This window comes from Sorghum bicolor, chromosome 3 (genome assembly GCF_000003195.3).
Source record: "Sorghum bicolor cultivar BTx623 chromosome 3, Sorghum_bicolor_NCBIv3, whole genome shotgun sequence".
NCBI lineage: Eukaryota > Viridiplantae > Streptophyta > Magnoliopsida > Poales > Poaceae > Sorghum > Sorghum bicolor.
In genome coordinates, this window is record NC_012872.2 from 51,431,857 (window position 1) to 51,503,945 (window position 72,089).

Sequence of the window (72,089 nt, forward strand, 5' to 3'; positions counted from 1 at the left end):
AAGAGTACCTATGAAAAGGCATTAGTAGTTTTCTTGCACCATATCGTTTCTATTCAACCACAACGCCCAACACATCGCTGCTAACCCCATAATAATTTGATTTCTCAGTTTGGGAGAGAAACTCCTTAGCCATGAACCGAACAAGTGAACATTTTTTTTTGTTAAATATTGAAAGTGATAAACAAAGTATTCCACAAGAATCTTGCCACATGACAATCAAAGAAAAGGTGTTGAATTGTCTCTTTGAAACCACACATACTACAACTAGCCCCCTTCCATCCTCTCTTCAACAGATTATCTTTAGTTAAAAGAACCCCTTTTGAGGTACCAAAGGAAGATTTTTTATTTTCAGAGATATCTTTGCCTTCTAGAACAGATCTTTTCCATCCGTCCTTACAGATTTCATGCATTCCTTGTATAATGCATGTGTTGAGAAGCAACCATTTTTACTTAATTTCCACACAAACTTATCCTTGTTCTCATTTAATGTAACTGGCACTACCATAGTAACCAGATTCAACCACTCTCTCAACCTCTCGCCCACAAAAGCCCTTCTAAATGAGATATTTAACGGGGTTGTGCTTAGCACTTTGGCCACTCCTCCTTCCTTCTTGCTAAATTGTACAGACGTAGACCTGGAAGCAAGTGCTTTAATGGTTTTTGTCCTATCCACCAATCCCCCCAAAAACTAATTTCACTCCCACCATTCACCTTGAATTTCCCATATTTCAAAAAGATGTCTCTAACATTCAACAAGCCTTTCAAAAAATGAGAGTCGCTGGGTCTTTTAACCACTTGGGACAAGCACTTCCCCTTAAGTACTTTTTCTTCAACACCTCTTGCTACAAACCTTCTTCATTTAACAATTTGAACACCCACTTACAAAGTAAGCACGAATTCTGTAATTCTGAATTCAGAATACCAAGCCCACCCATGCACTTTGGTTTACATAACATAATCCACCTAGCGAGTCTATATCTGTCAGAAAAATTTGGATCTGTAGTAATCCAATCTTTTCAGCACTCCTTTAGAAATCTCAAAAAAGGACAACATAAACATGGGTATCAATCTACCACCAGCGGACAAAAGTTTTCCTTTCCAGCTACTCAGTTTTTTTTAAACCTCTCCTCCACTAAAAGCCAATCCTTGTTTGACAGCTTATGAAAATGCATGAGTATTCCTAGGTATTGAAATGGAAGGCTACCTTCCTTGCACCCAAATACATCTACGAAGTCCTTACTATCTTTCGCCTTACCAAAGCAAAACAACTCACTTTTATGAAAACTGATCTTCAAACCTGATAGCTTTTCGAAATCCACCGGTACAAGCTTTTAAGTTCCTAGCTTCTTCGACGCTATTTTCCATTAAAAGTATCTGTCATCTGGTGTACACCACACTCAGGGTGTACACCGCACTCTTGTAATCCATGGCGGTCACTTTGTATGATATAGTGGCTGCTGGCACTACTACAGAACAGGTCTTTGGTCACTTACCCAAAATGAACAATAATCTCAGCCCAATCAGCGTCCGGGACGAAAACATAAGTCCCTTGCCCAACGGCTATGGTGTCAGAGATCGGCAGAGGGGACCTTTAGTCCCAGTTGGTCTCATGAACCGGGACAAAAGCCTAGCCTTGGTCCCGGTTGGTAACACCAACCGGGATTAAAAGCTGTTGTCCCGGTCCATCTCACCGGCCGAGACTAGTGTTGGAATTTAGACCCGGTTTTTAAATGGAACTGGGACTAAATATCCTTCCCCATATTTGAACTCTTCTTCCCCTGGCCGAGCTCATCGATCTTTACTCTTTTGCTGTGTTCTTCATTTAGAGTTGCTTGTTCTTGCTCTCATCTCCGGCTATTGATTCATTTCATCATTTCTACACCGTCATCGACTTGTTAAGAGGTCACTAGCTTCATCTTCTCAACATTTAGCAGCGACATATGTCATTTCCTAGTGTTATGTATGTTGTTTTTTATTTTATGGTTTTTTTAAGAGGTTATTAGCTTCATCGTCTTCTCAACAGCGACGCTATACATATGCAGAAACATGATGACAAGGAGATTGGATTTGTGGATCCAAATGTTATATTCAAAGATCACAAGACCCCGTATGTCTTATGGAGAACTCAAACGGAGAGAAATCTACGGAGGTTCTTGATCAACCAAAAAGACCAAAAAGATAAAAGATATATACTCTTTTCCTACAACTTTAAGTAAGTGTCGTTATCGTGTGTACATTCTATTTAACTAATTATTCAGATCAATATGAAGATATATACTAATTTTGCCTACATATGCACACAAATGCAGCTTTCATTGGATACTAATTGTCATTGATCTCTAGCAATATCAATTGGTAATCTATGACTCGTTGAGAAAACCACAGGACGATTACCAAGAAATGATAGATATTATCCAAGGGTAACTCCGATCTCTATATATTAAATTCTGCTCTTTTAACTTGGTAATAGATAATTAATAATGATCGTTTTATTGCTAGGGTTTGGGCTGGGTTCGTGCAGAAACACCGTCCAGAGTTGAATGCAGCACTTTCAAAGCCCATCTTACTTCAGTGGGTTCTACGGCAGACACCGGGCAACAATTTGTGTGGCTACTATGTGTGCAAGTTTATGACGGTCTATGCCAAAAGAACTAATCTTGAGCACCTAACATGTATATATAATAAATTTATTTCATTTATTTGTTGCTATTTAATAAATCCTATTCATACCTCTAACTTTTTTTAATGTCTATTAAAGGAGATGTGGCTGAAGGAGCAGGTGTTGGATGCGGTGCGCCTAAAAGGAATTCAGGAGACAATCGCAGGTAGACCAAGTCCTGGATCTCGGCGGCGAGTGCTATTTCAACCCTCAGGAGAAGATGAAACCAAATAACGATGATCATTTGTACGATGCTTGAGTGGCGGAGATAAATTGTGTTGTAAATACTTTGTCCGTGAAGCATATGTGTAAATATTATATTATGGACCTATAGATACATATTATTTATATATATATAGTGTTTATAGTATATTTATATGTAATGCTTTAAATTATATAAATTATAGGTGCGCGTTCCATAAACTACCAGCAAACAATACGCATTCAAAAATAACAATAACATAATTGTAAACCCTAAGTGGAAAACCAAATGAAAAGAAAAAGAAAAACGTCTTTAGTCCCGGTTGGTAGCAACAACCAGGACTAAAAGTAGAGGCCAGGTGGCACACCCTGGCGCATCTTTTAGTCCCGGTTGCTGTTACCAACCGGGACTAAAGGTGGACCTTTATTCCCGGTCCACGGAACCGGAACTAAAGGTGAGACATTTAGTTCTGAAACTTTAGCCCCGGTTCCGTAGCCGGAACTAAAGGCCCTTACGGTCTGGAGCTGAAGCCCCTTCCCTTTCCTGTACTAGTGTGGGAGAACCAGAATGGTGTCGTCGTAGTTTCATGCATGGTGATGCTAGTTTCATGCATGGTGATGCTCCGCATAATGAGGAGGTATTGCTGGATTCGAGCCAGAAAGGATACCTGATCTCCGGACCATGTTCGCTGCACCGAGATGGTGGGCAGTTGCTGAAGAAGTCGGCATCATCCCATGCCGTGGTCTTGTATGCTCCATCTTTGAGATGACACAACAGCAGAGCTATGACAAGAAATTCAGTCATCTCTGTCTCTTTTTTCAGTAGAGCTATGAAAGAACAGCAGGCAGAAGAGGATCAGAGGAAGCAGGGCCGAGCCCAGTTGTGGAGTAGAATACTAAACACGATGCATTAAAGTTTCCATGAAATTTCCATGTGCTCAAGTTGACTTAGAGTCAACGCTGCTCAGTCCTGTCTTTATTGAAGACTTGGAAAGAAACAAGGCATCTCAAATCATGCCGGGCCTGCTATGCTTAGGGCTTGTTTAGATCCAAAACCTTTTTGGATTTTGACACTGTAGCACTTTCGTTTTTATTTGACAAACATTGTCCAATCATGGAGTAACTAGGTTTAAAAGATTCGTCTCGTAATTTACAGACAAACTGTGTAATTAGTTTTTATTTTTATCTATATTTAATACTCCATGCATGTGTTACAAGATTCGATGTGATGGGAAATCTTGTAAAGTTTTGGATTTTTGGGTGCATCTAAACAAGGCCTTAAATAACGAAGGACTTGTTTAGTTCCTTTTAAAAACTAATTTTTTTTTTCAAGATTCTCCATCACATCGAATCTTTTGATGCATGTATGGACAACTAAATATAGACGAAAATAAAAACTAATTGCATAGTTTGCGAGATGGATCTTTTGAGCATATTTAGTCAATGATTGAATAATATTTGTCAAATAAAAATAAAATGTTACAATAGCCAAAACTAAATTTTTTTGCAAACTAAATAAGGCCTAACTAAAGCTTTTTCTTGACTTTATTTCCATGACTGTATATCACAGCTGGTGGGCGAACCAGGGCTTTGCTAGTTTCATGCTCTGGCGTGTCATCACATTCAAAAAAGATGGATGGCTTCATGAAACATTAGTTGGATATTTGGTATGTCAGCCTTTCCCATTTAGATTTTCTTTATCACGAAGCTGTCATCATCGTCAAAGGACGGCAAAAAGAAGTTTTATTAGAAGAAGAAAGGTCATCTACATTATTGTCGTTCTCAATATGAAAGGGTACCTGATCCCTGGACTCTGGACCATGTTTGCTGCACAGAGTTGGTGGACACACAGCAGCAGAGCTATGACAAGAAATCCACTCAAGCTTCCATATCAATACTGAGGCCTTGTTTAGATCCAAAAACTTTTTAAATTTTGACACTGTAGCACTTTCGTTTTTATTTGACAAACATTGTTCAATCATGAAGTAACTAAGCTTAAAAGATTCATCTCGCGATTTACAGGTAAACTGTGCAATTAGTTTTTATTTTCATCTACATTTAGAGCTCTATGCATGTGCCACAAAATTCGATGTGACGAGGAATTTTGAAAAGTTTTTGGTTTTTGGGGTGAACTAAACAAGGCCTGACTGAGAAAAAAAAAAGAGGAAGACAAGGAGGTTATTTTATAAGTCTGTGTAGTTAAATTACTAATTGCAATTGTACGGTGAGGAGAATTCCCAAGTTTCCATGAAACTTCCTGCTCTGCTCAAGTAAACGCAAAGTCAATAACGCATCCCAGCCATGTCAGTCCTGCTGTTCTCAAATAACTAAGCGTCCTTCTCAGCCTGTCCATAACCAGCATCCTAGCTAGCATTCCTGCATCTAGAAATCTCTCATGGCGAACTCATGTGCAGCTGCAGCATTTCTTCATCCTTCTGCATCTTATTGGCAAGCTTTGCTTGTCTTTATTTCTGTGACTGCGGTTCGTGCTGCAGGTGCTGGGGGCCGAGGTACGTGTCCTCCTTTCTCCTGTGGTGATCTTCACAACATCTCGTCCCCTTTCCGTAGGCCAGGTGACCCACCTGAGTGCGGTGTACAAGCATACGAGCTGTCCTGTAGCCGCAGCAAGGCTACCATTCGCATCAACACGGAGACATATTTTGTCACGAGCATCAACTATACTGATCTTTCCTTCGGGGTTGTGGACGCCAACTTGGATATGCACAGCAGTTGCCCTCTTCCTCGTCCGGACCAGTTTCGTTACAATGATGATTATACGGGTTCTTACTTGGAAAGTGGTTTGCATTCTCATTATGATTTAGGATTTGATTATTCCAATAACTGGGCATGCTTCATTAATTGTTCACAATCAAAAACGAATAGTAGTTGGTACAAGCCAGTCAATTGCCTGAGTGCGAACAATTCCTTTGTTTATGTCATGGTTGATTATTCTGATTGTACAGTCAGCTCTCTTGAACCTTCTTGTGGATACTTGGCAATGATCCCCTTTGGTAACTGGCGTACCATCACAGACCCAGATTTAGAGAATGCCAGTTATACAGATATCATAGATTATGTAAGGAAGGGATTTTCTGTTCAATTTCCTCATGATTATTATTCAGGCCGGAATGCTTCTTGGATATTCAAAACATGCCGAAATAATTCAATCAGGTGAGCCTGTGTTCCGCATGGAGTATATATGAAACCGATTATCTTGTCGTCCCGTTTCCTTTGGAATATATATCATATAGTTATCCAAAACTACATGCTTCCTTCTTTAGTTCCTTTCTTAATAACGGTGTCTTGCAGCTACTTCCATGAGCAATTATTTGGCACAAGCATCCTGAATTGGACCCGTGCTTTCTTCTGGAGTGAATCACATTTCGCACAATGTGTATACTCATACTATACCCCAAATCTTATGTTCCAGAGGGTTGTGATAGCCATAGTGTCTGCTGTAAATGTGGCCAAGTTATATTTTGGTACGTGGGGTGGGCCTAGTTCTTTCTAATCATATTAGCTACCGTTTTAATTAACCTGCTTATGTTGTCTAACTTTATATTTGTTTCAACTTTTTTTATGTAAGTATTATGCAGGCTTGTACTCCCAGCACTGGTAGTATTCACATTCCTTGCCTACAAGTACTGGAAAACAAGGATAACGATTGATGCAGTCGAGAAGTTCCTCCAGATGCAACAAATGCTTGGTCCGATGAGGTTTGCCTACACGGACATCACTGCCATCACTAGCCATTTTAGAGACAAGCTGGGTCAGGGAGGATATGGCTCCGTGTACAAAGGTGTGCTACTCCCAGGCAATGTGCACGTAGCCATCAAGATGTTGGGCAACTCCAACTGCAACGGGGACGAGTTCATCAGTGAGGTCTCCACCATCGGTAGGATCCACCACATCAATGTGGTTCGTCTTGTGGGCTTCTGTGCAGAGGAAATGAGGAGGGCATTGGTGTATGAGTACATGCCCCATGGTTCTCTTGACAAGTACATTTTCTCAGCCGAGAGAAGTTTCTCTTGGGATAAGCTCAATGAGATTGCTTTGGGAATTGCAAGAGGAATCAACTACCTGCATCTGGGTTGTGATATGCAGATCCTTCACTTTGACATCAAGCCACACAACATCCTTCTGGATAGCAATTTTGTCCCAAAAGTTGCAGACTTTGGCCTCGCCAAGTTGTACCCGAGAGACAAGAGCTTTGTGCCAGCAAGTGCCATGCGTGGAACTATTGGGTACATAGCTCCTGAAATGGTATCTCGTAGCTTTGGCGCCATATCAAGCAAATCTGATGTTTATAGCTTTGGTATGCTATTGCTAGAGATGGCGGGAGGGCGAAGGAACGCAGACCAAAATGTAGCCAACTCAAGTCAAGCATACTACCCGGCCTGGGTCTATGATCGTCTAGCCGCACAAGAAGTCAGTGAGATATCTGTTGCATCTGACATGCATGAGTTAGAGAGGAAACTATGCATCGTTGGGCTGCGGTGCATTCAAATGAAGCCGCAAGATCGTCCGACCATGAGTGAGGTCATAGAGATGCTCGAGTGTGGCACTGATGGCCTGCAAATGCCTTCTAGGCCATTCTTCTGTGATAATGATCATTATATGCCTGCTGCAGATTCTTACCATTTCTCATCGGAGCTTACTGAAATCTCTGAGGAAGACGAGTGAAGAAATATTTACATGTCTTTGCATTTGTGGTCTGGTGCTGGCAGTATGATAATAAGGTGAGCAGAGCATTAGCTTGTGAAACCTGAAATGGACCGTTAAGTTTTATGGTACATGAGTTTCTGATTCCTGTAAACATTTACTACGTGGTGAAAACATGTATGTATAACTTAAGATGGAGATTAGCAACTATTATAATCATGCTGGGATGTAATATTTTTTTCCTGAATGCAAGATATGCGTCACTGGACAGCAGACACTACAAATGTATTTTCCTCGCGATGGATACCATAAAATGCATAAAGAGTAGTCTGTGACCCAGGCCCAGCAACACGGTATAGGAGAAAGGCACGAGTTTCTGGTCGGTATAGTGAGTGTGAATCATCCCTCCTCGAGGGCTACTCTGCCTCTCGCTACGGCGGCGGCTCCTGCGCCTCACGCCCTTGCCCTTGGCATGCCATTAGTTGCCCTCGTCCTCTCCCTCTGTTGAGGTGCAGTGGTAGCGTTAGATACACATACAGGTGAGATTCGAGACGGTACAAGGGGTTCCACAATTGGGACGTGACACGTAGCACGGCCGAGCCGTTGACTATTTTCACGGTGTCGAAGAATTCACTCTTCACTACTACAGGCCGATCCTTTGCCGAGTGCAATACTTGGCAAAGGGGTTTTGGCAGAGCCCTAGTCGGCAAAGGGCTCCTTTGTCGGGTGTCGGATATCAGACATTTTTGAGAAAGACACCCAACAGCCGATGCCCACCAGTACTCCCACGGCCACCACCATTGCGCCCACCACCACGAGAACCATTGTTGTTGCCACCTCGGCCACCCTTGGCGACGCTGTTGGCGGACGACTGATGGTTTTCGCCATGCTTGATCTCGTAGCGCTGCTCGAAGCTGATCAGTTGGGTGTACAGTTCACCCACCGAGATGGGTTCGACCTTGGCTGTGATCGCAGAGACCACTAGGTCGAACTCGAGACCGATCAGGATGTGCGCGATGAGCTCGTCGTCTTCAAGTCACTTGCCAGCTGACGCCATATCGTCAGCCAGCCCCTTCATCTTTGTAAAGTACTCACTCATGGTCGAAGTACCTTTTGATTCAGTTGCAAGCGCCATCCTCGTAGCAATGAGGCATGCACGACTTTGAGATGCAAACATCTCCTCTATGGTGGCCCATGCGGTGGCCGCTGTCACCTTCGTCGACACCTAGGAAAGGATCTCCCGTCCTAGAAGGTAGCTAAGAACCATCTGGTCCTTCGCTATCCAGGTTGCATACTCCGGATTTTCCACCGGTGGTGGCTCTTCTTTGCCATCAGGCTTCTTGCCGTCCTTCGGAGAAAGGAACTCCTCTGGTGGTGACACCGTTGGTTTGATGAACTCAGCGAGGCGTGCTCCCCGTAGCGCAAATGTGACTTGAGCCTTCCACAGCACGTGATTGCTGCGGGTTAGTTTCTCGCTCGGTGGAAGGAGGAAGATCCCGAGCGAGGTGGCAACAGGCGCAGCGGAGGATGAGGAAGCGAATGCCATGGAAATCCGTTAGGATGGAGGCTCTTGATACCATGTGGAGATTTGTGGAATGAGATGCCAATGGCTCTCGGTGTCACTTCATTTATATACAGCTCAAGGCTTGTACAACAAGATTACAAGATTACAATCTCAACTAAATATGTATCTCAACAACCAAGAGCTCAGCCTTGACTCACACACCAAGGGGCTCCAACTAACTCTATTATAACTACAAATATCCTATCGTCTAACAATATTGACCATTAATAAGCTACGCAAAATATTCTTGTATGCCTAACATCATGGTGTGGTACAAAACAACTTACTCTTAGTTTACTAAGTACGTGCATATTTTTTCTCTATTAACTTAAACAACACTCACCATGTTCTAGCAACCTAAGGTATAGCTTTTTATCTTCAGTAAGAGGCCTATTACCTGCAGCTAACATCTTATCTTAATTAGACTAGGTTTCTAAACCAAACATCAAGCTTACCACACAAAAAAGACATGCATGCATAACAAGTATTTCGGACTGCAAGCAGTAGCTACTTGTTTTAGTCATATCTGGAGTATTAAACATCCAAATAAGATGATATCAGACTTCTTGGAAAGCTTATGAAATTATCTACAACCCTGGCATCAACAAAATCAAACATGTGAGAATTGGGGATCGATTTGACCTAGCGGTCGTCAGAGGAGGAACTGAGGAGCACAAAATGGAAAAAAAGAAACACTACAAAAAATCTGTTAATCTGTGATGGAAAAATTCCGTCACCGATCACCAAAAAACCGTCGCTATCCAAGATCTGCGACGGTTTCAGATAACATCACGGATTGAGCGTCACCTATTAACTCTCGTGACGGTTTATCAAAAAACATCACCGATTCCCTTAATCGGTGACGGTTTTTAACCGTCACGGTAGAGCCCGAGGCCTACTTAGTCCAGCCCAAGCCCATTTCCTGTGACGGAAAAAAACCGTCACCGTTGAATTGCCACATCATCATAGATGCCTACGAGGCTGCTGACATGGATGATGACGTGGACACTACCTCATCCTATTGGTTAACAGGCCAGAATACTAGATGGGCCAAATTTGGCCCAATTTGAGCCATTTTAAAAGCAAAATTTTATCCATTTTCGCAGGCCTATTTCAGCATATTGCAGCCCATATTCATCACTACTTTTAAGCCCATTTTTCAGCCCATTAGTACAGCACATATAGCCCATATACATAGCTTATTTTGAAACATTCAGCCATATACACAGAGCACTAGTAATTACTGTACCAACACATTAAATAAAAACATCATATTTCCATCCAACAACATATCACATAAATTTTCATCCAATATCACATTACACAATTCTTCACCCAACAATTGTTACCATACAAAAGTTCATACAATCTTACACTTTACCATGGCACAAGCCATCAACACAAACTTCAACAAATGGAAAAAAACCAGCAGCTTGGTGCGTCCAGCCAGAACAGCAAACTGGAAGCAGCAGCACCAAAACATATACCGCCATATATGACTTAACTTGGTCAAAATTGACTTGACAAGTTAGCAGCAGCAAAATGCATTTAGTAAGTGGCAAAAGATATGCACCATTCATGTCTTAGTTTGGTCAATTTCGACGGAGCAAAAGATTAAGTTTTGCTTCCATCGCAGATTGACTCCTCTTCATCTCCTCTCGATCCATAATCCTTGCCTGCTCAGATTCTTGCACTTTATTTGACAAATCAGCCACCTGCGCACGAAGCTCAGCATTGGTCCTTCTCTCCGCTTCCAGTTCTGTCTCGGTGCTCCGCGCACTGGATCTACGCGAGGCGTTCTGGAACCCCACATTCTGCAAGAACTTATTCTTCTTGGTGCTCTCAGCAAGCACATCAGAAACAACTTGAGCTGCAGACTTAAGTTCTTCACCTTCTGTTGTTGTAGATAGCTCATTTTCCATCCGAGTCTAGCAAGCAAGTAACAAACATGGTTGATATGAGTGAATTAAGAAAAGCATTACAAAGATCAAAGTCTGAAAATTATCTTACAATAGCTTCCTGTACAACTGGGGTGTAGCATTTGTTTTCTTGCTGTAGTGAAACTCCTTGAACAAATCAAATGCATCAGGTTCTTCAAAATTGTCCTGAGAACCAACATTCCATTAGGTCCCACTTGAATTACGATGTTTCAAAAATTTGGACAGCTACTGTTCAACTAAAAAACTGGAAGAACAAGTTGAACTAAAATCCTAGAAGCATTAACACATAGGTGCAGCCATAACACGGGCAAAAAATTTGGACAGCTACTATTCAACTTAAAAACTGGAAGAAAAAATTCACCTACAAAACATGAAGCATTAACAGATAGATGTAGCCCATAACACGGGCAATGACACTGTATATGGATGGCAATTGAAATAGTAAACAACATTATGTTCATGGAACTGTACGTGTGAAAATACAATTTGGACAGCGTGGCTTATGATTTACTTGTTTGTAAATCAACATGTGACAATACAATAATTAGGTGACACTACAATTAGATCTTCCCAGCATGCTTAAGTAACAGTTGCAGACATTTATTTATATGGTGTTTAACATGACCCACTTACCAAATTTTCAACATGAACCATGTAGGCATGAGATCCAGTTGTGTGATGGTACTTTACGTTCGCTCAGTTGTCTTTGTTCTTTTGACACATCTCCTACATCAAAGACAAGCATACATGTAAGGATGATGATAGATTAGCATATACCAGGCATCATTATGCTTTCAGAGCAAACATACCATTTTTTAGGACTCTTCCATGATTATACAAGTTGAAGCCACTGTTCATTACTCATGGATTTGACAGGAGAAGTTTTTGGTACTAAATGTAGTGGAAAAGGATCAAAATATTCTTGCTTCAGCCTGTATCTTTGTTGGCGAACTGCAGACTTCATCATCTCAATACAAGCCTTTTTAACTGCCTCATCCTCTGTGTTTATGTCAAATTTGGCCTAATTAAATGGAAGAACATGTTAGAAAAAATATCGACTCATTAATTTATGGCATAAAACAATAGACAGTGGTTCTTATAGAGACTGATGTGGAAAGGGCTGTAGAATGTATGTACCTTTAGTTTTCCTAAGAATAGATCAACGTACGCAGATCCATGTTCTTTGTCTCTTGGTTCTTTCTCTTTTGGATCTTTCTCTTTTGAATTTGACTTAGGGTCATTCTTGTATAGCTTCCAATGCGGGAGTATAGGCACATGGTTCCTAACTATGATGTTGCATTCACTTGCATACTTTGCAGCAACAAGAGGAACCAATGGCCTTATATTCCCTTCAGGTATGACAACTTGCAGCTTGCCACGGCGTGCTCGGTTAATTTTTGGAGACCAAGTCCCATTATTTCCCCGTTCCCTTCTCTCCATCCCTAGTTGTAAATGTACATTGAAAATGAAATTGAAATTACTGAGCTGAAGAGCACTGATCCAAGATGATCATGGATTTAAAGCTTTGCATACAAATATTGATCAACTGAAACAATATGAAATATGGAAAACAGATGACCAAACTGTCACCTTTGTTGGTAATATGGTTCTGGTCACCATGTTGGGTACTGCCATCAACTGCATCAGCCACAAGGGTGTTCTCATCATGTTGGGTGAAGCTATCTAAAAAAGGACAGCAAGTAAGAAAGCATTCATCATACAAACAGAACTTATAGAAAAACAGTAAGAATCTGTCACCTCCATTGTCCATATGGCTGTGCTGATTATCCTGGTCAATTGCATCAAACCCAGTGGTCATGTGAGTGTTGTCAAGTATAGCAGAGTTATCACCTAAAATTAATGGCAGTAATTAAAGGGTGAGTTCACATGTTATGAAGTAGGTGCATATCGCTTCTCCAGCAGAGAAGGCAAGACTTTAATTCAACTAAAGCATGTTGAACATTTTTCATAGCTAACTGAATAATGGAATGAAATTAATTAATGTGGTAGTAGAACTGGCCTTGAATAGCAGCCTGTGCATGGTGATCTAAGTTGCCAACAAGTTCTCTAGCATGGCTCTCATTAACTCGAGATGGAGGTGGCACACAAATGTCACTTGGTGTCACACTTGCATCTCGCTGGACCATGTTTTTCTTTGACCTTGTCTCTCTAGGAGTTCTTTGGTCTGCAAAAACTCTCTTGCGAGACTGAAACTTGAATCCAGTAGTGGGAATGCTTGTATTTTGGTTGTCAGATTTCTTGTGAGTCTTCTCCTTAGAGTACTGCTAGAAATCAAAGTATTAGAGATTTATATTGAATTAGGAAGAAAAACAACAAGTTAAGACTTGACAAGATGGAGGGAATTAGCACCTTAGCATTGTCATCCTCTATCAAATCTCCCTCACCATTAGCATCCTGTAAAGGATCATACTCAGACTCGGAGTCTCCACTTTCAGTGTGGTGAGAATGAACATCTTCACTTTGATTCTTCTCACAATGAGCAGAACCTTCTTCTGCCAAAATCTTGTCATACTCATCACAACGAAGTCCAAGTTCCTTCAGCCTTGACTTGTTCCTCATGCATTCTCTCAGGCGCAAAATTTGATATGGATTTATCGCTGCTGCTAAGATGAAAAAACATGACCAGCATATAAGAAGAAACTTCATGACCAATATTTCTTTTAAAAAACAAGAACTGGAATGTCTATGATACATGCTGACAAAAAGGTATCATTTGTGGCATTTATCTAGGAAAGCATCTACCATTCAACATATGTAAAATTGCAGAATAAATCCAACCATAACAAGGTTAGGTCTGTACCTCCCATCTGACCTCCTTTGGGTTTCTTTGGCACACCCTTGGACGCCATCACAACAAGGTTTGGGGGCGACGATGGGCGTGGCAGTGTAGGGGTCCTTCCAGCAGCGTTGGTGGCGGTGGAGCAGACCTTCAAGTAGATGACGGCGTTCAAGCAGACTTTCCGGAGGAGGTGGCGGCTGGAGGATGGGTGGCGGCGGCTGGATGGATAGGTTATTTTGAGCCTGTGGGTGGCGGCGGCTAGGTTTTGGCTTGTGGGTGAGCCTGTGGCGGGCGGGGATGGGAATTGCTGTCCCAAAATGACCAAAGTACCCAGATAAGTACCAGTGGTAGTGTATACACCTTAGGATAGTAAGGTCATTTTGAGCTAAAAAAATTTGGGACTCGCGCGCGTCACGCTGGAAAGCCCACCGAGCCGCTTGGGTGCGCGGGATTTTGTGAAATCCACATTCCCTCTTCGTTTTGGAACCTTCTAGAGTATTTTTTTATATAAAATAGAGATATATTTAAGATTGTCTACTATGTAAAATAATAATTAATAAAACTATAGGTGTTGATAATTGCAAAACTAGTGCTTCTAGCTATTAAGTTGTAACATCCCAAAAATTCACATTCAAAAATCACTCGCATTAAAAAATTATTTTCAAAATATATTTCAAAAACTATAAATCATTTGAGCTCTATAGTATCTCCATCTAATTCTTTTTCCATCCATTCTAATTATCCATCTTTAAATATAACTTGCACCGCATGGCATGAGCATCATATGTCCGCTACTTATCCCTCTTGCTCGCTCGCTCTGCCCGATACCCGGCAACGGCGCGTGCGCCGACCCCACCACCATCAGCGCCGCAGCGCACTCACGCCCGGCCCCCTCGCCGAGCGCACTCGCTCGCGCGCGCACCGCGGCATGCGGGCCCCACCTCTTGCCTTTTCCCGCGCCTCTTTTGCTGTACAAAAAGATAGCAAGTCGCAACGTACAACTAGGCACCATTTATATTTTTTTTTTGCGCACAAATAATAGCAAGTACCAGCAAGCTTACATGCGAGAAAACATAGCAGTGCACCTACACGAATATATATCTCATGCATGCATGCAGGACATGCCACCGAGCATTTGCATGCACCTGCATGCAAGGACACGGTGATTAGGCACCGTCCATTTGCATGCAACGTGCATGCAAATGGGACATCGTCCTTTGGATGAAAATTAGGCACCGCCCACCGTCCTGTGTAGCCATGCACTACAGTAGCAATTCTAATGGCACGAAGCTGAGCACCGGAGACATAACCTCACTCCTCTGGCTATAAAAAGCCAGCCTCGGGTGCTCACTCTCACCATCCGAGAAACACGTTCACTCACTCGCTCACTTACTCTCACTTCGCGTATACCGTATACAGCCATACGCACAAGCTGAGCTCGACTGTCGTCGCAAGACGAGGTGAGCAGCTCATGAGCATCTCCTTGCTCTTCTCTGTCTTTCTGTAGTATTTTTCTGTATTTTTTTTTGTATTTGTCTGTACCGATTCATTGCCAAGAACTCTACGAATAGAACCATGACATACAGAAGAACTCTAATGACCCCTGCTAATTTCTCTCTAACCATGCATGTGTGGGCCATAAGCATTAACTCCAAATAGTACATGCATGCATGCAACATGCACTACCAGCCAAAATTCATCTCGTGAAGCATGTATTTCTTAATCACCGTTAGCCTTTTTCGCATGATTAAATTCTGGCCATTTCACAAATACGACATGCTAACTCTGATTTCAATAATTCTTTTTCCTAAATTCATCTAAAATCATGATCTACCTTCCATATTAATTTCATGATTTTTAGAGCTTATTTGAATTTATGTGATTATTTATCTGTGCTTGTTGTCTGTGTCGTTCGTCGCGTATTTTAGCTGACGGAGTGAACGAGCCGGAAAACGAGAACGTTGGAGACGAGTACCGCGAGTTTGACGCTGAGGACCCGGACTGTCAGCAAGAGTTTGCTGAGGACGCCGACGGAGGCAAGTCCAACCGATCCCCTTTGATGCATATTGATCCTATTTTTAAACACAACCCGTAGAAGCCGTTTTAAATATTGCATGTACGATATATGTACGAAGTATTTTCGCTGCTTAGTTAAAACCTGTTGAATAGCCATCCTTGAATTGATATTACCCGGTAATTGTCTTGTTCGAACCTAGGAACAAATAATATGCTATGACAGAAATTTTATTATTTAGCATGCTTAGGACTTGTTACTCATCCTGGATACTCATCGCTATATTTTCCCAAATATAATGATTTTAAAAGTAAAAGGTGTGAGTGGTGAAAATAAATTGTGGGTATTGTGAAAGGGTTAATGAACAAGTTATAAATGTGATTACTATGGAGATGGGGCGGATGGGATCTCTTTTGGGGATGCCCTGGTGTTGTGGCTTATACCTTGCGGGGTTAAGCGTGAAGATATCCGCCTTATCTCGATTAAGGATTGAGTTGATGATTCATCTTGCCTAACTCATTTATCGTACAACCACTCGCCTTGCATGGGAAAGGCTTAGTCTAAATCCCTCTAGTTAGTATGGCAATCACCTGGAGGCAGGTGTGCAACGGGACACTAAGTGATGTATGTGAAATTATGGAAATATATGAAAAGAGCTTTGTGAATTATCGTGGTATCATGAGATGTGGCCTTAGTGTTCCCGTGGTGAGCGCCATTACTTAGCTATGGAGGGTAATGACTTTGATGGATCTGTGCTTGCACGACGGTGTAAGTTATGGTATCCTACTTGTGGGAAAAGTGTACAACCTCTGCAGAGTGTAAATCTATCTCGATAGCCGTGTCCGCGGTCTCGGACGGGTTATGGTTTGGTTTCAAAAACTAGATGGGTTGGGATGAGTGAAAGCATGTGAGAGAGTGTGATTTTGGAAGTAAATGGTTGACTGCCATTGTGTTGTGGGAACAAGGGTTCAACAACACTTAAAATTGTGATCAAACCCCCATTTTTAGAAATACTATCATATGTGGAAAAAGAGTTCTTTTACAACAGTATTTGTGAAATGAAACCTTGCATGTGTAAAAAGATAGCTTTATGCAAATATAACTAAGCCTCATCCTTGATTTATCCATGTGCATATATACTGTTATCCCCTTCCGTAGGGTAAGGTTGGATTTGCTGAGTACTTTGTACTCACCCTTGCTTTATTAAACAGAGGAAGATCCGGACTTCGATCCCGAAGTGGCGTTCGAGTAAGGTCGTGTCTGCACCCAACTAAGCCTGTGGCATTGGGACTCGTCAGATGTTCGATGGCGATATCGTTTGTTTCTGGGTCCTTTGGACCTGTGTTGTATTTTGGTGTCTTATTATTATAGCGTGCCTTCCTTGTCCACGCTTTCCAAGACTACTGTGCTGAAACTTATCTGATGTAATAAATGTGTTACTAGCCTCCTGGGACTAGTATTGTATCACATTTGAGTTCCTGGTTTACTAGGGGCGCTTCAGGTGGTATCGGAGCCGTAGTTGGCTGTAGGACGCGACCTTAGGCTTTTCTGGACCAGTATTTTACTAAAGAAACATATTTTACAAAAGTTCTTACCCTCTTCCCTCTATTTGAAAAAAAAATATTTACTCTCATCTATATCTCTCAGATGGCAGAAGGAGTTTGGACCAGCAGTTATTGTCTAAGTGTAGAAGGCTTTCCCAAGCTCTTGTATGCTACCATGCAGAAACTTGGAATCAAGGATCGCCCGGAATATGAAGGCAGAGAATATGAAAAGCATGAGACCGAGCGGTGTGAAGTTACCGTTTATATTGGAAAAAGTGAGGACTTCCCTAACATAGCTGAAGCTTGGAGTATGACTGCGACCGGATTTCGGTTTGCAGATACATATCAAGCCGTCGCCCGCAAAGCCTTGAGGTACCTATGCCAGATCTACGAGAAGCCCATCACCCGTACACCTATGAGGTTCTTTCCACCCGACGAAAAAGACCGACCAGTTTGGAGGACCCGCATGGAGCTCTTGCAAGGACGTTACTCACTTGAAGATGACCCAACTGTGGTATTCATGACCACGTACCTTCTTGCTCTAGATAAGCAATATGATGAGCAAGCCTCGGAGTTAAGAAAGTGCATCCATCGTGCGCAGGAAGCCGAGATCATAGTTAGAAAGCTCCATGTGCAGCTTGCAGAAGCACAGGCCCAAGCAGCTGCAGCCGAGAGTCGTGAAACCACCATTGCCGAAGTCTTAAAGGCAGCTGAAGACCGCCATGCTCAGGAGTTGAAGGATGCCTACCTTATCACCAGGATCAAAAGAAGAATGTTAGCAGAGGAAGACCAAGAGCCCATAGTCCAAAAAGGTATCCCAATCATGTCCCTAGAAACCAAAAGAAAGATGGACATAGAAGGGCCATCAGCTCCCCCACCCACAGAAGCCTCTCATGAAGCTTTAGAGTTGGAGTCCACTAAGGAAGAAGGATTTCCCCTCCTCACCCAGCCACCACCAAAAGAAGACGGTGACCCACCTCTTAGTCTAAAGGAAGAACCACAGATGTCAGAAGCATGATCCACCTCAACACCAAGGGAATGAAACCGTTCTGTCCGAAGAAGTTGAAGAATAGTAGCACCTAGTTCCTCCTTATGTCTTGGGGAAGTGAAGTTTACTTCACTTTTGTTCAACCCCCCCCCCCAAAGTAGATGAACCGTATTGTAGTACGCTTATTTCCTCCATTACTATGTTGTAAACCACCCTCTTATTCAAAATATATATTTGTGCTTGTTGGTTGTGCTAAATAATTGAGTGCTCTATGTTGTTCCCCTACGGGATAGCAAGTGTTAAAACTTGCACCTTTTTAAAATATAACGCCGTAACAAAAAAAACAACATCACTCAATAGATCTAACCCTCATCTAATGCTTTCTCATCTTAACCAACAGATGCCTCCCAAACCAGCTACCCGCTCTCAACCAAGTGGTCGTGCAGCTAGTAGGCAAAGCCAAAATCCAAATGGAAGTCAAGCCAATGCAAATGTTGATGGTATTCATGAAGATGAAGTGAGTCAGACTAGGAACCATAATGAAGGAGTTGACTTGCCCCCTCCTCCAGTAATTGACTTAGCACAAGTCATGGCAACTCAGACTCGTCTTCTGGAGACCTTGGCTCAAGGCATGAACCGCCCTAGGAACAACCATGGAGTCGGAGTCCAAGACAAGATGACTGAGTTCATGAGGCTTAAGCCACCCACCTTTACTGGATCTGACAACCCCATGGAAGCAGATGATTGGCTTAAGGTGATTGAAAGGAAGTTGGACACAATCCACTGCGATGGAAGAGATAGAGTTCTGCTAGCATCTCATCAGCTGACAGGAATTGCCCTTTCTTGGTGGGAAGCCTATAGTGGAGCTGTGGACAATGCCAACACGATCACATGGGAAGAATTTGTGGATGAATTCCGCCGGTACCACATTCCCGATGGGATCATGAAGCTGAAGGCTGATGAATTTTGCAACTTGAAGCAATGAAATAAAACTCTGAGTGAATACATCTTTCAATTCACTGAGTTGTCTCGCTATGCCCCAGAATTGGTCAACACTGATGCCAAGAAACAGATAAAGTTCATAGAAGGATTGACCTGTGAGCTCAGAACCCTCATGACCCCACAGATCTATCCAGACTTCAACACTTTGATGAACAGGACCATTCTGACTGATGTGGCCAAGACTGAAGAAAGGAAAGAAAACAAGCGCAAGTTTCTGGAGCGCAAGGTTCAGGATGGTGCTAGATCCCAGAGGCTGAAAACCTTTAGCCAACCAAGCCAGCGGACTCAAGCCCCAATGCAGTTTCGCTCTCCTCCTAGTGTCTCCAATAACCAAATGCAGTTACCATATCAGCCTAAGACAACCTATCAGAATCAAGCTTATGGCAAGACTCAACAGAACAGCACTGGTCAAGTCACAAACAATGTTAGGACTTGCTTTAATTGCCATGAGACTGGACGCTACATCGCCAACTGTCCCTACAAGAACAACCCACCAGCAGTGTCCACTCAGTCCCACACCGTTAATGGACCAAGACCTGCAGTGTCTGGACTCAACCGTGGTTTCCCTCGCAACAATAGCAACACCAACAATAATAGCCAGATGATGAAGCAACCTCAACAATCCTATGGTAGAGCCCGTGTCAACCATATTCATGCTCAAGATGCTCAGTCTGCTTCAGGAGTGGTACTTGGTGAGTTCTTAGTCGATTCAGTACTTGCAACAGTATTATTTGATTCTGGAGCATCACATTCATTCATATCATCAAGTTTTGTTGAGAAGCATCAAATACCCACAGTACTACTAAAGTTACCCCTAATAACCCGAACACCTGGGTCTGACATCAAATGTCATCTAGGTTGTTCAAATGTAAGGATCATTCTAAGTGGGGTAGTTTTCTTAGGAGACTTAGTAGTGCTCAAGTCCAAAGGAATAGATGTTATCCTTGGAATGGATTGGTTAACCAGACACAATGGAATTATTAGTTGTGCAACCAAGGAAGTATCATTAGTTAACCATGAAGGGATTAAAGTGAAATGCCAAACCCGAGGGTCTAAAGTTAATCCAATGGTCTTCAACTTGGATGCAAGGACCATAGAGGAAGTACCAATAGTGCAAGAATACCCTGATGTATTCCCTGAGGAACTACCTGGAATGCCACCAGATAGGGATATAGAGTTCATCATTGATCTTATCCCTGGGACTGCCCCCATAGCCAAGAGACCTTACAGAATGGCTCCGGCAGAGTTAGCTGAACTGAAAGAGCAGCTAAGAGAATTGCAGCAGAAAGGTTATATTAGACCTAGTTCTTCACTATGGGGAGCCCCAGTCTTATTTGTGAAGAAGAAAGATGGAAGTATGAGGATGTGTGTAGATTATAGATCCCTAAATGAAGTCACCATCAAGAATAAGTATCCCCTGCCAAGGATAGATGACCTTTTTGATCAGCTTAAAGGAGCCAAGTATTTCTCTAAGATTGATTTGAGATCAGGTTATCACTAGCTCAAGATCAAGAATAGTGATGTTGCCAAGACAGCATTTGTAACCAGATATGGACAATATGAGTTTACAGTGATGTCCTTTGGATTAACCAATGCCCCTGCCTATTTCATGAACCTCATGAATAAGGTATTCATGGAAGAGTTAGATAAGTTTGTTGTAGTCTTCATTGATGACATACTTATCTACTCTAAGAGTGCTGAAGAACATGGGCAACACTTGAGAGTAGTGTTGGAAAAGCTAAGAGGATACAAGTTGTATGCTAAATTCAGCAAGTGTGAATTTTGGCTTGAGAAGGTTGCATTTCTAGGCCACATTTTGACAGCTGAAGGAGTTGCAGTTGACCCTGAGAAAGTAGAAGTTGTCTCCCATTGGCAGCAACCCACCAATGTGAGTGAGGTTAGAAGTTTTCTTGGATTAGCTGGATATTATCGAAGGTTTATAGAAGGATTTTCCAAGATAGCCAGATCCATGACAGAGCTTCTTAGGAAGGACAAGAAATTCACTTGGACAAAATCATGTGAGAAGAGTTTCCAAGAGTTGAAGAAGAGACTGACAACAGCACCAGTGTTAACTTTGCCAGACATTCACCAAGATTTCATCATATACTGTGATGCCTCAAGACAAGGTTTAGGATGTGTTCTCATGCAAGGAGGAAAAGTGGTTGCTTATGCATCCCGTCAGCTTAGACCTCATGAGCAAAATTACCCTACCCATGATTTGGAGTTAGCAGCGATAGTACATGCTCTCAAGATTTGGAGACACTACCTCATTGGAAACAAGTGTGAAATCTACACTGATCACAAGAGTTTGAAGTACATCTTCACACAGTCAGACTTGAACCTAAGGCAAAGAAGATGGTTAGAATTAATCAAGGACTATAACCTTGAGATTAATTACCACCCAGGAAAGGCCAACATGGTAGCAGATGCCCTAAGCAGAAGGTCATATGGTCAGCAGTTGGTGCCTAAGAACACTCACCTACAAGAAGAGATAGCACAGTTGAATATGCATATAGTACGCCAACCTCAAAGTGGCAGTTTGATGGTGCAGCCAACTCTTGTGGAAGAAATCGAACAGACACAACATAAGGATAAGGATCTGATGAAGATTCGTGAGAAAACTGGAGAAAATAAAGCTCCATACTTTAGAGTGGATAACAAAGGAGTATTGTGGTATAAAAACAGGATTTGTGTGCCCAAGGAGGGAAAGTTTCAAGAATTAATCCTTGATGAAGCCCATAACTCAGCTTATTCTATCCACCCTAGTGCCACCAAGATGTACATGGACCTAAAAGAAAGGTATTGGTGGAATGGCATGAAAGCTGATGTGGCACGATTTGTTGCACAGTGTGATGTTTGCCAAAGGGTTAAAGCAGAGCATCAGAAACCAGCAGGCTTGCTCCAGCCATTGCCTATTCCTGTTTGGAAATGGGATGAGATAGGCATGGATTTTGTGAATGGATTACCCAAAACTCTGAAAGGAAATGATTCAATATGGGTAATAGTGGACCGCCTTACCAAGGTTGCTCACTTCATACCTGTGCGCACCAAATATAGTGGAGACAAGTTAGCCCAGTTATATGTGGATAACATAGTCAAATTGCATGGTGTGCCAAGTAGGATTGTATCTGACCGAGGTACCCAATTTACCTCTAAGTTCTGGAAAAGTTTGCATGAAGCTATGGGAACCAAGCTAGATTTTAGCTCAGCTTATCATCCTCAAACAGATGGTCAGACTGAAAGAATAAATCAGATTATGGAAGATATGCTAAGAGCATGTGTGCTCACATATGGTAAAGATTGGGAGAAAAGCCAAACTTATGCAGAGTTCTCCTATAATAACACAGTTACCAAGCTAGTTTGGGCATGTCACCTTTTGAGGCTCTATATGGAAGAAAATGTAGAACCCCATTGATGTGGTCAGAAGTTGGAGAACGAACCTTGCTTGGACCAACCCTTATAAAAGAAGCAGAAGATCGTGTAGCTGAAATCAGAGAAAAATTGAAAGAGGCACAATCACGTCAAAAGAGCTATTCTGATAAAAGAATGAGAGAGTTAAGTTTTGCAGTTGGAGATTTTGTGTATGTCAAAGTCTCTCCTATTCGAGGAACTCGAAGGTTCCAAGTTAGAGGCAAGCTAGCACCTCCGTATATTGGACCATATCAAGTAATACAGAGGATTGGTGCTGTAGCCTATCGTATTCGGCTACCTGAAGAAATGTCAGATATACACAATGTGTTTCATGTCTCCCAATTGAAGAAATGTCTCAGAGTACCAGAGGAACAAATATCGCCAGATACAGTTGATTTACAAGATGACCTAAGATATCAAGAAGTGCTAATAAAAATCCTAGATACAGTCACCAAGCAAACTCGAACGACAACAATCCGAATTTGTCGTGTTCAGTGGAGTAGACACACTGAAGCAGAAGCAACATGGGAAAGAGAAGATGCCCTGAGAAAAGAGTTTCCCCATCTATTTAGGACCCAGCCGAATCTCGAGGACGAGATTCCTTTTAAGTGGGGTAGGTTTGTAACATCCCAAAAATTCACATTCAAAAATCACTCGCATTAAAAAACTATTTTCAAAATATATTTCAAAAACTATAAATCATTTGAGCTCTATAGTATCTCCATCTAATTCTTTTTCCATCCATTCTAATTATCCATCTTTAAATATAACCTGCACCGCATGGCATGAGCATCATATGTCCGCTACTTATCCCTCTTGCTCGCTCGCTCTGCCCGATACCCGGCAACGGCGCGTGCGCCGACCCCACCACCATCAGCGCCGCAGCGCACTCACGCCCGGCCCCCTCGCCGAGCGCACTCGCTCGCGCGCGCACCGCGGCATGCGGGCCCCACCTCTTGCCTTTTCCCGCGCCTCTTTTGCTGTACAAAAAGATAGCAAGTCGCAACGTACAACTAGGCACCATTTATATTTTTTTTTGCGCACAAATAATAGCAAGTACCAGCAAGCTTACATGCGAGAAAACATAGCAGTGCACCTACACGAATATATATCTCATGCATGCATGCAGGACATGCCACCGACCATTTGCATGCACCTGCATGCAAGGACACGGTGATTAGGCACCGTCCATTTGCATGCAACGTGCATGCAAATGGGACATCGTCCTTTGGATGAAAATTAGGCACCGCCCACCGTCCTGTGTAGCCATGCACTACAGTAGCAATTCGAATGGCACGAAGCTGAGCACCAGAGACATAACCTCACTCCTCTGGCTATAAAAAGCCAGCCTCGGGTGCTCACTCTCACCACCCGAGAAACACGTTCACTCACTCGCTCACTTACTCTCACTTCGCGTATACCGTATACAGCCATACGCACAAACTGAGCTCGAGTGTCGTCGCAAGACGAGGTGAGCAGCTCATGAGCATCTCCTTGCTCTTCTCTGTCTTTCTGTAGTATTTTTCTGTATTTTTTTTTTGTATTTGTCTGTACCGATTCATTGCCAAGAACTCTACGAATAGAACCATGACATACAGAAGAGCTCTAATGACCCCTGCTAATTTCTCTCTAACCATGCATGTGTGGGCCATAAGCATTAACTCCAAATAGTACATGCATGCATGCAACATGCACTACCAGCCAAAATTCATCTTGTGAAGCATGTATTTCTTAATCACCGTTAGCCTTTTTCGCATGATTAAATTCTGGCCATTTCACAAATACGACATGCTAACTCTGATTTCAATAATTCTTTTTCCTAAATTCATCTAAAATCATGATCTACCTTCCATATTAATTTCATGATTTTTAGAGCTTATTTGAATTTATGTGATTATTTATCTGTGCTTGTTGTCTGTGTCGTTCGTCGCGTATTTTAGCTGACGGAGTGAACGAGCCGGAAAACGAGAACGTTGGAGACGAGTACCGCGAGTTTGACGCTGAGGACCCGGACTGTCAGCAAGAGTTTGCTGAGGACGCCGACGGAGGCAAGTCCAACCGATCCCCTTTGATGCATATTGATCCTATTTTTAAACACAACCCGTAGAAGCCGTTTTAAATATTGCATGTACGATATATGTACGAAGTATTTTCGCTGCTTAGTTAAAACCTGTTGAATAGCCATCCTTGAATTGATATTACCCGGTAATTGTCTTGTTCGAACCTAGGAACAAATAATATGCTATGACAGAAATTTTATTATTTAGCATGCTTAGGACTTGTTACTCATCCTGGATACTCATCGCTATATTTTCCCAAATATAATGATTTTAAAAGTAAAAGGTGTGAGTGGTGAAAATAAATTGTGGGTATTGTGAAAGGGTTAATGAACAAGTTATAAATGTGATTACTATGGAGATGGGGCGGATGGGATCTCTTTTGGGGATGCCCTGGTGTTGTGGCTTATACCTTGCGGGGTTAAGCGTGAAGATATCCGCCTTATCTCGATTAAGGATTGAGTTGATGATTCATCTTGCCTAACTCATTTATCGTACAACCACTCGCCTTGCATGGGAAAGGCTTAGTCTAAATCCCTCTAGTTAGTATGGCAATCACCTGGAGGCAGGTGTGCAACGGGACACTAAGTGATGTATGTGAAATTATGGAAATATATGAAAAGAGCTTTGTGAATTATCGTGGTATCATGAGATGTGGCCTTAGTGTTCCCGTGGTGAGCGCCATTACTTAGCTATGGAGGGTAATGACTTTGATGGATCTGTGCTTGCACGACGGTGTAAGTTATGGTATCCTACTTGTGGGAAAAGTGTACAACCTCTGCAGAGTGTAAATCTATCTCGATAGCCGTGTCCGCGGTCTCGGACGGGTTATGGTTTGGTTTCAAAAACTAGATGGGTTGGGATGAGTGAAAGCATGTGAGAGAGTGTGATTTTGGAAGTAAATGGTTGACTGCCATTGTGTTGTGGGAACAAGGGTTCAACAACACTTAAAATTGTGATCAAACCCCCATTTTTAGAAATACTATCATATGTGGAAAAAGAGTTCTTTTACAACAGTATTTGTGAAATGAAACCTTGCATGTGTAAAAAGATAGCTTTATGCAAATATAACTAAGCCTCATCCTTGATTTATCCATGTGCATACATACTGTTATCCCCTTCCGTAGGGTAAGGTTGGATTTGCTGAGTACTTTGTACTCACCCTTGCTTTATTAAACAGAGGAAGATCCGGACTTCGATCCCGAAGTGGCGTTCGAGTAAGGTCGTGTCTGCACCCAACTAAGCCTGTGGCATTGGGACTCGTCAGATGTTCGATGGCGATATCGTTTGTTTCTGGGTCCTTTGGACCTGTGTTGTATTTTGGTGTCTTATTATTATAGCGTGCCTTCCTTGTCCACGCTTTTCCAAGACTACTGCGCTGAAACTTATCTGATGTAATAAATGTGTTACTAGCCTCCTGGGACTAGTATTGTATCACATTTGAGTTCCTGATTTACCAGAGGCGCTTCATAAGTACTATAAACAGTGCATGATGCAAAATTGTTCCCTTACAATCTATCCCATTCCATCGCTATTTCTCATACTCCACTAATTATTATGTTCTCTCCCCTCAAAAGAGCTAATTATTTTGTCATAATTAGTAAATTGGTCCAAACAAGTGGCATATATGATGCACACACATAGTTCATCATCATGTCACGATCCGTTTAAGTTGATAGTACATTTTGTGTTGTCATTTAATTGTTATTAGTTGCATTCCACCAATTCTCTTAGTAAATTAGACCAAACAAGTGACATATGATGCACTCACACAAGTCATCATGCATATCACGATCCCTTCATTGTGTTGTCATTTCATTGTTATTAGTCGTATTGCACCTATTTTATTAAGTAAAATCAGCCCAAACAAGTGGCATATATGATGCACACACATAGTTCATGTGTTATATATCATGATCACTTTATATTGGTAGTACAATGTGTTCTCGTCCCGTAGCTAGTAGTCATATTCCACTGAATTCTCGAAATTTGTAAAAGTACCAAAATTAGGCCACACAAGAGTATCATGTACAATGCACATGCAATATATGAGGAATGTGCTCTCATTTTCGTAAATTAGGCCAAACAAGTAGCAATATATGATGCCCACATATATAGTGTTTGGTAAATTGTGTTCTCATTTTCGTTGCTATATCGCACTCCACACGTGAGGAATGTGCTCTCTTTTCTCAAAAGTAGCTTGTTTAGTTTACATCATACATCAAACTGGTCCATCACTATGACATCCTCCTTTGCCTTAAGCATGTGAGCACGCCATGACGAATCCATTGACTCTGAATGGGGCCGTAATGCAATCCTTTACCTTAAGCATGTGAGCATGCCATGACAAATCAATTGACTCTGAACGGGGCCGTAACGCAATCCAAATACGCTATTAGTGTCCAAACATGTTTTGCACGAGCATCTTGCCACGAGCATGTTTGCACGAGCAATGTTTTGCGGAAGTATGTTAATTAGCACGAGCATGTTGCCACGAGCATGTTTGCACGAGCAATGTTTTGCGCAAGTATGTTAATGCTACCATGTTTGCACGAGCAATGTTTCACACAAGCATGTTGACAAGCACGTTTGCATGAGAAATTTAATCCAAGTAATAATATTCACAATTGTGTGTCCACTTTAGGATAATTTGGTGTAATATATTTTTGAAAACATATTTAGGCTCAATTAGCATGGTTTGCATGAGATTTGATCCAAGTATTAGATAGTGAGGCCCCACTAGTGATTGACTGCTATGAGAATGTTCTGAACTCTCACCATCCCCGATCCAAGACATTTCATGTACAAACTTATTACGGATGTATTTTGGAGAAATGGCATTACATATTTAGTTTTTTTTGAACCAAGCCCATAACGCTATTAGTAAGTAAAAACAAAAGAAAAAAATGGAGAACGCTCATTCAGATTTAGGCTGCACTCAGGCTTATCGATTCAGATGTCCGGTCCATCATAGCTTCAGGCTTCGACACCGCGAGCGGAGACCAGCAGCGTGGGCACGGCGGCGCGTTGAGCTCCGTGCCTACAGCCCGGCGAGTCGCCGGTCCTCTGCGCCCAGATCCGGCGAGACCCCGCCAGCCCGCAACCCCACCGCATCCGCAACCCCGCCGGAAGCCCTGCCCCCACCGCGTCCGCGGCCTTCCTCAGCGCCCAGATCCGGCGAGACCGCCGCCGCTCGCATCCCCCTCCGCGGTCACCGCCCCGGCCGACCTCGCAGCCCGCAACCCCGCCGGAGGCCCTGCCCCCACCGCGTCCGCGGCAAACTGGGACGCGAGGCCGCCGCCGCCGCCGTCCAGATGCATCCGCGCCCTGCCGGCGGCTGGACTGGAAGTCCGATGAAGGTAACCTCGGCGGGCTCTAGCGCAATGGGAGAGTGCTCAAAGCTGGGTAATCATGGATGCACCACAAAACTGCTGCACGAAGTTTAAATGATTGGCTAGTAATAGCATCATAAGTATCAACACCAGTCCAAAGCTCAAGTAAATCCTCTACAAGAGGCTGTAAAAATACATCGATGTCCTTCCCGGGTGATTTCAGACCTGGAATCAGCAAAGCCATCATAAAGTTTGATTCCTCCATGCACTCCCACGGTGTTAGGTTGTATGGCACAACAAGCACAGGCCACATGCTATATTTTGTGTTCTTTTCTGAAAAAGGATTGAACCCATCAGTAGCTAGGCCAAGTCTAAGGTTTCTTCCATCCTTTGCAAAATCTGGATATTCACGATCAAAATCTTGCCATGCCTCGCCATCAGCTGGGTGGCTCATATTCTTCTCAATGGGTTGCCTCTTTAACTTGTGCCATTGTGCCGCTTCTGATGCTTCTTTGGTCGAAAACATCCGCTTTAGCCTAGGTGCCAATGGAAAATGCCGCAACACTTTTTGTGGAATCTTCTTCCTTTCTGCATCTTTCCATCTCGAGAGACCACAAACCGGGCAATTGTCCTCCTTCTCATATTCCTTTCTGAACAACACACAATTATTGTAGCACAAATGTATTGATTCATACCCAAGACCCAGTTCCTTTAGAATAACCTTTGCTTCATCATATGATTTTGGGAGTGTATTGAATTCTAGGAAAGCTTCAGCCAATAGCTTCATGTGTGCAGAAAAAGCAGAATTACTGATCCTATACAATGATTTCATATGCAAAAGCCTCACCACAAATGAGAATCTTGAAAATTTGGTACATCCAGGATAGAGTTGATGCTTTGCCTCTCTCATGACAATTTTCAAAAATGACTCTTTATCACGAGGTTCTTCAGTACCAACTTCATTTTCTACATCCAGTCTTGCTTGTGTTGCTGCATTCTGTAGGTCTCCTAAAATTCCTTCCAAACGATCACCATAGTTGTCACCCTCTGTCACACCTACCCCATGAGTGGAACCATCATCATCTTCATGTATATCAATATGATGCTCAATAACATTCACATCTAAGCTCTCTCCATGATGAATCCACCGAGTATAAGTAGTTTCCATGCCATACATCAGTAAATGCTTCCTCACAACATCCTGTTTCACGTACTTCTGATTGAGGCATCTGCTACCGGGGCATAGAATTTCAACATTCTCATTGAATTGGCTCTGAATAAAACTCATAAATTCGGCCACACCATTCTTGTGTTCAAGGGAAAATAGTGTGCTATGCACCCAACTTCTATCCATCTAATCAAATATTACAGATAAACTACAATGAGCAAACCGCACCAATTCAATTGCTACATCCAACAAAATAAAAAAAAACAAGAAGAGATATACCTAATCTGTCAGTTCAGGTGAGGCAGATAGGGATCTCTTTGGAGAGGAGGCAGGCACTCAGCTTGAGGATGGGGATGGACAGAGATGGATGGCGCAGCACGTGGTGGGAAGTGGCAACACGGCGGCTGCCTAAACTCACCGTCGGCGGCGTTGTGCGAGTTCGTGCGGGCGGCGGTGTCTGTGCGAGTTCGTGCGGGCGGCGGGGTCTGTGCGAGTTCGTGCAGGCGCCGGTGTGTGGCTGGTAGACCTAAGTCCGTGGATTGAGTTGGGGATAACTTACGCCTATATTCTCAGTCAAAAGCAATGTAGAATTAAACTATCTCACACTTCAAATGTTAGTGCAGGACTGCAGTGGTAAGCCACAAGGGTGCCATGCCGCTGGTCCTGGGTTCGACTCCCACGGATGTTCTTTTTTTGGTTTTTCAGACAAGAACGCACGTACATCCTTTTTTTGTGCTGGGCCACGCCGTGGGCAGCCTGCTAATGCTGGGCCAACTCACTGCTGGGCTCAGGTGCTGCAGAATTTTTCCCCAAGCACACCATATATATTGATAATATTTTTAGTTTTGCCATATGCATTAAATACATGTGTAACAAAATAATCTAACAAATTGTCTTTCTTTTTTTTTAACTTAATTGTCTTTTGATTATGATACCTTTTGCAATTATATTTTCGAATTTTCTTTCCACTAAATGATAGTGGACCTACTCTACATTTTGGGCTAACTATAAAGCATGATGAGTCTAAAATCAGAAACTATGACGATCCTGGTAAAACCGTCACGAAGTAGCGGGCTGGGAATATCCAGTGGGCTCATCCTTGACGGAAAAAAGAATATCGTCACGGATAGTGTTGCTGCTTCCACGTTGTTGACGGTTTGTAAATCCGTCACCAAGAATCCGTCACTGATTAGCAAGTTTCTTGTAGTTTAAATCAAGGCGATGGAGTGGAAGCAAGACAGAGAGAATGCAGATCCAGTCCACACCACCCAACCCGGGGGAGACGAAGGAAGAAGACGCTTGCCTCCCGGAGTCCCAGCCAACCGCATGGTGAGGCGCCACGTTGAAGCAGATCCGGTGCGGGGGAACAGAGAGAAAGTTGTCGGGGGAAGAAAAGCTATCATCGGACACCACACCACAACACCACCTCTGGGCTCTCACGGTAGTGGGTAGAGATGCAATGGAGAAGAAGGGAGAGGAGAGCCAGAGGGGGGGCGCTTATGAAGGCAGTGCATTTATCACCGGAGGTGGGAACATGCGCGGAGGTTTCATCGTTCCTAAGCGAGTCCACGCGAGCCACCCAATGTCGCCCCCCGAATTGCCCGCGAGGAGCAGCGCGTGGCCAAGCCCTAGAAAAACAGAGGGGAAGTCGTTTCCCTAAAGACAGGCTAAGGCCTTGTTTAGTTCCTAAAATTTTTAGATTCTCTGTCACATTAAATCTTATGACACATGCATGAAGCGTTAAATATATATATAAAAAATAAATAACTGTACAATTTGTCTGTAATTTGCGATACAAATCTTTTGAGCCTAGTTAGTCTATGATGGTTAAAAATTATCAAATATAAACGAAAGTGCTACAGTAGCGAAATTCAAAATTTTTCGTGAAGTAAACAAGGCATAAGAGGGAGGAAAAACACCACGGGAGCCAGACTGAGAGACGGCCAGGCGTACTAGGCCCCGTTTGGTAGGGCTCTCACCGGCTCCAGCTTCTCTTACGTATTCACTGTGCATAGGATTTCTTTTTCTCTCCTATCTCCTCTCACAGAACCAGTTGAGCAGGTGAAGCTAAAAAAAACTAGCTTCACCTGCTCCTACTGGTTCTGTGAGAGGAGATAAGAGAAAGAAAAAGAACTCCTGTAAATAATATATAAATAGTGAATACGTTAGCGAAGCTGCACCGGTAAGAGCTCTACCAAACGGGCCTAAATGCGAGCGTTGCAGCTCGGGGACGCAGCCAGGCCGCCGGGCCAGCATACCAAACATGCCCACGTGTCGCCCATGAATGTAAGAATATAGCATATGCATTGGATTGGCTAGAGTACGTAGTTTTTTATTTGGGTATTTTACCGAATTGTATTTATGTGTTGGTGACCTGTAATTTGTCTGGCTCACGGTTTTAATGGAATCCAATTGTTCTCATACATTTTTCAGTTAAATATAATAACATTATCTAAAAAAGTAAACATCTCAATATGGAAAAAGTATATTCTTCCTCCCCCAACATTCACAAAAGTTCGCTTTTCCTCCATCAACTCTAAAACCGAACAAACCACCTTCCTTAATTTTTTAAACCGTGCATTTTATCTTTATGGAGCGGTTTTAAAGGCGATGTTGCTACAGCGAATGGTGGTTTTGTTACCATTACTTTTAGTATATAATTTTTGCTACGAAGGTTTTGTCTTTGTCTTTTTTATTTATTCAATAGAATATTTAAAAAATCATAGTAAATTATAGAAAAAATATAAAATAAAGTGTCCAATCTTATTAGACTCTACATGAGTAGATATACATAGTGAATATATAATATGTTATGTTTTAGTCCAATAAAATAATTATAGAAGCTGCAGCTATGAATTATTTTAATTAATTATAGAAAAGCATAAATCTAAACCTACAACAAAAATTTTGTACTAATACATACCATATTATATGTTCACTATGTAGATATGCTCATATAGAGTCCAACAAAATTAGATTTTCTATTTTATAATTTTTCTTTAATTTACTATGATTTTTCAAAAATTTAACCAAAATAAATAAAAAAGAAAAATACAAAACCTTCATAACAAAAACTTTGTATTAAAGCATACTATATATATGTTTAATGTGTAGATCTACTTATTTGGAGTCTAATAAAATTGGATTTTCTATTTACTATGATTTTTGAAAAATTTAAACGAAATAAATAAAAAAGACAAAACCACTCACTGTAGCAAATCCACCGTTCACTGTAGCAAAACCGCATTCGAAATTACTCTAAGAAAGTAAAATACACGATTTGAAAAGTTGAAAGAGGTGTTTTTCCCGATTTTAGATTTAAGGGAGGAAAGCGAACTACGGTGAAAATTTGAGGAGAAAAAGTAAACTTTTTTTCCAACAACATTACATGCATGATGAGTTGAAGACCTTTCCTAGCTCACAGCCTGGCCCAGACAGAGCCAGGCTCCGCTCATCACCGAGGCCTTGTTTACTTCTAAATTTTTTTGCAAAATAGAAATAGTAGCACTTTCGTTTTTATTTGACAAATATTATCCAATTATGGACTAACTAGGCTTAAAAGATTTGTCTCGTCAATTCCGATTAAACTGTGCAATTAGTTTTTATTTTTATCTATATTTAATACTCCATACATACGTCTAAAGATTCGATGTGACGGAAAATCTGAAAAATTTTACAAAATTTTTGACAACTAAACAAGGCCCGAACCAATCGGGCCCAAAATCGCTGCCCGGGAACGGGAACGGGAACTGGAAGAGACTGTTTTGCGAGCTGGCTCCGTACTTCCCTGCCCATGAGCGCGAGGTGTTCGACATCGTGCACAAACTGTTCAGCGCGAAAAGAATGGCCGCCGCGTTAACCAAGCTGCGCCCGGAGAAGAAGGCATGGTACGTGAGGAGTCGCATTGCTGAAGCTTATGCTCGAAACCTCGACCCCGTCCTGGGTCTCAAGGGCATACAGATCTCTCTGGAGGCTGAGTTGCGCGTTCTGGAGAGGCAGCTCGCCGGTGCCAAGGAAATTGCTGGGATCCTCTCACCTGCTGCCCCAACATCTTCGTCGCATCAGACATGCGCAGCCTGTGCTTCCATGCGCCGGAGCTGCACGCCATGCTGCCCGTTCGCCCAGTTGTTTCCCACGGGCGATCTCTACAACAGAGGGTGCGAGATGTTCGACAACGACGGTGTGGCTCGCCTGGCTGAGATGGTGGGCAGCCTGGACGGTGAGAACCCGCACCAGGTCGGCGTGCCCGATCCCGTCGGCGGCGCGGTGGCCTTGGTGCGTGCTCTCCTCGGCGGGCGCGATGGCAGCGCACCAACCCACGCCAGTGTCCGCAGCGACGCCACCGCGTTCCTGCACTGGATGCTGCGGATGCCGGTGGCACAGGCAGCGCCGCCCAGCCCCATTTCTGCTGCAACGGTGACCCGGGTATCAAGATGTGGTGCCTGCAAGACGCTTCAGACCAAATGCACTGACAGCTGCACGTTCGCGCCGTACTTCCCGGCCGCGAAGGTGGATCAGTTCGTCTTGGTGAGGCAGGTGTTTGACCTGAGCTACATACGCGACATGCTTCAGGGCCGGAACAACAAAGTGCCCCAGGAAAGGATGGAGGAGTGCGTGGCGTCTCTCCTACAGGTTGCTGAGAACCTCAACAAAGCTAACATCAGTGGATGTGTTCCCTCCATAAGCTTGCTGATGCGGAAGCTTCAGGAAGCACACGAGCAACTCACTCCCGCTGATGTGCTGATGAAGAAGGGAGGAGTGGTAGAAAGCACCACGACCTTGCACAAAAGGGAAGACTCGATAGCATCTCCACCTGCAGTGACCAGTGCCGACAATGGCCGCGTTCGCAAAGAAGCATCAACTTCTACTTGTACCAGCTGCGGTAGGGATGGCGTCCCCCACAAGAAGGCTAGGTTAGATTAGTTGGTACCGATAATGACCCGCCTTATAGATACTATCTTTGCTCGTTGGGTTAATGTTGCAACTCAAGTGTGAGACTGTTTAGTTGGTACCGTTAATCACGCGCCTCAGAATTCAGATGGGATCTTTGCTCGTTCAGTTAATGTTGCGATTACGACTCAAAGTGTGAAACTGTTTGTGAGATGCAGATGATACTAGTTGTTGGACACCGTACGTACTTGGTGCATTGGGATGTCAGTTTTGGGCATGTCTATTTGGTGGTTATAACCTGAAATATTGAATGGATTAAATGTGCTTCTTGTCTTCTTGAGCAGAATGATCTTCAGTTTTGAGCAGTTGGGCATTATAGCTTATATATGTAGCATGTACTGCTAAAAAATTTCAGGTTGCCATGGTGCCATGTTAACATTTAACTGCTGTCTAGTTTTGTGAAGTTGCCCCCTTATCGGTGCTTCTTTAACCAAGGCTCTAGTCGTTTGGTCCTTTTTATTGGTTCCCCCCCCCCCCCCCCCCCCCCTAAATATCTATCGGTGTTTCTGCTTCTGATATTTAGAGCTTTATTTACTGGCAATGATCATGTACTACAGACATATAATTCATTTCTATGGTTCCCAAAGTGTTCATGGCCTTTTATCTGAATTAGTCTAGCAGTTTGTGTGATAGCACGTGATTGTTGTGTTGGTCTTTGAATGTTATGCACTAAGATTATACCAAAGCGACGGCGACCTACTGTTTATTAGGTATCACGATGGACTAACAGTCTAACGCACCGATCTAATAATAACAAGTAGCTATATCAGAATTGTCACTGCTGGTTTTGGCAGTCTGATGCAACCCACTACTGCTACTAATTAACCCACTCCTGCAGTGCAGTCTATAAAGTGATATCCGCTTTACTCGAAATTTTATCCGTGAACTTTCAGCAGTATAGACAGAACTTTCAACTGTCTGTTTTCACTGCTGTTAATAGGAAACTTTTGAGCAGCAGCTACCAAGTTACAGGCAGGAAGAGCTGATATTGAAGCGCCATCTTCGTTCTGAGTATCGTTCTTGCATCAAAAAGTGGCGGCGCAGTGCACCAAAGAAGGCATGGACGAGCTGTATGCATGTTTCTTTCTTTGAATGCCACAAGAATTTGTATTTCCTGATGTCATTACCGTAATAGTAGTTGCCCCTACGCTCATTCGATTTTGTGTGTGCTTCTCAGTTCTCACCAAGTTTTGGCAACAGAGTTCGATATTCACTGTTCCGGACTTAATCGGCACCCGACGTTTCTGACGAGAAGAAGATATGGATTTTTGGGCAAGTTTCTGTTCGAATCACGCACGGGCACAAAGAAGAGATATATAGTTCTTGTCGGACACGGACTCCAATCCTGGGCAAATGCGTGTGCACCATATATATTACTTACATAAATATATATATACATGTCTGTTCAATCGATCGATGCGACGCGATACCTCTACCTCAAGTCAAAGTCTTTCCATCCATCTTCGAGACGACGTCCCCTTAATATTCGTCGTCCATGGATGTTGTGTGCGACACGGTGATGGTGGAGGAGATCCCTCCCGCGCCTGCTCCCCAAGTGCCTCCTCCGCCTCGCCGCCACGTCCCGCCGCTACAACGCCCTCGCACGCCGCCCCGACTTCGCCGCCCGCTACTGGCAGCGCACCGGCGTCTTCTTCCAGCCCCTGCAGAAGCCCGTGGAGTTCACTCCGCGCTTCCTGACCAGCCCGCCCGGGGCTGTCGCCGCGCACGAAAATTACATGCCTGGGGCGGACCTGGCCTTCCTGCCCGAGGCCAGCGCGGAGGAGAAGGCCTACCTGCTACACGTCGGCCGTGACCCGTTGCATGGCATCGCCGTCGTGCACTCCGCGGCCGGCCTGCTTCTATGCAGCAGAGGTCACACCCGCAGTGTGCACTACTATATCTGCAACCCCATGACCTGGCAGTGGGTAGCCCTCCCGGAGTTGCCGTTGCCCGTTTGCGACCAACAATGTGGGCTCTTGACGGTGGCCACCGGGGAAGAAGACGCCGCCGCCGCCAAGGGCTTCCAAGTGGTCCTAGTGAACAACCCTGGGGATTGGCTGAAGCCAGGTGGGCAATTGGACCTTCGGGTGTTCACTTCGGACACTGGCCAGTGGGAGACGAGACAGCTCCCAGGACGCCTCATTCCCTCCGCCTCCGAGGATTATTTGTACCTGCCGCCGATACTCGCCCAAAGTGGCAACTCATATTGGATGTCCTACAGTAAAGACCAGGCGATAGCATACAATAACGCTGCCGGCGGCGGTGGTGCTACCGGCTCCATCCGAGTCATCGCGTTGCCTGACGGCCTCGTCCATGGCCGTTGGAACCGTTGCATAGGGGAGCGCCAAGGCGGCGGGCTGCGGTACGTGCAATCCGATCTATGGGTGCTCGAGGTGTGGCATTCATCGTCGTCACAGGACCAAAGTGGCAGGGATTGGACACTGGTGCACAGGATTAGCGTCGAGTTGTTGATGGAACGGAACCCAGGAGCAGCTGCATTTCTACGTGACAAGAACCCCAGCCATTGGAGCTACCACCATGGCAAACCGGTCGGCATCCACCCGGCAGATGACGATGTCATCTTTGTGTCGCTGCCTGGGGCTGTGTTCGCCTACTCCATCGAGCATGGGACAATGAATTTGCAGTGCACAACACACGATTATATTGTTTCACAACTACAGCTGACACATTCCCGTATGGGCACCCACCTTTCCCAGTACAGATTCCAGCAATAAGGAACTCATCGCCAAGAAAAAATACATCGTATGTTGGAACAAAAAGGAAGAGAGATCTATCAGCCATGACCATGGTACCGAACTGGGCCTGACGAATAAAATCAACAGCCCATGGCATTCCTATACATCTGTCTACAAGACTAGAGGCCGGCCGGACAAAGCCCTTGAGAAGATGAGTCATCTGCATAGCCCAAACCACTCACGGGGAAAAAGTGGCCCACGAATGTATAGAAACCCATCTGGAAGATCAAGAGTGATAGAAATACGATAGATGGACGCATTTGAATGAACTAATTTTGTGTTTTGTTCGAGATTTTCTTACATATATTTGATTCGACTACTTCATTTATCTTGAATATACATCCAGCTATTTGTGTTCCAATCTCTGTCTTCACTCTCTCTTTTTTTTTTTTTTGCAAATTACACAAGTACAGCACACACGCACACTCACCCCCTATCAATACACATACACAAACTCTACCCTTAGAGCACCTCCGAATGACTATTCCGGCACATTTCGAGATTAATAAAGTCACTACAGGTGTCTCGCTATCGATGGGACTCCCCTCGCCGCAAGTATTCCTTTAGGGCTTCTTTCGATGTTATATACTTCTCTTTCTCCTCCCATTTCCCTTCGCTTAAATTATTGGAATAATTTTGGAGGGTTTTCTTATAATTTTTAATTTTGATTATGACCTCAGTATGGATCTTTTCCTTACTATTAAAAGAGAATCTACAAGAGAGCCAAGAAATTAAGGATCTTTCTACATCACAACTGGATTATCATAATCTAGATTATATTAATACATAAAATTGTTATAATTTGGACTATGAACTATAAAAATTGAAGTGTTTGAATTTCTAGATTATTATGGTAGGTGGGGTTCAGGGTAGATATCGAGCCAGCTCGGTTCGTCATAGCTCGCCTTATTTAGAATTTGGCTCGACTCAACTCGTTTCACTAACGAGCTAGAGGAGTAGCTCGGCTAGGCTCACTAAATAGCTCGAGCAGCCCGTTTTTGCTCGAGAGCCAGATCTCAAAAACACATTATGGAGAATTTTTTTTCCATGAACAGCAAGCCAACAAACACAAAGTACATATAAATTTAACAAAGGAGAATATAATCCATCCATCGACTGATCCACAATTCGTCAAAGACTCTTAAATTTAAAGGCAAACCATAATAATAATCATACTCATACAATTTAGACTTTAGACATCAACCAAGAATTCACAAAAGAAAGCAAAATAAATGAGTTACAGCTTGATAGGTGGACTCATTTACTGATAGATCGATCAAGTTTGTAGACATCAACGAAGAATTCACGAAAGATCAAGCTTAAAATGCTTTTGGTCCCAAGTTCTCTTCCCATTTATATCATGTTACCTATACGTGAAATCCACATCATTTGAGAAGCATTTCAAGTGTTTGGCTTGTGAATTCTCTAGCTCGTTTGAGCTAACGAGCAGCTCGTGGCTCGAACTGGCTCGTTTTAAATCAAGCTGGCTTGTTATTATAACACTCTGAATTTTGAATTACAAATTTTAGTTAAAATTTGATTTAAATTTGGCTTAGTTTGAATTTTCAGACAATTATTAAATAATTTATAAAAATAAATAAAATTAAATATAAGGTAGAAACATGTTTGAAATGCATCTATGCTGCTGCATATATTTTGTTTGATTTTATTTAATGCTTGTTTGAGTTTGGTTTAAATTTTGAAGCAAGGAATAGAAGCCTATTTTTTTTAATAAAAAGAAAAAGGGTTTCGCTCCCTGGGTCGGCTCCCCTTTCCCCTCGGCCCAGCCGCACCGCGTGGCCCAGCCGCCCCCGCATCCCCCCTCTCTCGCGTAGGCCGCGCAGCCCAGCGCGCGCCCCTGCTCACCCCGCGGCCCGCAGCAGCGCGCCCGCGCCCTCACCCACTGACGGGTGGGCCCTACCCCTCAGGGCCGCCCCGAACCTCCTGTCCGAATCGGACGGGGCAGCCGCCGCCACCTCCGCCTCGGCTTCCGAGCCGCGCGCGCCCTGATGTTCACCGTGCGCTATAAATAGCGCCGCAACTCGTCTGCACGCGCCCCTACGCAACCCTAGCCCCCAAAACCCTAGCCCTGGCCCTAACGCGCCGAGCTTCGCGCCGCCGCCGTCAATCTCGCCATCGCGCCCGTCGCGCCGCTGCTTGAACCGCGAAGGTAAGCCGCACCCCGACTTTGCCTCGTCGTCCCGATCTCGCCCATGCTCTTGGCTCATTTTCCCGTGCGCCAAAGCGCCGTCCCGGCGAGCTCCAGGCCGCGGCAATGGCGCGCCGCCGCGGCCGGCCTTTCCCCTCTCAGCGCCGCCGCGCACGCGCCCCTCCACCGCTCGGTCGCGGTCCACCATGGACCGGCCACGCCCCCCCGGTCCACAGCCACCTCCGTGGACCCGCCAACCGCAGGTCGCCACATGGCCGCTAGATTAGCCACCCGCGCCGCCCCCTGCTGCTTTTGCAGAAAAGCCCCCGTAGGTTTATTAAATTAACCCGTAGTCCGTTGTTGTTATACTTTTATTTAAATCTAGTCCCTAGCTTTTTAAGTTTAGCCCCTGCAGCCGTTAGAATTTGTAGATTTAATCCAAATTGACTTTTTAATTCAGTTTTAATTAATTTAAATACGAAAAATAGTTCTGTTTATTCATAGAATTGCCACCCAACTTGTTTTAGCCATATCTTTTGCGTTTTAACTCCGATTTAGGTGATTCTGGTCGCTATAGTTTCGTATCGACGAGTAGAATATAGTAGTGCAGTTGCTTTCTGCTTTTGAATGCTTTGGTGTACTGTTTCTAATTAAGCTATGTTTGCTTGCATGTATTGCTACTATGTGTGATGATTGTCGCGTATAGCCAACGAGACGCTCGTAAAGGAAGAGGAGCAGGATCCTGCTGTGTTCAAGCAACCCGACTATGATCAAGGCAAGTGCAGACACCGTTTGATCATTTTGAACCTACTCATTAATGTCATTTACTTATCATGCATGTGTCCAATGAATGCAAACCCTAAGAACGTGACTAGCTTTACTTTCTATTCCTTGATCACCTGGGGTTATGTATATGGGTAGATTAGGGTTATATTAGGTATGCTTAGCTGCTCTACTCACCTTATACACATGCTGAAACAACAAATATTCTCTACTCAACTTGATGCTTAAACTGTGCTGAATCTTAGGTCACTACGGTGATAGCGATGTTGGATGCTTACGTGCTTCGTAATGATGGTGGTGACAGGGGGAGCGGGTACTGTTGGTGGTCCGGTTGTCGGGCGTACCCGTCTCTGCTCTTCGTAAAGACTTAGTCATGGAGCAGCCCCCTGGGACATATAGTGCAGCTCCAAGCCATATGGCTCTGGCTTGATTAATTAGCAGGACCTCCACTAGTAGGGTGTTACTTTCCAGGTAGGCGTGAGGAAGTAACTTGGGTAATGGATATTAAGACGTCGGTTGTTCGGTACGCCATGGCTATGGGTATCGACTGTCGAGCGCTCCGGCCAAAACTTGCGTGTGGCATCCTATTAGTTGGACCCTGTGAAAGGTCTCGTAGTGAGACCCTGCCTGCTCACCTTGGTAGTGTTTTGGGGAGTCATGACCCCGGGCAAACGGGAATCACGACTTGGAGTGAACGTGCACACCTCTGTAGAGTGTAAAACTGATATATTAACCGTGCTCACGGTCACGAGTGGCCCAGACTCTCACATGATGAGCAAATTGGATTCACATGATACTTGGAGATGGAACTTGTTGAGGTTGCTACCTCGTGCTTTGGCGGAATGGCTATTCCGTGTTTGGCAGGATTGCTATCTTGTGTACTTAATTGGGGTTAATCCCCGGATTACAATAAATGTTAGGATAGTCAATCAAAAGATGCTAAATACTACTTACACTAATTAAGGGTTGGGGTTTATGCTACTCACAATTAGTGATAGGTTGTTCTAATAATAGAGTTATAATTAAAAGTGATCAACTAAAATGCTACCACAGTCAAACAAAGTCAGCTTTACCTTGTTTTAAGCCTTGCATGTCATTACTTTCCGTCTGTGCTTGCTGAGTTCAACATGAACTCACCCTTGCTATAATCATTAAAGGTTGCTCGGACGATTCAGAGTACAATTGTGACTTTCCTAAGGACTACCCTTGAGTCGCCTGGTTGTTAGGCTCGTGTGATTCTGCCGTCGACCTTCCTGTGGCAAGGTGGTCCTGCTACGTCGGCGTCTTTAGTTTCTCTTTATTTATAGAACAATTTAGTTTATGTTTCCCGTTCGTACTTTGATTTAATGGCTGGTAAGGTACTTTATACTCATTTATGTAATTCGTTTGTACACTGTGTTTTGTACCATTGATGATGTCGATCTATGTGTGTGAATTTAAGATCCTGACGCACATGTGATTTGGCACCCGAATGCTCTTTTACATCTGGGTGTGACAGTTATAAAATGAGTCGAGTATGAGTTGAGCCATTAACAAGCGAGTCAAGTGAGCTAGCGAGTTTCGAGTTTTTCATCTAGGGCTATGTGGGGTGGCCATGGTGTTGGGCAGCTAGCCATCCATGACCAAAAAGTTTAACTAGGGAGCATAGGGAAAAAGTTTGGTGGCTAAAAAAAATTTTTCCAAGAGCCCGTGCCCTAGCTCTTGGCAAAGAACCCTATTTGCCGAGAGCTGAACCATAACTCTCGGCAAAGACCTAGGTTTGCCGAGAGTCTAACGGGGCTCTCGGTAAAGGAAACGGTGTTAGCCCCGTCAGGCTCTTTTCCAAGAGCTCCAGTTAGGCTCTCGGCAAAGAACCCAATATGTCGAGAGTCTTCCTATGCCGAGAGTCTTTCTTCATCGAGAGTCACCGTGGACAAATTTTGAGTTTGCTGAGAGCCCGATAAAAAGCTCTCGGCAAACCTCAAAGCTCTAGGGGCAAATCTAATATTTCCCACAGTGGTGCGTCGAGGTTGAGATCGTGCATGGGCGGCAGGACGACAAAACAATGAGAGGTTACGTCGACACGAAACGTCAGCCTATCCAGTATCACATACACGTACGTATGGTGCAAAATTCACGTAAAGACAAAAGTGTCTTTGAAAGAATTGTGCTAACGTGGTAGCCTATCTTGGCATCCCACGGTTCCATGTTTCATATATATATAGAGTTTAGAAACTTGTGTTACAAGAATGGGGTTTCGGTTGAGATAATTACAACAAACTAAAGATCATATCTTTAGTTGATTACGGTCATTTGCCGTAATCTTTACAGAGTTAGTTGCTATTCTAACACCCTCTCTCAATCAATGCTTGTGTCTTCCACAAGATTTAGATTGCGTTTGAATTCTGCAAACTTTCTCTGAGGCAAGGCCTTTGTAAATCCATCTGCTAACTGATCATGAGTAGATATAAACCGGACTTGCAACTGCTTGCGTGCAACCCTCTCACGCACAAAATGAAAGTCAATTTCAATGTGCTTAGCTCTTGCATGAAATACCGGATTTGCCACCAAGTAAGTTGCTCCTAAATTGTCACACCAGAGTACTGATTTAGCTCTTGAACGGACACCAAGTTCAGTTAGCAAGGATTCAACCCAAATCAACTCTGCCGTAGCATTCGCCATTTATTTATACTCAGCCTCTGTGCTTGATCTAGACACTGTAGGCTGCTTCCTAGCACTCCATGAGATGATGTTGTGTCCTAGGAATACAGCAAATCCACCAGTGGAGCGTCGATCATCACGACATCCTGCCCAATCGGCGTCTGAGAATGCACTTATGTTTGGAGGGTTATCCTTCCAAATCATTAGTCCTGTACCCTCTGTATGTTTTACATACCGCATTATTCTCTTAACTGCAGTCCACTGAGAAGTGGTTGGAGTATGAAGAAATTGACAGACCTTGTTCACTGAGAATGCTAAATCAGGTCGTGTAAGTGTCAAATATTGAAGAGCTCCAACTGCACTTCTATACCTGGTACTGTCTTTAAGGCCGAGAGGTGTACCATCTTCCTTAGATATGTTTTCTGACACCGACAGAGGTGTAGGAGAAGGTTTGCACTTCAACATACCAACCCAAGCCAATATATTTCTAGCATACTGCTTTTGAGACGATAGAAGACCCTCTCTGGTTCGCATGACTTCTATTCCCAGAAAGTAGTGAAGATCACCTAGGTCCTTTAGAGCAAAGTCCTCCTTCAGACCAGCCAGCAAAATATTAACTGCATCCTAAGATGAACTAGTCACAATTATATCATCCACATATATTAACATATAAATTGTGACTCCTCTTCTGGAATAGATAAATAATGAGGTATCTGACTTTGAAGGTACAAACCCAAGATCAACAAGTTTGGAGCTTAACCTTGAATACTAGGCTCTTGGTGCCTGTTTCAATCCATATATTGCTTTCTTAAGTTTACAAACATGAAAGGGAAACCTAGCATCCTCAAAGCGTGGAGGTTGTTTCATATAAACTTCCTCTTCCAGAACACCATGTAAAAACGCATTCTGCACATCTAGTTGCCTCAAACACCAACCATTAGACACTGCTAGAGATAACACCAGTCTGATTGTTGCAATCTTTACTACTGGATTGAATGTATCCTCATAATCTATGCCATACCATTGTTTAAAACCTTTAGCGACCAATCTAGCCTTGTATCGATCGATCTGTCCATGAGCTTTCTTCTTGATTTTATACACCCATTTGCAATCAATAAGATTTTTACCTCTTGCTGCTGGAACTAACTCCCAAGTATTGTTCCTGACTAAAGCATCATGTTCTTCCTTCATCGCCTTTCTCCACCTTGGTTGATCTAGCGCCTCAGTGACTGAACTTGGTTCTTCTGTAGAACAAATGTTGGCATACCTGATCGTACCGTCAGTGTACACCTTAGGCTTCGTTATACCGCTTTGAAGCCTAGTATGTGGCCGACTCGGCACTGAAATCTACGAAGCATCAGATCCTGCGGATCCCGTCGGCTCAGAAAACCTCGATGAGACAACCTGCGATGGGGCAGCTCGCCGTGCTGTGATGTAGATGCGATCGGCAGCTCGCCGTGCGATGTAGATGCGGCCTCCCCACGCGGCGAGCCGGGAGACGCGCCTGCATCTTCAGACTGATCTGACGGTGGATCAGCCTCGACGCTAGCGCCTGGATCCGCTGTGACACCCAGATCGGTTCCCTCCTGTATGTCTTCAGCCTGAAATTCATCATCATCACTCAAAGGCAAAGGATTAGCGCCGTTAGGTACATTGCAGTTTACATCCCCGAGAGAAGTAGGAGCAAAGCTATCAGGGAGAAGAAGAATTTCACTACGCAGCCGTGCTCCTGCATTGGGATGCATTGATGCAAAAGGGAAGACATTTTCATCGAAAATGACATCACGAGAGATGTACACTCGACCTGACTTAGAGTCTAAGCACTTAAAACCTTTATGAAGTGTACTGTATCCGAGGAAAACACATTGAAGGGAGCGAAAGGACAATTTTCGGGTATTATATGGTCGAAGATTTGGCCAGCACGCACACACAAAAACTCTAAGAGATTCATAATCTGGTGTGGTTTTAAGAAGGCGACTCATAGGGGTGTGATAGACGATGACTTTGGTGGGAAGAATATTGATAAGATCTGTTGCTGTGAGAAAAGCTTCATCCCAGAATTTTAATGGCATGGATGCATTTGCAAGCAAGGAAAGACCAACATCGACTATGTGCCTATGCTTGCGTTCAGCTGCCCCATTTTGTTGATGAGCATGTGGACAGGAAACTCTATGAGAAATTCCTAACTGCTGGAAGAAGGAGTTGAGCTTCTCATACTCTCCACCCCAATCAGTTTGCATGGATATGATTTTCCTATCAAATTTCCTTTCAACAAGGCTTTGAAAATTTTTGAACACTTGAAACACATCGCACTTATTTTTAAGAAGATAAATCCACGTGTACCTACTGTAGTCATCGATGAAGCTAACATAGTAGGTGAAATTTCGAACAGAACTAGGTGCGGGACCCCACACATCAGAGTGAATCAATTCAAGAGGAGCACGACTTTTATTATTTGACTTGGAATATGGAAGTTGATGACTCTTGGCTCGTTGACAAGAGTCACATACAGACTCGACATCTAGACTCACTGATACGGGAAGACAATTTCCCTTGATAACCTTCTCGACAATAGGAAAAGAGGCATGACCAAGACGACTGTGCCATCTCCAGGTAGATGGTCTACTGACTCCACACACTTGCCTACGACCTTGTGCTCTCATACCTTGCGACCTCAAAGGATAAAGACCGCCTTCACTTCTACCTTGATGCAGAACTTTCTTTGTGGCTCGATCCTTAATAAGAAAGAAATTTGGATGAAATTCGATGAAAGCATCATTGTCAGAAGTTAAGCGATGAACAGATACTAGACTGTTGCTAGCACTAGGAACATGGAGGATATTTTTCAGATGTAAATCTTTTCTCGGGGTATGTAAAACTGAATGACCAACATTGCTAATCACCATACCTGATCCATTGGCAGTGTGAACCTGATCGGACCCATGGTACCTGTCGCGGACCGTCATCTTCTCGAGCTTAGCAGTGATGTGATCTGTGGCACCACTATCCGCGTACCAGTTCGTATCGACTCCGTAGCCGGTCGATGCTGCGCCAGCTGTCTTCACGTCAGGCTGATAATCTTCCTCGAAGCGGTACCAACAGTCGAAGGCCTCATGGCCCTTCTTCTTGCAGATCTGGCATGTTGGCTTTGTGCCTTGATTGCCTCCTTGATGGCCTCCCTTGTTGTTTGGTGGCGGAGTGCGACCACCATTGCGACCACCACGAATGCGACCACGGAAGCCGCCACGGCCACGGGCGACTGCATTTGCTGATGAGTTGTACCCGGAGTTCTGCATATCTTGAAGCATCTGAAGTCTTGAATCATACGCCAGGATTTGGCCATAGAGATCACTCAAGGTAACAGGATCTATTTTGGCCATGACCGACTGGACCAGCGCGTTGTAGTCGAGATCCAATCCAGCAAGGATAAAGGTGATCAACTCTTCATCTGAGACAGGTCTGCCTGCAGCTGCTAGCTCATCTCCAAGGGCTTTCATCTTGGCGAAGTAGGCAATAGCCATGAGACTGCCCTTCCTACAGTTTGCCATCTGCATGCGCAGGTTCGTGATCCTTGCGTGCGACTGCGCCGAGAACATGTTCTCCAGCGTCGCCCAGACTGCCGTAGAGGTGGTCAGAGTAGCCACTTGCGCCAGAACTTCCTTGGACAGGGAGTTGTTGATGTAGGAGAGAAGTTGCTGATCTTTTGTCAGCCACTTTTCATACTCGGGGTTGATGATGACGATCTTCTTGTCGTCCTTCTCCGTCTCCACGAACTTGGCTGGCTACGGCATTGTGCCGTCGAGCACTCCTTCATACTGCGGCGCCGCCCGAACGCCAGGGATCACTTGCGCCTTCCATAGAAGGTAGTTATCTCGGGTGAGCTTCTCATAAATCTAAGAGTTGCGGAAGGGGTTTAGATCGGAGTTGGCAGCAGATGAGGAGGCCATTGCTAGACGTGTTTGTGGAAGAGTTAGGCTCTGGATACCATGAAAGAATTGTGCTAACATGGTAGCCTATCTTGGCATCCCACGGTTCCATGTTTCATATATATATAGAGTTTACAAACTTGTGTTACAAGAATGGGGTTTCGGTTGAGATAATTACAACAAACTAAAGATCATATCTACTCTAACCGAAACCACCTAGAACCTGGACATAGCCAAGTTGATTACGGTCATTTGCCGTATCTTTACAGAGTTAGTTGCTATTCTAACAGTCTTTTCAGTTGCCAAATGCAGGGGAAGATATATTAGAAAAGAGAGGAAATGCACAAAATGGCATGCAATCAAGTGTCAAATATTTTAAGACCTATTTTTGCGAAGTACCTATTACAAATGGCAAAACTGCAAAACACAGAGTGTTTAGAGTCCTAAACATCCAAATTTCCCACTAATATCATCCCTAATTGGTAAATCACTAAAAGGGGTATGTTGAGGATGAAAGGATCAAGATGCCCAAGAGGGGGGGGGGTGAATTGGGCTTCTCTAAAAATTTAAGTAACCTATATGCTCCAATTCAACCCCTTGTGCCTAGTGTGACCTAGAGAGCTACCAAATAAAAGTTTTGTAACCTAGTTCCAATCCTATTCTAGCATGGCAATTCTAAGAATGTAAAAACACAAAGTAAATGCTAGAATGTAAAGGAGTAGTGGAAGAAAGTGCTCGGCGATGTTTTGCCGAGGTATCGGAGAGTCGCCACTCTCCACTAGTCCTCGTTGGAGCACCCGCGCAAGGGTCTTGCTCCCCCTTGGTCCGCGCAAGGACCAAGTGCTCTCTATGGGCTGATTCTTCGACACTCCGTCGTGGTGAATCGCCCAAAACCGCTCACAAGCTTGACATGAGCCACCCACAAGAACTCCGGGCGGTCTTCGTGCCTCCAATCACCACTGAACCGTCTAGATGATGGCGATCACCAAGAGTAACAAGCAAAGGACTCTCACTTGACCCAAACAAGGCTCTAGAGAGTGGTGGATGCACACTTGACTCTTGGAATTCACTAGAGAAGGATTCTCTCAAGAAATCACTCAAATCTCAATCCTCTCTAGGCTCTTGCTACTCTCTTGCTCCACAACAAGTTTCTCAGATGTTCAAATGGGCAAGAGACCTTTCATGGACGAAGTGGAGGAGTATAAATACACCCCACGAAGTCCAAAGGTCAACCAACCGTTTTCCACTGAAAACGGGGTCACCGGACGCTCTTTATGTTGCACCGGACGCTCTGCACCGAGCGTCCGGTGCCCCATAACAGCTAACTGTACCTGCGTTTGACAGGTCACTGGACGCTAACTCTTAGCGTCCGGTGGCACCGTCCGGTGCTCCGAGGAGTTTTACATACTCCCTGAGTATGGGACCGGACGCTACCCGGTGCGTCCGGTGCTAGCGTCCGGTGCTCAGGGGAAGATTACATCCTCCCTGGGTGTGGGACCAGACGTTGCCCGGTGAGTCCGGTGCCAGCGTCCGGTGCTTAACCCTAAGCACCACACTGTTCCAACGGCTAAGGACCTCACCGGACGCACTCACAGAGCGTCCGGTGCAGCGTCCGGTGCCCCCTTGGGCACCCTAACTTCGTCGAAACGCGATCTCTCCAAAACAAAGTTGGTTCCTCTCGATCTAAGGACTATCTCTGAGCCGCCTAGTGCTAGGTTTACTAAGTGTGCACCACACCTAAACCTAAAGCCTTGCCTAAGTCAAGCTACTAGATCAAAGCCCCTCTTAATAGTACGGTCAAAGGAAAACAAAGTCCTAAACTACTCTAAGTGCCCTTCTTCACCACATGGCACTTAGACCTAGTCTAGTCTTGACGATGTCCATCCATCCTTTGAAAACCGAAACGATTTCCACTATTAAGTAGGCATTTACATCCCTGTCCATCGGGTACCTATTACCATGACCTTACCTATAACTTTGCCTCTGCAAAACACACGTTAGTCATAGTAATCAACACTGTCATTAATCACCGAAATCACTAGGGGCCTAGATGCTCTTTCAATCTCCCCCTTTTTGGTGATTGATGACAATAACCTCGAGTATGAAAGAGTTGAGGTTTTCAAATGACTTGGTTTCAATAAGCATGATACAATAAGAACAAAGAGATTAGGCATGCTTATATAAACCAAGTCTAACATCTGCATCCAAATATGTGAGTGAAGCACAACAGGATATAAACACAAGGCTCATAAGTACATCAGAGTAAAACGCGGAAGCAAAGGTAATATGAGCCAAAAAACATGACAAAAAGATATCACAATTTTAACACAAGTCAAGTCTCACAACCATAGTATATCTCACACAAATGCAATGCATAAAGATAAATGTGATGCATGATGGAGTAGCACACAAAAGAGTATATCACAAGAATAAAAACCCTCTCTAGCTCCCAAAACCCTCTCTAGCTCTCTAGCTCTCTAGCTCCCCCTAACTCTCATTCTCACAACTCTCTCCCCCTTTGGCATCAAGCGCCAAAAACCTAAGAAGACGGAGGCGGAGGTGGAGTAGTGAAGTCCCTCGGCACGGCCTCAAAACGAGCTGCATCATCTGAACCATCGACCATCGAGGCGGAGGAGGTGGAGTGACCCTCTGAAGCTGCACGTGCTGGCGAAATGGTCTGGGTCTGCTCTGGAGGCGCTGAAGCTGTCACTGGTTGTGCGGGCTGCTCGAGTCCTGCTAACGAAGCTAGCACGGACTCGGTCGCTGTAGCTGATGTCTCTAGCACGGTGGAAGACGGTGCAAGCTGCTCGGACGAGGCTATTGATGACGACAGACGCTCGGTAGTGGTGACTGGAATCGTAAAAGCTGCAGGAGCCTGCAGGGGTGGAGGCGTAGGTTCACCAGTCAGAGCACTGTAAGAGAAGCTGAGGTGCGGGTTTGTCGACGAGTCCAATACAAGCTGTGACGCTGTCGCTGACTGAGGCGTGAATCCAGAGCGGAGAGGCGTGAACTGAGGTACCTACTCAAAGCCAGAGGAGATAGCACCTTGGGAGACCTGGTGCTGAGGCGTCGAAAACGGCTGACTCTGAGCGGGGAGCTGTAGAGGCCGCTGAGACTGACTCTGGGGAACTAGAGTGGACGGCCTGACAGACGATGTGCCTGGAAGCTAAATCTGTGGAAGCTAAATCCCTGAGGCGGCCATAAGAGCGGCCATCATCGCTGTCTGCTGAGCCTGAAAAGCTAAGAACTGCCGCTGAAGCTCATCCTGACGAGCCTGAATTGCTGCATTGATCGCAGCCTGATCCCTGTCCCTCCTGGCCTGCTCCTCAGCTGCTCTGCGCTGGTCAGCTCTCATCCCCTCTAGTATAGCTAGCAGTGCAGGGTCCGTAGCACTCGAGGAACCTCCTGCCTCATGGTCGTGCGCCCTAGGGGGGAGGTCTGACACTCGAGGACGATAATCATCGTCCGAGCTGTCTGAAGCAAAGTCAAACTCTCCCTTAGCCTCTGCATCTACAATAGCCCCAATGGCTATGTCCTGCTGCTCCTCGGTCTTTGGTACTGCTCCTGAACTGCGAGTGCCCCTAGGATAAGGTGGGGGCACCGGGCCACGTGGTGCACGAGGAGGTGGTGTAGCTCTGAGGTCGTGGTGTGCTCTCAACATCTGCCTGGGGTCGTAGTGAGGGAAGACCGTGTCGGAGTCAGTCAGCTCTCTTTGCAGGTGAGCTGGAAGGGGTACTGGCCTAGCACGAAGAATAAGCATGGTGATCCAATGTGCATATGGCAACTGACGCCGTCCCCTGAAGCTCTCTGAGATAGTGTCCTCGATCTCTGAGACTATCAGATCCCACAAGTCAAACGGAGTCTGAGAGATGAGGTGAGCTACAAGCCACTACTGAATCCGAGTGAAGCCATCTCTGTAGCCTGTCCTAGGGAGGAGTGTCTTCCTCAACACAAAGTCGAGGATCCTGGCTGGGCGAGTCAAGTCTCCCACTGTCCAGCTGGAGCCCTCTCCAAAAGGCGGACGGAAACAAGGAGCCACAAAGTCAACCGGTGGTATCTCACCACCATGAGGACGTCGAGGGGGCTCGAAGTTCCTATAGCACAGCTGGTGAATCCTGGTGAAGTAAGCTCTCAAGCCAAGTACCTCTCTGGCCCTCTGTGCTGTGACCCTGTAGTCTGAGCCTGCCAGTGCGTAGTAGATATAGCTGTGAACTGGGGACACCCACACTGACGCGTAGAACTCTCGAACCCACTGCTCACAGTAAGTACCAAGGAGAGCTAGTAACTCTGGGAGGCCGTGGAGGTAAGTGAAGTACTATCGGATGTCTGCCCCAACCACGTTCCCTAGTATCTCAAGGTCTATCACTCTGTGCTCCCTGAACTGAGACTGTGAACAAACCAGTGCCTCATAGATGTCCTCCTGGACTACTGTGTAGAACCTGGCACCGGCTCGGGGATCCCTGGCAGCTGGAAACCAAGTGGGAAAAGGAACGAACCGCAACTACTAGATCTCCCTAGCTGACACAAGAGTGAGGTCCCTGTGTATCCTGACCGGTCCCTGACGAGGAGCTGGAGTGCCTCTAGCTGGTGTAGCACGAGCAGCGGAGGTAGACTGGCCCTGCATACCAGTCCGAGGAGTGGCCTGAGTATGAGTGCGAGTCGACCTCCTGAGAGGCTGCTCCTGCTCCTGTGCCTCTGCTGGACCCTCTGCCTGTGTCTCTGCCTCTGTCTCTGTGTCTGGGTCCTCCTGAGCTGGATCTCTGACATTGATCCTAACACGCTGTCCCCCTATCATGATAGTGCCTCGAGGTGATCCATGACGAGCCTCGGCCTCAAGAACTGCACGCCTCTGACGTGGCCTGAAATCGGCCCCTATCCTCAAAGCACCTGACTGTCCACCCCTCTCAGCTGCCTCTACTGCTGCTGCAACTGCCTCTGCCACCTCTGCATCTCTGTCGCTGGCCTTGCACTTCTTGGTGGCCAACTTCTTGCCCTTGCCCTTCTCTGCCGCTGACAGGCGACGGGGAGGATCACGTCCACCATCACCTCCTAGGGAACCTCCAGCGCTGGCTGCCGGACCACTGACGTTCTTGCAACGAGCCATCGCAAGAACAACTGTCTGAACTAACTGCCGGCAACTGACCAACTGCCACGGGAGATCAACGTGCTACAAGAGATAGAATAGATAGGGCATACATAAGAGACCATAAAAGCTAGAGGTGAGAAAACCCTATAGATCGCAAGAATAGATAAGGAACGGGCGCGAACGGCTTACGATTGGGCGACGAGATGTGTTCCGGATAAAGTATTACGATCGGAAACTGCCGGTGAATGCGAATCAAAAACCTTTTTCTTATCCGTTGAGACATAAACTCGAACATCTTGAGGGCAGAAAGCCGAGAACTCACCCAAACCCTTGAATCCTTGCGAGATTGAATCCACACGAGAAGATGAGGCAGAGGGAGAGATCAGGGACGGATGTGGCGCGAGGGAAGAAGAAATCCGCCAGAGTTTGGAGAGAAACAAGGCCGGCGGCGGTTTTGGCGACCTCGGCTAGGGCTCAGGCGCGGGCGCTTCGCGAGGAAGTAAGAAAGAACTGCCCGAGCCAGATCCGGGGCGCGGGTTATATTCGCCTGAATCGGGGTTACCGGACGCTCTTAATGTGGCACCGGACGCGTCTGGTGACCACCGGACCCATGCGCAGAGAGGTTTGCAATTTGGCATATCACCGGACGATGGCCACCGGACGCTGGCTTTAGCGTCCGATGCCCTAGGGCATGCCAGGAGAGCACCGGACGCACCTCACCGGACGCTGCAGGGACACTGTTCCTGCGTCCGGTGAGTGCAATCTGGCTCACTCACCGCACCGGACGCTCCGAGACAGCGTCCGGTGCATCGTCCGGTGCCTCTCTGAGTCCTTTTTCAACTTAGCACTGCGTCCGACTTTGACCCAACCAAGTTCCATCTTCAAAGACACACAAATAAACACCAAATGGAATTGGTATGAGTGACTTCTCTCAAACCCTCAAATTTTCACAAATATTTAGCCATAGGCTTAGTAGTTTTTATGAAAATAATTCGAGAAATCACCAAGGAGCATCATATGGCCATAAAGCTAGGGGTTTAAAACATAATGAGCTTTGAATGCTCCCCCTATCTATGGTCGAACACAGCGGATGCTCAAAGAATAACCGAAAAGAAATGGTCAACTAGCAAGCATGCATATGATACGAGGTGAAATGCAATACTTGAAAGTAAACTAATGCTTGTCAATTTTGATCCAAGGTTAAGCTTTTTCACACACACAAGGGGGTTATCTTAACCACGTTAGACAAGCCCTACACACAAAGCTTGTTCAAATTTTAGTTTTAGTATGCATGATATGCAAAGCAAAAGCTATTTACATGTATCAACACACAACTTTATCTTTTAGTGAAGTTAGAGAGATCAAGCACATTAAGTTTGTTTCTCAACATACAAAACCTAGCTTCATCTAGGGGTTTTGTGAAGATATCCGCCAATTGATTTTCCGTTCCCACATTCTCTAGAGATATGTCACCTTTGTTGACGGTCCTTAAGTATCAAATTTAATTATCAAATAAACAAAGAAAAGGATCCAAATGAAATCAACATCTAGACTTAGGGTTTTATCTGACAGAATTCCATGAGTTTTGGTGTTTGTCTATTTCTGCGGGGGGTTATCAGGAAATACGGAAGAAAGACCCACACGTCGGGATGACATAGAGATATTAACGTGCCGCGCAATTATCTTACATCTAGAAGACTCCAGAAGCCACGAGACCGAAGCGGAGGCGAAACGGGGCCAGAGGCAGGGCGCCCGCCCTCCTGCCCTGGGCGCCCGCCCCCTCTGGGAGTCCAATCAGGACTGTGCTTCGTGGGAGATCTCCACCGACCTAAAGGATGAATCTAAACCATACAATCTATATCGGTTTGATCCAATGGCCCATATTCACTTGAAGGGACTATAAAACCAGACCCCCTGGCCCCTGGAGGAGAGAGCCTCTCAACCCTAATTCATTGTTCTTCAAGGGAGAAGAAGCCTCTGATCAAGATTAGAGCCACCACATCAATTAGATATCTAGATTAGCATAGCTACATAGGATTAGAACTAGAAGGAGTCAATCTTCGATTGGTTTCCGGATCTGTCAAGAGGATTCTTGGTAATTCTCTAATTGTGCTTCTAATTGTTCTTCTAATTATCTTTGTTCTTCAATATTATGAATATGACTTTGTTCTACTTCAATATATTGCTTATGACTTTGCTCTACTTGCTTATATTCAAGATTATATTGTTCTTAGTTTATCATAGTTATGTACTTGGCTTAGTTAGATTTGATCTATATACATGCTTAGGATCGTATAGCGTTTACCCATCGGATCCATGGGTAAATGATAGATATTGTGTAGGCGTGGTGCTTATACCGTATTTATCTGCGATTGTACCCAATATGCCAGATCGTGGGGTAGTTCGTAATAGTGACAGCTTCATTGATTCTTATATAGTCCCCCTCTCGTGTATTGGGCTGGCAGAGCAACATTATTACAGGGGAGTGATTGCTATGTTTCTCATATTCCTTGCTAATATCACTATGCATGGGCGTAGTCTTGTCTCGCAATGATTGCTAAGTATGCTTGCACTAACTATGATAATGCTAGACTATATAGTTAAGAATAACTTAGGGAATATTCTTGTAGTTCGTTCTAATACCATGCTAATGACTTTCTAGAGTATCTAATTGAGGTGCTTATCATATTTATTATGTGGCTAGATCAGATTAGTTATCCTTGTCACTATTATTATTTCATATATCTTTTATGTGACACTTATCCCTGTATGAAGAGTTAGATATAATGTTCTCAATTATACATGCAATGATAGATGCTCAATGTCATATTCTATTCTGTAATCAATATTGATGATTGCTAATCCCTTCCCAGTGGTAAAAATATAAATAACGATACCTGGAATACTTCTCGGTTAAAATGCTGCATCGGTATTAATCTGTGCGCTTGCAGATCCCATTCATTATTTATTTAGAAGAGCAATTGCATATTTCAATACCGCGTCTCTCATGTCATGCTGGGGATGACAACTTGGTTTAAGTGGTGTGAGGGATAGGTTTGGCATTTTTGGCACCGTTACTAGATTTAGAGAACTTAGTCTACTTTTGGTAATGATGTTAAGAATACCCAACAACCTTTAGCAACATGATCCCTAAGGAAGTGGTGGCGGATGTCAATATGTTTTGTGCGGGTGTGTTGAACCGGGTTGTTTGCAAGTTTTACGGCACTTTCGTTGTCACACAACAAAGGTACTTTGTATAGTACTACTTCATAGTCTAGCAAAGTTTGTTTCATGTAGAGTATTTGTGCACAACAAGCACCGGCGGCAATGTATTCCACCTCGGCCGTTGACAAGGCAACACTATTTTGTTTCTTTGACATCCAAGAGACAAGAGATCTACCTAGGAAGTGGCACCCTCCGGATGTGCTTTTTCTATCAATCTGGCACCCGGCATAATCCGAATCGGAATAGCCTACAAGTTAGAATCTTGCACCTTTGGGATACCACAAACCTAGGCAAGGTGTGTATTTTAGATACCTAAGAATTCTCTTGACGGCAATCAAGCGAGATTCCATAGGCATTGCTTGATATCTAGCACACATACACACACTAAACATGATATCGGGCCTAGATGCGGTGAGGTAGAGTAGACTTCCTATCATGGAGCGATAGAGAGTCTTATCAATTGGGTTACCTCCCTCATCCAAGTCGAGATGCCCATTTGATGCCATGGGAGTCTTGATTGGCTTGCAATCCATCATCTTGAACCTCTTGAGAAGATCTTGAGTGTACTTCTCTTGAGAGATGAAGACTCCTTCCTTCATTTGCTTGACTTGAAATCCTAGGAAGAAGGATAGCTCGCCAATCATGGACATCTCAAACTCCTTGGACATCAAATCTCCAAATTCCTTGCAAAAATCTTCATTAATAGAGCCAAAAATAATATCATCAACATAAACTTGGCAAATGAAGATTTCCCCATTCATTTTCTTGGTGAAGAGTGTTGTGTCAACTTTTCCAATCTTGAAGCCCTTCTCAATGAGGAAGTCCCTAAGCCTCTCATACCAAGCTCTAGGAGCTTGCTTGAGACTGACAACCGGTAGACATGCTTGGGGTACCTAGGGTCTTCAAAACCGGGGGGTTGCTCAATATAGACAAGCTCATTAATATATCCATTCAAAAAAGCTCTTTTCACATCCATTTGGAATAACTTGATATCATGACTAGATGCATATGCAAGTAGGATACGGATTGCTTCAAGTCTTGCCACCGGTGCAAAGGTTTCACCGAAGTCAAGACCTTCCACTTGTGAAAAGCCTTTTGCCACAAGTCTTGCCTTGTTGCGCACCACTTTGCCTTGATCATCCTTTTTGTTCCGGAAGACCCACTTTGTTCCAATCACTCTCGCATCTTTGGGTCGCTCTTCAAGAGTCCATACTTGGTTGCGAGAGAAGTTGTTCAACTCCTCTTGCATGGCCATGATCCAATCCACATCACGAAGAGCTTCCTCTATAGTCTTTGGTTCATCTTCAAGAGACACAAAAGCGTGATGTTCAATAAATAAAGCATGTCTAGAACGAGTAGTTACACCACGTGATGGACTCCAGATGATGAGATCTTGAGAGTGATCTTGGAGGAGATGTGATGTTCTTCTTGGCGCCACTTGAGGGGTTGGTTGGGGAGCATCAACATCTTGTGCTTGTGCCACCGCTTGCTCATGAGTGACTTGAGTGTCTTCATGAGCATCTCTCACATCCTTGTCTTCATCTTGTGGTACATGTGAGGTGGATGGTGGCTCAATAACTTGCACATCATCATCATCTTCTTTTGGCTTGATGTCTCCCACCGGCAGGTTCTTCATGGCATCCCTCAATGGTTAACCACCTACATCATCAAGATTATCACTTGCTCCTTGGGAGCCATTAGTTTCATCAAATTCAACATCAAATGTTTCTTCAACCATGTTTGTGGCATGGTTAAAGACCCTATATGCCTTGGACTTTGATGAATAGCCAACCAAGTAGCCAATGTCACATCTTCTTTGGAACTTGCCCAAGTGTTGGCGCTTCTTGTAGATGTAGCATTTGCATCCAAACACTCTAAAGAATGAGACATCGGGCTTCTTCCATTGAGCAACTCATATGGTGTCTTTTCTAGGAACTTGTGAGGAAAGAGCCGGTTTGAAGCATAGCATGCGGTGTTGATTGCCTCGGCCCACATCTTCTCCGAAGTGTTGTACTCATCTAGCATTGTTCTTGCCAAGGTGATCAATGTCCGGTTCTTTCTTTTTACAACCCCATTTTGTTGTGGTGTGTATGTTGAGGAGAACTCATGCTAGATTCTCACTTCATCACAATACTCTTCAATGTTGGTGTTGTCAAACTCTTTGCTATTGTCACTTCTAATCTTCTTGATCTTGACATCAAATTGATTTTGGGCATTCTTTGCAAACTTCTTGAATATTGATGCAACTTCGGCCTTGTCTTGCAAGAAGAATGTCCAAGTGTACTGGTGTTGACGGTTCTTAAGTATCAATTTTAATTACCAAATAAACATGAGAAACGACCAATATGCAACCATCACCTAGAATTAGGGTTTGATCTGACAGGATTCCACGAGTTTTGTTGTTTATCTGTTTCTGCAGGGGGTTATCAGGAAATAAGGAAGAAAGGCCCTCATGTCGGGATTACATAGAGATATCAACGCACCGCATAATTTTTCATCATCTAGAAGACTCCAGAAGCCACGAGACCGAAGCGGAGGCGAAGCTGGGCTAGGCCCAGGGCGCCCGCCCTGGTAGCCTGGGCGCCCGCCCCCCTGCTGGAGCCAATTCAGGACTCCTTCGCTCGGGATATTCCACCGACCTATTGGATCAAGAAAAACATAGTACCACCTCGGCTATCGACCCAAAAACGCATAGAAGGGGAGGACTATATAAGCAAGGCCCCCTGGCCCTGGAGAAGACATGAAGAAATTATCATAGAGACTGAGGGGTGCCCTCGAAGGAAAACCTCTTCTCTAATTAATATTTCTTTTTAGGCTTAGCAATCAATGTAAGGTAGAAATAGATCTTCTAGTTTCTACTAGATTGAGAGAGATAGAGTGGAGGTGTAGAGGGGAGGAAGCCCGGCCTGTCGGTGTCTACTCCAAGCTTGTACCTGCGGGATCAAGTTCTCCTAACCCGAAGCTTGCTCCTAGGATTCTTCAGTAATTCGACTTCTAAATTCTAGTAAGTTCTTGTTTTATTGTTCTTATGGTTTATGAGTTTACTTTAATCTCTTCGCGTAGAGTTTAGAGTAATCATTGCTGGCGTAAACGTGGTGTTTAGGCTGGGGTACTCATAGATATTCCCTGACTAGCTGGACCGTGGTAGTAGTGAGGAACGTGACATTTCCGAGCTACCTTTGTAGATCACATCTCGTTAGCAGGAAGGATAGGGTTTATAGGTGCGGGTTGAACATCCTTTGTGGTGTCTAGATTCCGTTAGCCTCCCCATTAGAACAATAGATCATCCTTACCAAGGTTAGAAGGAGACTACGGTTGCAGTCTTCTCTATTTATCACTCACATCGAAAGACATTCTTTGTGCCTAAAGGTTAGTAGTAATAGACCGGTTAGTCAGATGCACTCTTTCTCCTAGTGGTAAAAAAATAAATACGATACTCTGGATAATTTCCCGGGTGAAGTGCTCACCGATATCCGTGCGCTTGCGGATCAATTCCTTATTGCGTTCCCAAATATCAACAAGCATTTCTGGCGCCGTTGCCGGGGACAAAGACGGTTGCTGAGATAACCTGTGTCTTACTATTAGCTTGTATCTATACTTTTATCTTTTCTTATATTTTATATTCTTTATTTATTTTCTTTATTCTTACCTTATGGAAAACCAAAATTCTAAATCGATCTATGAGTCTGCAATCCCTTTAGCAACTGACCTTTTACCATGGGAATCATCACAGCCTATCCAAACACCCCAGTATAAGTTAAGTTCTAGGTTGATTGCCATGATTCAAAACCTATCTTTTTTCGGGAAAGGAAGACGAAAACCCTTACCTTCATATTAGAGATTTTGAGCAAACATGTGATTGTCTTCGCATTGAAGGCATTTCTGAGAAGACTTTACGTTGGAAGCTTTTTCCTTTTTCTTTAAGGGGAGAAGCTAGACAATGGTACAGTCAGAAGGTAAGTCAACAATAAGGTGAATGGGGAGTTTTACGAGCCAACTTTTGTCTAGATTTCTATTCCCTTGACCGTATAGCCGACCTTAGACTCGAAGTCCTATCTTTTAAACAAAAAGATAATGAAACTTTGGGAAAATCCTGGAAACATTTTTCTGATCTTTTAGAATCTGGTCCAAACCTTAATCTTGAAGACCCTGTTCTTTTATTTCACTTTTTTCGAGGTCTTCAGAAAAATCATAAACAAATGCTTCACACAATGTCTAGAGGTTCTTTCTTTCGCATCCCTGCTGATGAAGCAAGAGTGATCCTAGATAGAATCCTAGAAGCTGAGATGGATAATACCCTTCATGATGAAACCTACGAAGCCGAAGTAGACACTCTGCCAAATTCTTCATCTACTTTAGCTATCCCAAGTTCTGAGCCTCAAGAGGAAGAAATTCCACTACCGGACTTCATGCTGGATATAGAATCCGATCTTTTTGCCGATTTTGGAAATATTTCAAACTACCATTCTATTGACAAACCCCAAAATGGCAAGTTTAGCATTTATTTACCAAGTGAATATCAATTGAGAGAGCTTATCTCAGTAATGAGTAGCGAATGGTTGGAGGAATCAGAGCTTTCCTCTGATGTGATCCGTTTGGACACACCCTCTATAACTATACGTTGTGCTTATAATTCTGATCGATTTAATGCTCTTTATAATCCTGTTGTGGGGATCAACATTATGTCTGAATCCTTTGCACTTAAACTATTTAAAAATCTTATCTTAACCCCCACAACAAAGGTCATAAAGGAATCTTCAGGACGATTAGTCCCCAGTCTTGGAATTATTAATGTCCTACCTCTTACGGTAGAAGGCTCCATGGTTCACTTGAACTTCTATATCTTTGATACATGGGACTTCGACCTGTTAATAGGACAACCTTTTAGAAGACTCCTTTATGAAGGTCATACTGGAAAGCTACACATTTCTTTTGGAAAAACTTTTAAATTCCCGATAACAATTTCACATTCCTTAAATAATAAGGCCGAGTCATATCTTTTGCCTGATCCTATGGAGGAGGTAAAGGCTGCATCTCTAGAGCTTTTAGATGAACCAGACTTAGAAGACGAAACTCCTTTCTTCACAGAAGAAGAAGACGAACCTTCCAAGCCTGAACCCTTAGATGAGTTTGCAGAAACACCTAGACCCCCTATAGAGCTTAAAACTTTACCACCCGGTCTTACCTATGCTTTCCTAAACAATAATCCAGAGTTCCCTGTGATCATTAGCGATAAACTCACTCAGGATCAAACTCTGCGATTAATGACCATTCTTGAGAAACATCACTCAGTTTTCGGCTACTCACTTCAAGATCTTACAGGAATCAGTCCTATGATTTGTACCCATCGTATTCCAACAGATCCTTCTGTTACACCCTCTCGAGAACCCCAACGTAGACTTAACAACACTATGAGAGAGGTAGTTAAAAAGGAAGTTATAAAGTTGCTGCATGCAGGGATTATATATCCTGTGCCGCACAGTGAGTGGGTAAGCCCAGTGCAAGTTGTGCCTAAAAAGGGAGGCATGACAGTTATTATGAATGAAAAGAATGAGCTAATTCCGCAACGCACCGTCACAGGATGGTGGATGTGCATAGACTATAGAAAACTAAATAAAGCCACGAGAAAGGATCACTTTCCTTTACCTTTTATAGATGAGATGCTAGAGCGGTTAGCAAACCATTCATTCTTTTGTTTCTTAGATGGATATTCAGGGTATCACCAAATCCTGATCCATCCTGATGATCAAAGCAAAACCATCTTTACATGCCCATATGGAACTTATGCTTACCGTAGAATGTCTTTTGGGTTATGTAATGCACCAGCTTCTTTTCAAAGATGCATGATGTCTATATTTTCTGATATGATTGAAGAGATTATGGAAGTTTTCATGGATGATTTCTCTGTTTATGGAAAAACTTTTGATAGTTGTCTTGAAAACTTAGATAAGGTTTTGCAAAGATGTGAAGAAAAGCACTTAATCCTTAATTGGGAAAAATGTCATTTTATGGTTAGAGAAGGAATAGTGCTAGGACACTTAGTGTCTGAAAGAGGTATTGAGGTAGACAAAGCTAAAATTGAAGTAATTGAACAACTACCTCCACCTGTGAACATAAAAGGAATTCGAAGCTTTCTTGGCCATGCTGGTTTTTATCGTAGATTCATAAAAGATTTTTCATTTATTGTTAGACCACTTACTCTTTTGCTAGCCAAGGATGCCCCTTTCGAATTTGATGATGCATGTCTAACATCTTTCAATTTATTAAAGAAAGCACTCATCTCTGCACCAATCATTCAACCCCCTGATTGGTCGTTGCCTTTTGAAATTATGTGTGATGCTAGTGATTATGCTATGGGGGCAGTATTGGGACAAACTAAAGATAAGAAGCATCATGCAATTGCTTATGCCAGTAAAACTTTGACAGGAGCTCAACTTAATTATGCAACCACTGAAAAAGATGCTAAACCTCGCCTGATTAGATGGATTTTATTACTCCAAGAATTTGACTTAGAAATAAAAGATAAAAAGGGAGTAGAAAATTCCGTTGCTGACCACTTGTCTAGAATGTATTTTAAGAGTCCACAGGAAACCCCCATCAATGATTCACTCCGGGACGACATGCTCTACGGGATTAACAGGTCTGACCCCTGGTATGCAGATATTGTTAATTTTATGGTTTCAGGGTATGTACCACCAGGAGCAAACAAGAAGAAGCTTATTCAAGAAAGTCGTTCACATATATGGGATGAGCCATACCTCTTCCGAGTATGCTCTGATGGCTTACTCAGGAGATGTGTGACCACTGACGAAGGATGGAAGATCATCGACAGATGTCATTCATCACCATATGGAGGTCATTATGGATCATTCCGTACACATTCAAAGATCTGGCAGTGTGGATTCTACTGGCCTACAATGTATGAAGACACGAAGCAATATATCAGAAGATGTGGGCCATGTCAAAGGCACGGAAACATAAATACAAGGGATGCAATGCCACTCACCAATAACCTTCAGATTGAGCTCTTTGATGTCTGGGGAATAGACTACATGGGTCCATTTCCTCCATCAAAGAAGTGCGAGTACATCTTGGTGGCAGTTGACTATGTCTCCATGTGGGTAGAAGCATTACCTTGCAAGCATGCCGACAACGTCAGTTCAAAGAGGATGTTTGAAGAAATTATATTTCCAAGATTTGGAGTCCCCAGAGTAGTGATAAGTGATGGAGGAGCACACTTTATCGACAAACGCTTCAAGCAATATCTATCAAGACATGGAATCCGTCACAACGTCGCTACCCCCTATCATCCTCAGACAAGTGGCCAAGCAGAGACTTCCAACAAACAAATCAAGAATATTCTTCAGAAGACAGTAAATGAAATGGGAACGGCGTGGAAAGACAAGTTACCCGATGCACTCTGGGCATACCGGACAGCATACAAGACCCCAATTGGAATGTCTCCATACCAATTGGTGTACGGGAAGACTTGCCATCTACCTGTTGAACTAGAGTTCAAAGCACACTGGGCCATAAAGAGATGGAATATGGACCTAGATGTTGCTGGAGATTATAGAAGAATGCAACTATCAGAATTGGAAAAATGGCGAGAGAAGGCATATCACAATTCAAAGATCTACAAAGAAAGAGTCAAGAGGTGGCATGACAAGAGAATCAAGAAGAAGGAGTTCACACCCAGAGATAAGGTATTACTTTTTAATTCCAGGGTAAAGCTTTTCGGACATGGAAAACTCTGGAGCAAATGGGAAGGACCATTCAAGGTAATCAATTCATCATCCCACGGAGCTATCACACTTCAAAACAGCGAAGGTACGTTATTCAAGGTAAATGGTCAACGTCTTAAATTATTTTTAGAGCCCAATGAGGAATTTGAAGAAATAGACGTAGTCCATTTTTTACCTTCCCATGGAAAATTAGAGCCCGACACTTTTGGTCTGATGGTTTTGGGGCATATATATATTTTTCTAAATAATTTCGCATCTAGAAACGCGCTCGGAGAAGTGGGCCCACAGAGGGGCCAGAGAGAGGGCGGGCGCCCAGGTCAAGTGGGCGGGCGCCCAGCCCCTGTTCCCCCTCGGTCCCGACTTTCTCTATTACGGAAAATGCACTTATGGTAATTCAAATAATCCCTCGGATAGAAAGTTTCCCACGCACATCGACGGGAGCAACCCGAACAACCCATAGAGGCATCCTTTTGACCCCTATATAAACAGACCCCTGACCTCAGTTTTCAAACACTAAGCCACCAAGCTTTCTCTCCTTCAATTAGAGCTTGATTAGCTCTCCTTCAATTAAAATTTTATTAGTTTCTTGCTACTCCAATGGCCGACAAGTACCACGAAGATTGGGAAGTCGTCCCCTTCAACCTCAACATGGAGCCTGTGGAAGACCCCGATGCCCGTGCTCTCGTCCCGGCCAACACAGAACGTCAGCTAGAAGCCATGCCATTACGTCAACGCAGCTCTGCCCAATCTTACCATGCTCAACCAGTTCTCACCGCACCACCACAACCCCTACTCCTCAAAGGATCATCATCCAAGACGAAGACCACTATCAAGGTGCCAATCGGCACAAGAGTCCTTCCACCTAGACCCAATGAGAGGGTCGTTGGAGTCAAGACCAACCGAAGCGGCGAGATCAGCAGCGTTCGCTACACTACGGAGGAGGAAAGGCCTTACTTTGAAGGGATTAGAGCATCCAAAGTCCGTTTCATCCCTCCAAAGGCAGCCCCGAAACACTCTCTCAATGCTTTTGAGACACCTCCCATCGTCGCAAGACTATAGTCGATATTGATGAGGAAGTTCGCAGGCTAGATAGAGTTATCATAGACCTCCAGTCCTCAATTAATTCCCTCACTAGGCAGCTCTCTAACCACAACACCATTATACTAGGCCTTAGGCAGGATCTTGCCAGTGCCAACAAGAAGATCAAGGAATTAGAGCGCCGCTAAGTTATCTAGATTAGACCTTGAGGCAATACATCTTAGTTATCTTTAAATTCTGTTTAAGTTTGCTATTATTAGTTTGCTATCAGTTTGCTATCAGTCTTTTGTAATAAATGCCTCAAGATCAATAAAGAGTATTAGTATTATTATTATGTCTTGTGTGTCTCTACTTTACTTTTGTGCAAGAAAGCAGAAAACAAGTATGGGGGAGATCCCTCGACATGCCAACCACACTCCGACTACACCACTCCACCACTCAGGTACACACTCTGCACACTTTACTTTACACATATATTTATTTTGGATTATGCAAATTACTGTTTCCGACATGATAAAATAAAAAGATTAAAATATTTCTAATCATGATTAATCTCAATCTGTGATATTTCCTGAAAACTTGCAATTAGTATAAAATCATTTTAAAACCCTGTGTTACTTAAGTCAATATGGAATATGTGATGGTAGAGTATGAGTTTCTTATTCTTGATATCATGGTTGCTTGGAGAATTTATTTCAAAATATTCAAATTTCTAGCTACCATCCTCAGTGTTTTATATGCCTGATAAAACTGAAATATTAATTATGATTATAAAAGCTATATGCTCTGTATTGAGTTTGTTCAAAATGAGTTAGACCCTTGTTGAGAGATTTATCATGCTCCCAAGATCAAGACACTATTTCAGTAAGATTCACTCTTCCGAAGTATTATTGCATTAGAGGCATGGGCTATGCAAAAATAGAGATATTTCGAGGAAATAAAAAGGAGCAAGTGCTCGATAACCTCGCAGAAAAAAATGGACAAGTGTCCGGCAGTAGAATTAGGGGTACCTCGGTATCCACTTAAAAAAAAAGAGAAGAGAAAAGAGAAAAAAATGATAGCACATGGTCCCTCTAATAAGCAATATGCCAGCAAGAGTTGACAAATTTTTTAATTTTCAAAGTCTTTGATCTAAGAGTATGACATTCCCCTCCTCGGATCCCGTTTTGATCAAGCAATAAATGCAAAGTAAGTATGCTTGAGAATTTTTGCAAATTAAAACAACCTCAGTGAGATATATATAAAAGATAATGAGTGATCTGAGAGAACCTATGAGGATCAAAAGGTATGCTAACTTTCTTTCAAAAATATACAAAAACTCCAAGTGACAGGATTGAGAAGAAAGGATCTTTACTCTTAAGCATATACATCCCTGACTATGGTACACAGTGGATTTTAACACCCTGCAATTATATAAAGAGAATGCTTTAAATGTTTTACCCCAGATATTTTTCTTAACCATCCTTTTCTCGAGGACGAGTAAAAGCCTAAGTATGGGGGTATTTGTTGACGGTTCATAAGTATCAATTTTAATTATCAAATAAACATGAGAAAGGACCAATATGCAACCATCACCTAGAATTAGGGTTTGATCTGACAGAATTCCACGAGTTTTGTTGTTTATATGTTTCTGCAGGGGGTTATCAGGAAATAAGGAAGAAAGGCCCACATGTCGGGATTACATAGAGATATCAACGCACCACGTAATTTTTCATCATCTAGAAGACTCCAGAAGCCACGAGACCGAAGCGGAGGCGAAGCTGGGCCAGGCCCAGGGCGCCCGCCCCCCTGCTGGAGCCAATTCAGGACTCCTTCGCTCGGGATATTCCACCGACCTATTGGATCAAGAAAAACATAGTACCACCTCGGCTATCGACCCAAAAACGCATAGAAGGGGAGGACTATATAAGCAAGGCCCCCTGGCCCTGGAGAAGACATGAAGAAATTATCATAGAGACTGAGGGGTGCCCTCGAAGGAAAACCTGTTCTCTAATTAATATTTCTTTTTAGGCTTAGCAATCAATGTAAGGTAGAAATAGATCTTCTAGTTTCTACTAGATTGAGAGAGATAGAGTGGAGGTGTAGAGTGGAGGAAGCCCGGCCTGTCGGTGTCTACTCCAAGCTTGTACCTGTGGGATCAAGTTCTCCTAACCCAAAGCTTGCTCCTAGGATTCTTCAGTAATTCGACTTCTAAATTCTAGTAAGTTCTTGTTTTATTGTTCTTATGGTTTATGAGTTTACTTTAATCTCTTCGCGTAGAGTTTAGAGTAATCATTGTTGGCGTAAACGTGGTGTTTAGGCTGGGGTATTCATAGATATTCCCTGACTAGCTGGACCGTGGTAGTAGTGAGGAACGTGACATTTCCGAGCTACCTTTGTAGATCACATCTCGTTAGCAGGAAGGATAGGGTTTATAGGTGCGGGTTGAACATCCTTTGTGGTGTCTAGATTCCGTTAGCCTCCCCATTAGAACAATAGATCATCCTTACCAAGGTTAGAAGGAGACTACGGTTGCAGTCTTCTCTATTTATCACTCACATCGAAAGACATTCTTTGTGCCTAAAGGTTAGTAGTAATAGACCGGTTAGTCAGATGCACTCTTTCTCCTAGTGGTAAAAAAATAAATACGATACTCTGGATAATTTCCCGGGTGAAGTGCTCACCGATATCCGTGCGCTTGCGGATCAATTCCTTATTGCGTTCCCAAATATCAACAAGCATTTCTGGCGCCGTTGCCGAGGACAAAGACGGTTGCTGAGATAACCTGTGTCTTACTATTAGCTTGTATCTAACCTTCTATGCCACAACCACCCAAGTGAGGTCTTGGTGAATAAGCAAGTCTTGACATCAAGTTCATCGGATGAGAAATCAACTACATATAAGTTGTTGTGTCGAAAGCCTTTGAATATCACTTCATTGTCATCTTCCTTGGTCACAATTACTTCCTTCTTCTTGAATAGGCATTCAAATCCAAGATCACAAAGTTGTCCAACCGAGAGCAAGTTGAAACTCAATGATTGCACATAGAGCACATTGGTGATGGAGTTGTCATTTGATATAGCAACCTTTCCTAGTTCCTTGACCTTGCCTTTTGAATTGTCACCAAATGTGATCTTCTCTTTGTTGTCAACATCTTCATCAAGAGAGGTGAACATCCAGGGATCCCCGGTCATATGTTGAGTGCAACCACTATCAATTACCCAATGTGAACCACCGGTCTTGTAGTTCACCTACACACAAGAGATCAAGCTTGAGATTTAGGGACCCACATTTGCTTAGGGCCCTTGACCTTCTCTACTAGTTGCTTTGGCACCCAAATCTTCTTTGGCCTTTGCTTGTTGGGCGGCCCCATGAAGCTAACCTTGATCTTGCCACTCTTGTCTTTCCTTACAATGTAGTGAGCATTGAAGGCAAATGGTCGTGCATGCTTGGGCAAGGGTGGTGGTAGTGGTGCCTTACACTCATGAGCAAAGTGTCCTTCTTGACCACACTCAAAATATCTTTTTGGCTTTGGCTTGCTTGGTTGATCATGAGTGGCTAGTGACTTGATGAGCTTTGTTTGATGAGCCTTGTAGCCAATCCCACTCTTATCCATCTTCATGACGGTGTTCATGAAAAGCTCACTTTGAAGGTCCTTTCCTTTTGTGAACTTTGCTAACCCCATGGTTAGGTGTTCCTTCTCTTTCTTGAGCTTGATATTCTCTTGAGTTAGCTTCTTGATGATTGGGTCATTGTTGCTAGCTAACTCGTCCAAGATGAATGTCTCATCTTCTTCTTGCTTGTCATACATCAAACCAAGCTTGAGATATTGATTTTCTTCCTTGAGTAACTTGTTCTCATATGCAAGCTTCTTGTCTTGATCAAGTGACTCAATCACAATGGTCTTGTGCTTGGCTTGCTCTTGCAACTCTTTCTTGAGCATGACAATTTCATCCTTGAGTTTGATAGTGTCCTCATGGCTCTCGGCCACTACCACTTTCTTGCCCTTGCAATCAACACATTTGCTTGTGCTCTCCACAAGTAAGTCATCACAAGATGTGGATACATCAAGCTTAGCAACATGGTTAGTAGCAACATGTGTTTCATCAATTGCAAGTTCATAAGCAATCTCAAGGTTGTCATAGTTTGCTTTTAGAGTTGTTAGCTCTTCTCTCATTGCTCTATATCTAGTGATAAGCTCATCATGAACACTCTCAAGTTTATCATGTTTTTCTTTGAGCTCTTTAAAGAGAGTTTGAGCTCCTTGAGCTTAGTGGTCATGATCTCATTTTGGTCTCTAAGCTCATCACTAGACTTAAGCTTTGCTAGAAGTGTTTCATTTTCAAGTTCAAGCTTTTCATTTTCACTTCTAGATTTTCTTATGACTTTTGTATACTTGTTAAGCAATTTTACAAGTTCATCGTAAGATGGTGGTTCAAATTCACTATCACTTTCACTACTCTCATCTTCACTTTGTACCTTCCGGTCACCCTTAGCCATGAGGCATAGGTGTGAAGAGGATGTAGATGGTGGTGAAGATGATGGTGATGAAGCATCAATGGCAATGGCGTCAACCTTCTCATCATCACTCTCATTGCCGGAGGAGTCACCACTTGAGCTCTCAATGTCGATGAGCCAATCACCAACAATGTAAGCCTTGCCATTCTTCTTCTTGTAGTGCTCCTTCTTCTTGCCACCTTTCTTCTTGTATTGCTTCTTTTCATTCTTCTCATCATCACTTGAATCATCTTGCTCTTTGTTCTTCTTCTTGTATTTGTCCTTCTTGGGCTTTGGACATTGATGAGCAAGATGGCCAAGCTCACCACAATTGTAGCAATCCATCTCAGAGATGGGCTTTCTCTTGCTACTTGTGAAGAACTTCTTCTTCTTGGAGTCAAAGTTGACTCCATTCTTGTTGAGCTTCTTCAACATCTTTGTGGTTCTTCTCACCATGAGGGCAATAGATGCATCATCATCACTTGAAGTTGATGACTCAACTTCAATCTTCTTGGTCTTGCCCTTGTGAGAAGCTTTGAGGGCCAAATCCTTCTTCTCCTTCTTGGCCGATGAGGAGCCGTCTTGGGGGTTCATGTGCATGTACATCTCATGAGCATTGATCTTCCCCAATACGGCGGTTGGTGTAGCGGTGGAGAGATCGCCTTGATGAAGCACCGTTACTATGTGCCCATATTTCTCAATGGGAAGCACACATAGTATCTTTCTTGCTACATCCGCCGCACTCATTTGAGTGAGCCCAAGTCCATTTAGCTCCTCTACAATGACATTCAAGCGAGAATACATTTCATTAGCATTTTCTTTGGGAAGCATCTCAAATGTATTAAGCTTGTTCATTACTAAGTGATAGCGTTCCTCGCGTTCACTCTTTGATCCCTCATGGAGCGCACAAAGTTCCTTCCAAAGGGCATTGGCAGTTTTGTGGCTCCGAACGCGGTTGAACACCTCTTTGCAAAGGCCTCTAAAGATGTGGTTTTTGGCCTTTGCATTCCACTTCTCGTTTTCTTGCTCTTGTGGAGTAAGAGCGGTGTCTTTTGCCGGAGGGGTAAACCCTTCGGTCGCGGCTTTTAGGCACTTTACATCGCATGCCTCAAGGTATGACTCCATCCGTATTTTCCAATACGGGAAGTCATCCCCATCGAACATGGGTGGCGGTCCATCCCCGTTAGACATCTTTCTCCAGGCGGTGAAGCCTAAATAATGAGCACTAGGCTCCGATACCAATTGAAAGGATCAAGATGCCCAAGAGGGGGGGGGGGGTGAATTGGGCTTCTCTAAAAATTTAAGCAACCTATAAGCTCCAATTCAACCCCTTGTACCTAGTGTGACCTAGAGAGCTACCGGATAAAAGTTTTGCAATCTAGTTCCAATCCTATTCTAGCATGGCAATTCTAAGAATGTAAAAACACAAAGTAAATGCTAGAATGTAAAGGAGTAGTGGAAGAAAGTGCTCGGTGATGTTTTGCCGAGGTATCGGAGAGTCGCCACTCTCCACTAGTCCTCGTTGGAGCACCCGCGCAAGGGTCTTGCTCCCCCTTGGTCCACGCAAGGACCAAGTGCTCTCTACGGGCTGATTCTTTGACACTCCGTCGGGGTGAATCGCCCAAAACCACTCACAAGCTTGACACGAGCCACCCACAAGAACTCCGGGCGGTCTTCGTGCCTCCAATCACCACCGAACCGTCTAGGTGATGGCGATCACCAAGAGTAACAAGCAAAGAACTCTCACTTGACCCAAACAAGGCTCTAGAGAGTGGTGGATGCACACTTGACTCTTGGAATTCACTAGAGAAGGATTCTCTCAAGAAATCACTCAAATCTCAATCCTCTCTAGGCTCTTGCTACTCTCTTGTTCCACAACAAGTTTCTCAGATGTTCAAATAGGCAAGAGACCTTTCATGGACGAAGTGGAGGAGTATAAATACACCCCACGAAGTCCAAAGGTCAGCCAACCGTTTTCCACTGAAAACGGGGTCACCGGACGCTCTTTATGTTGCACGGTGCCCCATAATGGCTAACTGTACCTGTGTCTGACAGGTCAGCGGACGCTAACTCTTAGCGTCCGGTGGCACCGTCCGGTGCTCCGGGGAGTTTTACATACTCACTGAGTATGGGACCGGACGCTACCTGGTGCGTCCGGTGCTAGCGTCCGGTGCTCAGGGGAAGATTACATCCTCCCTGGGTGTGGGACCGGACGCTGCCCGGTGAGTCCGGTGCCAGCGTCCGGTGCTTAACCCTAAGCACCACACTGTTCCAACGGCTAAGGACCTCACCGGACGCACTCACAGAGCGTCCGGTACAGCGTCCGGTGCCCCCTTGGGCACCCTAACTTCGTCGAAATGCGATCGCTCCAAAACGAAGTTGGTTCCTCTTGATCTAAGGACTATCTCTGAGCCGCCTAGTGCTAGGTTTACTAAGTGTGCACCACACCTAAACCTAAAGCCTTGCCTAAGTCAAGCTACTAGATCAAAACCCCTCTTAATAGTACGGTCAAAGGAAAACAAAGTCCTAAACTACTCTAAGTGCCCTTCTTCACCACATGGCACTTAGACCTAGTCTAGTCTTGACGATGTCCATCCATCCTTTGAAAACCGAAACGATTTCCACTATTAAATAGGCATGTACATCCCTGTCCATCGAGTACCTATTACCATGACCTTACCTATGACTTTACCTCTACAAAACACACGTTAGTCATAGTAATCAACACGGTCATTAATTACCGAAATCACTAGGGACCTAGATGCTCTTTCAGAGGACAAGCAAGCTGGACTAATTTTTTTAATAATGAATTCAATAATCCAGCTTTTATATCCACGAAGGATATACAAGTCAAAAGGACACATGATTATCTAAACTCACACATCAACAAATAGGAGAACACACAGTTAAAAGAGAAAAAAAAACTATGATCTCGGAATATCCCTGCTTCTGGATATCATCTCTTGAAACGGCTAGATACTGCAGGTAAAAGTCATCAAATCACCGCCCGGACTGTGTTCTATTTATTGCATTACTAATTTAGTTGCAAACTAGAAAGGAGTATATGTTTATCATGAACGTGCCACTAGTAGCATCCTATCAAGTCAATATGGTTCATTGTACTACAGTGGTAGCTAGATAAGCGTCTCTCCTGTGTCTTCCCGATAACCGAATGAAACTTTTCTGCCAATGGACTATGGACATATCACAGTTATCCTTAGAGCTTGGCTACTGAAATACCATGGGCTCAGATTTGGGAAAGTTTCAAATATAACTAGTGATTCTAAGCAGTTTGAGAAAACAAATCATGCAACAGGGAACAACAATGACTATAGTTCAGACATCAAGTTAGTAACAGATATTGTACGCAGATAGTTAATTATATCCTTATTTTCCGTATAAACCTTTCCTAAACACCAAAATCTATGGCCGCAGAGTTTGTATCTAGTACAGTAGCTTGTCAAACATTTGAAAATAAGCAACTCTCCATGTCCTAGAAAATAAGAATGTAACAAAGACAATCCAAAGGCTCAGAACAAATCCTACAGCCATCCCAAGATACAAATACCTCTCGTCTGAATCTGACTGATGTCCATCATGATAACCTCTAGCTACCTCAGGCGCAGAGCAGTTCCTCAAAAGAGGAGGTCCACACAGGTAACTGTTACCGAAGTACGAAGAAGCTGGATCGATTAGTGCCTGCAGCTGATTCCCTGAAGGTATTCTTCCTGATAGGTTGTTGTACGACAGGTTGAGCTTGCTTAACGTTGTGATATCTGATAAACTGGAAGGTATTTCGCCGGAGAGTTCATTCCATGAAAAATCTAGAGACTCCAATGATCTTAGCTGGCCGATCTTCTCTGGAATTTTACCTGACAACTGATTATGTGATAGGTTCAATACTGCCATTCCAACAAGAGATGTTATTTCCTCTGGGATCTCCCCGACTATGTTGTTGTGGGAAAGGTCAAGG

General features: G+C 43.9%; 3 protein-coding genes across 3 annotated transcripts in view; 1 reads left to right on the forward strand and 2 right to left on the reverse strand.

Moving 5' to 3' along the window:
- Positions 5,146-7,806, forward strand: LOC8078197 (rust resistance kinase Lr10). The gene is made up of 3 exons (XM_002455764.2): positions 5,146-6,031; positions 6,170-6,342; positions 6,447-7,806. The coding sequence occupies exons 1-3, from the start codon at positions 5,256-5,258 to the stop codon at positions 7,541-7,543; spliced, it is 2,046 nt and encodes a 681-aa protein (XP_002455809.1). The 5' UTR covers positions 5,146-5,255; the 3' UTR covers positions 7,544-7,806.
- On the reverse strand, positions 27,646-30,521 carry LOC8078199. The gene has a single exon (XM_002457981.2). It carries the CDS (start codon positions 29,526-29,528, stop codon positions 28,218-28,220), a length of 1,311 nt encoding a protein of 436 aa, XP_002458026.2. The 5' UTR covers positions 29,529-30,521; the 3' UTR covers positions 27,646-28,217.
- Positions 71,425-72,089, reverse strand: part of LOC8078611 (leucine-rich repeat receptor protein kinase EMS1) — a 3,041-nt gene continuing 2,376 nt past the window's right edge. The window contains exon 1 of the mRNA XM_002457982.2: positions 71,425-72,089. This exon is cut by the window's right edge and continues 2,376 nt beyond it. Within this exon, the coding sequence (XP_002458027.1) occupies positions 71,561-72,089 (529 nt within the window). The 3' untranslated portion in view covers positions 71,425-71,560.

Excerpts from the sequence above, each read along its gene's own strand:
- LOC8078197 (XM_002455764.2), top strand. The coding sequence starts at position 5,256 with ATGGCGAACTCATGTGCAGCTGCAGCATTTCTTCATCCTTCTGCATCT. Across the intron at positions 6,032-6,169 it reads TGCCGAAATAATTCAATCAG|CTACTTCCATGAGCAATTAT; the intron begins GTGAGCCTGTGT and ends GGTGTCTTGCAG. Across the intron at positions 6,343-6,446 it reads TGTGGCCAAGTTATATTTTG|TATTATGCAGGCTTGTACTC; the intron begins GTACGTGGGGTG and ends TTTTTATGTAAG.
- LOC8078199 (XM_002457981.2), bottom strand. The coding sequence starts at position 29,528 with ATGGATAGAAGTTGGGTGCATAGCACACTATTTTCCCTTGAACACAAG.